The sequence below is a fragment of the Vipera berus genome, assembly GCF_964194415.1.
Source record: "Vipera berus genome assembly, chromosome: 15".
NCBI lineage: Eukaryota > Metazoa > Chordata > Lepidosauria > Squamata > Viperidae > Vipera > Vipera berus.
This window is the reverse complement of record NC_138218.1, coordinates 11015018-11085080: the sequence shown is the minus strand read 5'-3', so window position 1 is coordinate 11085080 and position 70063 is coordinate 11015018. Positions and strand designations below refer to the sequence as shown.

The following is a 70063-nucleotide window of genomic DNA, read 5'->3' as shown; positions in this document are numbered from 1 at the left end:
CCCTTCCAGAATATTCTTCTGGAAGGGCAGGAGGGTGGAAGCAGATCTCACCTCCAACGCCAGATTGTTCCAGGGGCCGCAGCAGCCAAAATTTCTCGACAGCCAGGGGCCCACAGCAAGCCCCTTCGCCTGCACCAAGTGGGACCGGCTCAACCCATTTGGGGCGAGACATCAACTGAAATACCATAGTCGATGGACGCCCCCTCCTTTTATGACCCAAGATGGGCCCAATGTGTGAATCTTTGCGTACCTCTACACAATGTCCCACAGCCCTTGATATCCTTCCAGAGGCAACCTCCTGAATCGCGAAGGCTGGCTTTGCATCGGTTTAAAGGGTTCGTAACCCCTGAAAAGTCTCCCCTGACCCATTTGTGTCTTGCACAGCGGAGGTGAGCCGCCGTTCCGGATGCCTTTGTGGTTTTGCAATAAGGCTGGCGGTGAAACCGTCTTCCTCACTCATCACAGCTCTTTGTGAGACAAAGCCCGCCAAGGGCCTCGAGGAACGGCACCAAATTGCCCATAATGACACTCCTGTTCTCCTTCTATTAGAAGACCTTCTCCTTATGAAGTTCTCCATTTTCTTCTCATCTCTCTCTTTCTCTCTCTCCCTCTCTTATTCTGTCTGGGCTGCCTCTCCCTCCAAAGCTCCTTTGTGATGACGTCCATCCTTCACTCACCTTGTCATCCACGGCTTTCACAATTCTTTATTTTCTGAGCTTTATCTGTCTCCCACTCTCTATTAACCACCTTTGCAAGTCCTGCCCGTCTGGAGGATTTTGACCTTTAAGCGAGCTGCAATTACCGTTAATGCTTTGCATTCTTTGTCTGGGGAAATGGTCTCTGATCGCCCTAATAGCAAAGCCTAGCGGGAGACTCGATCCACTCTTCCATCACGGGGGGGGGGGAAGTCTCCTTCTTATGTCATTTTCCCCTAACACCCCCCTCGCCAAGATAAATTTGGGACTCTGTTCCACTGGAGGTAGACGCTGCCAAGATGCTTCTCTGTGACTTTAAAAACTGGTATTTGTGAAGCCTGTGTGCTGGGGAGAGTCCCAATTTGAGAAACCCCATAGGTCTCTAGAGCATACAGAATAACAGAGGTGAAAGGGACCTTGGAGGTCTTCTAGTCCAACCCCCTGCTCAGGCAGGAGACCTTACACCATTCAGAATAACGAAATTGGAAGGGACCTTGGAGGTCTTCTAGTCCAACCCCCTGCCCAAGCAGGAAACCATTTTATACAAATGTTTGTCCAATCTCTTCTTAAAAACCTGGCCATCCACAACTTCTGGAGGCAGACCGTTCCACCGATTAATTGTCCTAACTGTCAGGAAGTTTCTCCTTAGTTCCAGGCTGCTTCTCTCCTTGATGAGTTTCCATCTGTTGCTTCTTCTCCTGCCTTCAGGTGCTTTGCAGAATAGGTTGACCGCCTCTCCTATGTGACGGCCCTTCAAATATTGTTACCCTCGTGCTTCTCTTCAGATATAGTAGACGCCCCCAGTTCCTGTAACTGTTCATCGCCATAGTTTATCCTCCAAACCTATTATTATCATGGCTGGGCCTCTCTGCGCTCTTTCTAGGCTCTCAAAATTATTTACGTATCGTGGTGACCAAAACTGGCCACAGTACTCCACGTTGGGTCTTGCCAAGGCTGTACCAAGTAGTACTAGCACTTGATGTGATCTTGAGTCTGTCCTTCTGTTGATGCAGCGTAGGAATGTATGGGCTGTTTTGGCAGCTGCAGCACCCGGCGGGCTGCTATTTAAGTGACGGTTGATTAGGATCCCTAGATCTCTGTCACAAGTCCTGCTGTGGCGCCAGGTACCCCCTATTTGATTTTTCTGGCCTAAGTGTAGAACCTTGGATCTGGACATTCTGGAGGAGATAGGGGTATTTTTCTCTGTATTTCGCGTCTTCCGAGCTGCGGTGGTTTTCAAATTCCTACGTCTTCTTGGAGGACCTCAAGCACCTGAGGTTTCACCCTTTGAAGAGGAGCTGTTTCCCATCAGTGGTGCTACTTTGGAAGAGCAGAAGCTGTGCTTGAACAACGCAGGACAAATTGAAGTGCCCTCGGGGGGATATGTCACTCATGTTGAATGACAGAACTGCCACTTGTTCTGCTCCCGCTTAAGGCAGAGTGGGCTTCTCCGACAGATCTTCTCCCAGTCTGAGAAAAAGCAGAAGCCCTGGATCACAATGTCCAATTTAATGTGACATAGGGTGGAGAAATATTTTTTTCTCTCTCTCTCTTTTATTATGAGGGAGTTTGATCCATTTGTCAATGTTACCTTCTCAATAGAAATAACTTCTTTTATTTATCAACCAGGGTGAGTCCTTGGATCTTTAACACTGTCTCTTTTTTTCCTCATGCCTACCTATGTGTCTTATCTCTCTGTCTGTCTAATCTGTCTTTCCATGGATTCTATCCATCTCCTTATCTGTCTGTCAACTAATCCTCCTTCTCCTCCTTTTAGTATAGCCTCCCACTCAAGTGCAATCTATCACATCTATTTATCTCTCTCTGTCTGTCTATTGTCTGTCCGTCCGTCCATCCATCCATCCATCCATCCTACCCTGTCTCTCTCTAACATTTTTATATCTCCCTGTTTAATGCATCACCTATCCAAACTGCAAATCATACTACCTGTGTTATCTTTCTACCCTTGGAGATTTTTAAGTTCGGAATTTTTTAAAACTTGTTTCAGCATTGTCTTAATTTGCCTTTGCTCGGCGTGTTCTTAACCTTACTCCTGCTTTCCCTTGGAGTATTTTTTTTAAGTTGTTTCCCTTGGTCTTCTCTTAACAGCAATCTTCTTCTGCCCTTGCAGAGATCTCGCTGCCCGAAACTGCCTGGTAGGAGAGAATCACCTGGTGAAGGTGGCTGATTTTGGCTTGAGCAGGTTGATGACTGGTGATACTTACACTGCCCACGCTGGAGCTAAGTTCCCTATCAAGTGGACCGCACCGGAAAGCCTCGCTTATAACAAATTCTCCATCAAATCTGATGTCTGGGGTAAGAATACAAAAGGGACCTTGTGTGCAAGAAAGGCTCAGAGCTACTGTATATAAACAGGGAGCGAGCCACACTCAGTGGCGCTGATGATGTTACCTAGTTGGGCCGTGAAACGTCTGCAAGAAAACCACCAAGCTCAGAGCTATTGTATATAAACAAGGAGCAAGCCTCACTCTTTTCCAATGTTGAGGATGTTACCTAGTTGGGTCAGGAAACATCTTCAGGCAAACAACCAAGTGGAGAGCTACTATATGTAAACAGGGAGGAAGTCATACTCACTAGCATTGATGACATTGCCTAGTTGGGTCATGAAATATCCGCAAGAGGACCCCACAACAGCTAATGTCCCCAACTGCTAGCTTACTAACACCTTACTACGTGGGCCAGCCAAGAAGCCAACTCCTCAGGAGGCTAAAACTACTTTCATTGAGATGTGTTGCTTGCTGATATTCTGCATGCGAAAAGGGTTGTAGTGGCCCAGATCTCTGCCTCTGTTGATTTTTCCCGTCCGTCCTCGCAGCTTTTGGTGTCTTGCTTTGGGAAATTGCCACGTACGGCATGTCCCCCTACCCTGGGATTGACCTGTCGCAAGTGTATGAACTTTTGGAGAAGGACTATCGCATGGAGCGCCCGGAGGGCTGTCCCGAAAAAGTCTACGAGCTCATGAGAGAATGTGAGTTTGCGCTCCGCTTCCTTAACCCCCACAGCCCCAAACCTGTCGCTTTTTTATGCCAACCCTTCAAGAAGACAGTATTTCTGGAGTTCACCCTTGCATTTTTCACCAGTTGCTCCCTCGATCTTCTCTTTAGGCTGGCAGTGGAGCGCTTCAGAGAGGCCTTCCTTTGCTGAAATCCACCAAGCGTTTGAGACGATGTTTCAAGAATCCAGCATTTCAGATGGTGGGTGCCTCCAGATAATTCTTGTTTTTTTTTGCAATGGAAAACTTCCTTCCTTCCTTCCTTCCTTCCTTCCTTCCTTCCTTCCTTCCTTCCTTCCTTCCTTCCTTCCTTCCTTCCTTCCTTCCTTCCTTCCTTCCTTCCTTCCTGGAGATGCCACGACATAAATTGTTTATTCTGAGTGCAGAAAGGTAAGTCCTGCAACATCTCCACTTAGAAGCTAATCCTGTACCTGGAATCCTGTCTCAGCTGCTAATATTTGGCTTGCTGTGCTGTCTTTCCCTCTTGAGAAAAATCTCGTTACAGGCAGTCCTCAACTGATACAAGTTTTTCTTTTACCTCTTCCTTTTCAGAAGTGGAAAAAGAGCTGGGGAAGAAAACGGGGAGGAGCGTGGGCAACCCTTTTTTGCAAGCTCCGGAGCTGCCCACGAAAACCAGGTCGTCTCGAAAGATGGCTGAATGGAAGGACGCCGAGAACTTGGAAGCGGTGCCTGTGAAGGGCCCAGCAGAAAGTGGTCAGCTTAATTCTTCTGTGCCGTAATGGGATACTGTCTGAAGGGTGGGCAACCGATGGACGACCACGACAGCTGGGGAATACTGGGAGTTGAAGTCCACACATCTCAAAATAGCCAACATTGAGAAATACTGGTTTAAGGGCTTGCGTTAGGGGCAAGCATTCAGATCCACAACTATAGGTTTCAAGATAACTACTTTAGTGTATTCTGCCTGTCATGCAGGCAGTCCTCGACTTAACAACAGTTAGTGACTGTTTGAAGTCACAACAGCACTGTATAAATGACTTGCGGTTGTTTTCCACACTGAACAACCATTGCAACCATGGACTACCTCTGTAGGAATCTCCCCAGGCTGACTGGGAATAGATAGATAAGGTTCCAGGGCTCTGTCTCAGATCTTTTGTGGCTGTGCAACGATTCAAGGCTAATTCCCTACTTGATACCCCCTCCCTGTCCGGTTGGATGATTCACAGCATCTCGCGTCAAAATCTTATCTGTTTTTATTTTGCAGAAAGCACAGAACATGAGCCAGCGGTGTCCCCTGTACTGCCGCGGAAGGAAAGGGCTGTTGCCGATGGGAGTTTAAATGAAGATGACCGTTTGCTCCCGAAAGACAAAAAGACCAATCTTTTCAGTGCTCTGATCAAGAAGAAAAAGAAAACGGCCCCCACCCCTCCGAAGCGGAGCAGTTCGTTCCGGGAAGCGGAGGGCCACCTGGAGCATAAAGGAGTCGGGGAGGACGAGACCAAAGATAGCAGCAATGGGGTCTTGCTCACACAACCTGCTGATCTAGAGGACCGCTCCAGGTTCCCCAACGCCAGCAATGAGGCAGCTGGAGTAGCCAATGGGACTGGGAACTCCAATTTGTTGACCCCAAATGTTTGGAAAAAATCGGTGTCCTTGGCCAATAATCGCCCAGGTCCCAGCGAAGAGGACGGTGGCATGATCTCCAGCAAGCGTTTCTTGCGCTCCTGCTCTGCCTCTTGTGTGCCCCACGGGGGCAGGGACACCGAGTGGAAGTCAGTCACCCTCCCTCGGAACCCACAGTCCATGGGGAACCCGTTTGACTCGTCAACTTTTGGGGGCCACAAGAGCGAAAAGCCAGCCCTGCCTCGGAAACGAACCAGTGAGGCAAAGGCTGATCCAGTCAACCGGGGAATGGTCGCCTCGGGTCCTCGGTTGCTGAAGAAGAATGAGGAGACGCTGGAAGAGACTTCCAAAGAGGCCATGAGCAGCCCGGGCTCCAGTCCACCCACTCTCACCCCTAAACTCAGCCGGAGGCAGCCTTTGCTCCCTTCTGCTTGTGGAGGTCCATCAATTGAGCAGACCACAGTGGGCAAAGCCACCCTGGGCTTCTTTGCCGGCAAAGCTCTGGGCGAGGAGTCTCGTCTACGCAAGATGAAGCCAGGTCCAGAGAAGGAAAAAGGGAAGCTGTCGAAGCTCAAACCTGCCCCACCTCCTCCGGTCTTGAACTCGGGCAAAAATAGCAAGGGGAGTCTCGGGCCCAGCCACGAAGGACCTGAAGGGTCCCTGGCCAAGGGCAAGCAGACAGTAGTGGCTGCGGAGCCCCCCGTAAATGCTGAGACTCCCAAGTCCAGTTTGTCCACAGAAGGAAGCAAAAAGGCATTGATGACCTCCGTCCCAAAGTCTCCCTCATCCGCCAAATTGCTCTTGATGGCCGGTTCACCTTCTCCGTCACCCCCCACCATCTCGTCCGCTCTGGCTGCAGACCAGCCCACCTCCACAGCCTTCATCCCTCTCATCTCCACTCGGGTCTCCCTGAGGAAGACCCGCCAACCTCCGGAGAAGATAGCAAGCGGTACCGTCACGAAGGGGATAGTTCTGGAGAGCTCTGAGACACTGCGGAACGCCATCAGCAAGAACTCGGAACAGATGGTCAGCCACAGCGCCGTCCTGGAGGCAGGCAAGAACCTGTACACCTTCTGCGTGAGCTACGTGGACTCAATCCAGCAGATGCGGAATAAGTTTGCTTTCCGAGAGGCCATCAACAAACTGGAGAACAGTCTCAGGGAGCTTCAGATCTGCCCTGCCACGGCTGGTGGAGGTCCTGCCACCACCCCAGATTTTAGCAAGTTGCTCAGCTCGGTCAAAGAAATCAGCGATATTGTTCAGAGGTAGCAGAAGTGGGGAGGCAATCAGTGACCCAATTTTGATGGAGCCGACCCAAGACATTTTGGTTCCCGGGACGGAACAATGGACCCCACTCCTCTGAGAGACAGCACACAGACTTAGCCGTGTGGATTGTATCTTAGTTGTCCTCTGGGGTTGTCCAAAACCATTGGCTTTGAGCATTCCAGATGTTGCTTTGATTGGACTGCTCTCACCCTCAGGATATACTCATCCTATGCTCCTCACAAGCCACCTTGTGAAAGAAGAACCCCTCCCCATACACCTACCTGCCACCAGTCCATCTCTCTCATTGGGATTTTCCCTCCGTCTCATTCTTAACTCTGGGATGTCCAAGTCTGGTGAAGCTTAACTTGTCAACGTTGCATCCTTTGGGACGTTCTAACTAGTGCTTGCTTGCTTGTAGGGTGAGCTTTGTGTTGAAAGTGGGACACCACTTGTCAAGGCCAAATTGATTGCAGGGGTCTCTCTGTGTTGCTTCCTACTTAGCCCTCTTTGCACATTGTCAGGTGCGAAAGATCAGGTTCACATGTGAAGGTTCAATTAAGCTACTCTATTGCTGAAAGCCTCTGCGTAGGAATCTTAGCTAAAGACCAGCACTTGCTAGGAGTTAGATAAGGGTCAGTGAAATTCAAGGGAGTTTGTGGCTACGTAGGGATTCTAGGCTGATGCCTCTTTCCACTCCACGCCCCAGGTTCTGCCACTCCTTCTCCTACGCGCATATAAGGATGTCTCACACCCCATCCTCCCTCTAGCATTCGTGTCTCCCTCTTGTATGCTGCAGCCTTGAGTCTGAGATTAGGCAGGGCTCTTGTAGAGGACCAACCAAAGCATCTTCCCTCTCCATATGAACCCCCTCTGATAAAGGAATGACTACATTAACAATTTCAAGCCCTTCCTTTTCTTTCAAGAAGTAGCCTTGGTTGCTTTGGGCGTGAGGAGCGTCAGTTAAACCTTCCATCCAAAGAGCCTAATTTTGGCCATTGGGGATTTGCACATCTCTCTCTCTCTCTCTCTCTCTCTCTCTCTCTCTGAGGGAAGGGAAGTTGCCCGGTGCCACTCTGCCCGAATCCATGCCCAACGAGGAGGTCACCCGTTGCTTCTCTGTATGATTCGCTTCATTGGCCTGCAAGGGAATCCCTTTGCACCCTAGTGATCAGTCCTAGCGAAGAAACCATAAAAATACGCTGGGGGTGAGGTTGGGTGGGGTGAACTTAGTCATTCGAAACAAATTTTGGGGATATTTCATGCACTGCCTCCCTTGCCCCAAGCTTCTCCACCCGTAAACCTTTTTAATTATTATTTCCCCCCCCCCCCACAAGCGACGGTTACACAAATGTGGATGCAGTCTTTGCTGGCAAGTTCAGTTTACCAGGCTGCCCTTGTATCTTGTGCCCAGCCTAACGGGAGGGGGGGGGAATGAAACTGTGATTTAAGCTTTGAAAGAATGGAAGTGAAGGGGGAGATACCCCCAAATTCAGAGTGGGTTGGATATTTCCAGAGGGTACAAATACTTTTGTGAATAGTCTCTCCTTGTAATATAGACTATGTTCATATCTCAGTATTACACCTTTTGTAGACCCTCACTCTGTCTTCATATCTGTAAATAGCTGCAACTTTTTTCTATAATACTCAACAGGGGAGGGATTCCCCCCCCCTCTTCATCTCTAGCTTACGTTTGCCAAATCCAGGACCTTTAAAAGATCTTTCCATCCATTTTCCTTCTCCTCCTTCTCTTCCTCCACTTTACGTGTGTTCTTTCAAAGGATTCCAGATGGTATTTCTTAGTCTTTGGATTTTTTTTAAAAAAAATAAATTGATGTTCAAGAAAAGAAGAAAGAAGGTCTGTAGCAAGCTGAGTTTCTTGCATTCAGACGGAGCCACGTTGGGGCCTCGGATTGATAGCCTGGCATTTGTCGAGGGCGAAGCGAATTGATGAGAATTTAAAAACGTGTTGAAGCAGACTGGCAGAGAGCTGGGAGCCATCTACAAACACGGTTTAGAGAAAACTAAACCCAGATCAACAAGGTACAGTTCCTGGGTCTGTAGACTGCGATATGGTTAGGATGTTACACGTTACACTCTGAGCACCACAGAAGCGATAAAGGCTGTGGAACCTAAATTGTATGATGAACAGTTGAGGGAACTAGTCCAGGGGTCCTCAACCCTGGCAACTTTAAGACTTGTGGACTTCAGCTCCCAAAATTCCTCAGCCAGCTTGGCTTGTGGCCAAGGTTGAGGACTGCCTGGTCTAGTCTAACGAAGGGAAGGACTGGGGGGACATGATACCTGTCTTCCAATATTTGAGAGGTTGTCAACAGAAAAAGAGGAGATGGACTTACTCTCCAAAGCATTTGAGGACAGGACAAGAAGCAACGGATGGAAGAGAAGCAACCCAGAACTAAGGAGAAATTCCCTGACAGTGAGGACAATTAACCAGTGGAACGACTTGCCTCTGGAAGTTGTGGGTGCTCCATCACTGGAGATTTTTAAAGGAGAGACTGGATATTCATTGGTCCAGAATGGCATAAGGTTTCCCACTTGAGCAGGGGGTTGGCCTAGAAGATCTCCCAAGGTCCCTTCCAATGTCCCATGTTCTAAAAAAACGGGGGGGGGGGGGGAGAAAACTAGAATGAGATTTTAAAAAGGGATGGATGGATGAATGGATAGCTGGGTTTTTCATTTTTTGCATAATACCTAGTTTTTGTCCCTTGTTTTTGGAAGACTGGGAGTTGCGGGCCAGGTAAGGAGAAGAAGAGGCCACAAGGGAAAAATAAATGTCCTCTCCATTATCAGTATTCGGTCACGAAGCCAACCGAATTTCTTTGTCTCCTCATCTTGAATGCCCTGAGTAGCTCCGCAGTCATGTTGTGCATGAAGAGCCTCTGGCTGAAGCTAGCTTGAAAAACAGCCTTTTTTTTTCCCTTTTTCCTTTTTCTTTTTTAAATAAGCCTTGATTTCTCTTTTGCCAGCTGGTCATAAAAACGATAATTAGCCAACATCCCCTGGCAGCCTTGTCCTGCCTGATTTACAAGTCCTAGACTTACGAACACAGTTGGAATTAGCACACCTCCATCACACCGAGGGATGCGGCCGTTAAGTGAATCGTTACTTAATGATTTTATGAACTTTTCTGGCACGGTCGTTAAGCGATTCCCCATTGTGGCAGCTTGTTAGAAGCTGGCTGGGAAGGGTTCAAACGACGATCACATGACCCTGGGAGGTTATGACGGTCGTAAGTATAAGGACGAGTCTCGTATAAGGTGCCTTTTTCAGCACCTTTCATAATGCCGAATGGTTTCTCAATGAATGGCTGTAACTCGAGGACGTGGTCCTTAGACCTGAGCACTCCTCAGGGTGAAATTTTCTGAGGATGGCCCCAGCCACCGGGGCGGGGGGAGGGGGGAATACGGTCAGAAAACCAGCCCAATTCAAACATATAAGCCATGTCCACACCTGTCTAACCCAGTTTGCTGGTTCCCAACTAACAAGGCTTGACTGTGCTGTTCAGCTGTTTCCCAGTGACCCAGTTTAGTAGCTGGAGGGGTGGGGGGGGGGGGTTGACAGGGTTCTCTAGAACTTCATTTCCATCTTGGAAGGAAAAAGAGGACTTTGAGGGGGCTTCTCCCCCTCCCCCTCCTCCTTTCCTTTCTTTATCCTTCCCCTCCTTTTTCTTCTCTTTCTTCTCCTTTCTCTCCTCCCTCCCTCCCTTTCTTTCCTTCTTTCCCACTTCCTTCTCTCTCTCTCTCTCTCTCTTTCTTTCTTTCTTTCTTTCTTTCTTTCTTTCTTTCTTTCTTTCTCTCCCTCCTCCTCCTCCTCCTTTCATGCTGTTGTCTAATAGAATGGGTGGGACCAAATCCTAACCCAACCGCCCTCTTGAAATGAGTATTTCCTGCCCATTTGTCCGCCTCATGAGCCAGCGAACCACTGGAATATTTCCCATCTCCAGATGCTGCAAGGATTTTTCTTATTAAGACCAGCGCCAATCTTCAATGACGTGATGACTCGTTAGGCTTTCAGTACTTGCCCACTGATGAAGAAATCATGGCTTGGAGGCAACGTGTGCTGCATTCTTGGCTCAAAGCAAGGATCCAGATTCCATTTGCCCTCTCGCCCCTCCTCCCAAGCCCCAAGGAGTCTTAATTAAGCCACTGCTCCATGAATCTTGGCAAGGTCTTTGTTTATTTGCGCTGCTCTCTCCACGGCTAAGAGAGGCCAGCCGGAGATTTGAAGCTAGCCAATTAGCCTGTTTCTTTTCGAACCGAGTCCAGTTTGCAAACATCTGTTGGTCGCAGCTCGATAGAAAATTGACAGGGCGAGTATTTATGAAGGCACTGAACGCTTGGGGGTGGGGGAAGGAGAAATTAGAAATAAGCAGGCCCAGGAAAGTCGATAAAGTTCCCTACAGCTTTGCCATTCCAGCAGACTCGGTGCAGAGGCAATTCTTTGAAGTTGGGCAGGAGAGGGAAACTGAGGCTGCGGCGCAGGTTGTGAGGATGTTTCTGCCTTTTGAAAACTGGTCTTATGGACAGGTTGCCCCTAAGTTGCTTTGCTGCTTTGTTGTTGGGGAAAAAAAATCTACATTCTCCTCCTCTTCCTCTTCCTCCTCCCCCTCTTCTTCCTCCCCCCTTTCTCTTGCTCCTGCCCTCCCTCCCCTTCCCCTCCTTTTCCTTCCCCTTCCCCTCTCTTCCTCCTCTCCCCCTTTCCTGGGAGGTCTTAATAGAAGGGGTGCCACCTGACTCCTGACTGACCCATCCTTAGGTTGCCTTGCAATTAAATGACCAGTCACACAGCTTCAGACTTTGTTCTTTCAACTACGTGGCCACTTTGGACAATTTCTGGGGCCTTCTTGTCAATAGGGGCTTCAGCCAACAAACCCTGTTTCATACCCCCCACCCCCACTGCTGAAACGATGGCTGAATTTCTACCCAATCACAGTTATCCCAGCCCCTTTCTAATTCATCCATGAAACTAAACCGGTAACACCTAGCAAAAAAAACGAAGACTTTCCTTAGGGTTCACCTTCTCAGTGTAGGAAGCCAGGATCACGCCCGTAACTTAATGCAATAAAAAATCAGCCAGTGCATTTGCACAACATGCTAACCGTGGTTAACGCTAGCTATCGATTGCCTTCTGTCTTGTGCAGATCCAACCTTATTGTTTAGATTATCGACCAGCTTATTGCGTGACTTAAAAAAATGGGTTAATCCAAAACTCGGTTTAATGGCGAGGCTTTCTTTCATCTGTGTCTTTTATCCCCCTTTTTTTAATTAAAATAATGTTAGGCAACCAAATAGAGAGTCAGCCATGCCTGGCCTCTATCTCTCCCAGTGGACTTCTAAGGAGAGAAATGAAGGGGAGCCCAACTAATGCTGATTCGCCACCACCCCCCAAAACCACACACACAAACATAGCACTGAATTTGCAAACGCCACCACCCTGCCCAGCTCAAGTTGGGCATTTGCATATTTAATTACCTGCATCATCCCTTATTCTGAAAGTTCGTGAACAAAACCTTCTTTTTTCATTCTCTCCTTTGTTGATGAGTCTCTGGGTTTGCCTGCCTGTGCCCACTCACTTTTTTTGTTATTTATTAGATTTTTATCCCTCCTTTATTACACGATAGGGTAATACAAAGCGGTGAACATGCCTAATACTCCTTCCCCCTGTTTTCTGCACAACAACATTGTGAGGTGAGTTGGGCTGATACAGAGGGGTCGGCCCAAAGTCACCCAGCCAGCCTTTCATACCTTCTCTGAAAAATTTAGCCTTTTCGTCTCTTGGTTATTAGTTGCCGAAGTTGGGCCAGCAGTTCAAATCTAGCCTCACCTTCCCAACCACGTGTTAAAGGGGCAGAGGCAGTGGGACAGCCCTGTGTTCCCGGGATGGGAGACGACGTAAAAATTGCTCAGCAGTTCTCTCTTCAAAAAAAGCTTTTAATAACATTTCATGACATTTCTGTAATGAAATTGTGGAACCCCTTGCAGTCTTCAGATCTGCTGAATTTACAAAGCTGGGACTGTATTAGCTCCTTTGGGCAAAAAAGTGGGCGACAGGCGGTACGTCTCTTAGAGCTTAACCCAGTTTGAGGCAGCAACGATCAAATTTCTAACCCTTCCATCCCCGCCTCTGTTTACTTAGTCAACCGTCCCGTTCTTCACAATTTTTGTCATTTGGTCTTCTTCTCCAGAGGCATGCGATTAGCTTTCAGCCACTTTTCCAGTTTGGGAGACAGCAAAAACTGGGAATATAGATTGCTGCAGGATTCTAAAGAGAGGGAAGGAAGGAGTCGGTCGGATTTAAAATTGTGCTTTGATGCCGGTTCTGTGGTCCGGTGGAAAGATGGGGTGGCCCTAAAAGCATAAAGAGGGCTGTGAATGGAGATTTTGATGGCACACTTATTGTGGGTGCTTCATCCCGGGAGGTTTTCAAAAATAGACCGCACAACCTTTTGCGCAATAAAGTTAAAATAAATGCAGATTTGAAAGAATCGCTTTAGGCATGCCATCCTAAGAAATTTGGAATACAGGCAGTCCTTGACTTGTGACCGCCGTTGAGCCCAAAGTTTCTGCTGCTAAGTGAGAGATTTCTTAAGTGAGTTTTGCCCCATCTTACGGCCTTTCTTGCCACAGTTGTTAAGTGGGTCACTACACTTGTTAAATTAGCAGTGAATCTGCCCTCCCTCATTGACTTTGCTTGTCAGAAGGTCGCAAAAGAGGATCACGAGAGCGTCATGAATATCTGTAGAAGGGGGGAGGGGGTCACCTTATTCTCCAAAGCACCTGAAGACGGGACACGGAAGAATTCCTGGAAGGTTAGCAAAGAGAGAAGCAACCTGGAATTAAGGAGAAATTTCCTGAGAGTGAGAACAGTTAATCAGTGGAACTCCTTGCCTCCAGAAGTTGTGGGTGCTCCATCACTGGAGGCTTTTAAGAAGAGACTGGACAAACATTTGTCCAGAATGGTATAGGCCAGGGTTTCCTGCCCTGAGCAGGGGGTTGGACTAGATGACCTCCAAGATCCCTTCCAAGCCTATGATTTTATGTTCTAAGAGAACGAAGAGGGGGAGAGAGAACATTGCAACTGGAGTAAAAATTGACCCCCTGAGAGCCCAGGTCCATTAAAAGCAATTCTTTGATGGACAGCTAGTGGACTCCTTTAAAGCACCTGCCAGCCTTGACAAGCAGAGACAGGAGTGGGCCAGGCCACCCCTCCCGTGGCATCGGATCGCCTGCAGAGAAGCACTGAAAGGGCGGTTGCTTTGCAAGGCTAACACCAGCTACTGACATCCAGAATAATGCCTCTGTGCTAGAAAAGTGCATCCCAGCATTGGTAGGAAAAATCCACTTCTCCTTTCCCTGCCCATTAATGCCCACGTCCCTTCTGCCAGAACTTTCCGTTGACAGCCGCGAGATCAAGAGAATAATTTCATTTCTTCAGCAGGGGGGCTCAAATTGTCCCCAGCTGGACGGCTTCACCTCTGACAATCCCTCCATCGACACGGGGCAAGCCAGAAAAATAATACGAATTTCATAAAAAGAGCTTTCTTCATCTTTTGTGGCACAGAGAACTCTTCTAGGTCTGGAAATATATATGCATTAATTTGGTTCCCTAGATAATGATCGTATCCAGCTTTATTTCTTTATTTCTTTTCAGGTATAGCAGAAAGGTTAAAAAAATATAGACAGATGTGCAGACAGTTTTGGAGGCTTGGTCTTGCAAGCATGGGGTAAGGTTGGGAAGGAGGCAATTCATCTGAATTATTGGAAATAATTAATTGGATTCACGTGGAATGCTAATTTACCACGCTTATACAGGTAGTCCTCAACGTACGACCACAACTGAGCCCAAAATTTATGTTGCTAAGTGAGACAGTTGTTAAGTGGGTTTTGCCCCATTTTACAACCTTTCTTGCCAGCGTTGTTAAGGGAACCACCCCAGTGGATAAGTTAGTAACACTGCTGTTAATGTCAGTCTGGCTTCTCCATTGACTTTGCTTGCCCAAAGGTTGCAAATGTAAATCACATGACCAGGAGGAGGCTGCAACGGTCATAACTGTGAAAAACGGTCGTAAGTCACTTTTTTCCAGGGCTGTTGTAACTTTGAATGGTCACTAAACGAACTGTCGTCAGTCGAGGACTTCCTGTATTTCCAGGACTGACTTAAGAATCAAAACGTGATGGGTCTTTCCCGCTGTCACTTTGGAGAACGTTGCAAAGCCGTTCAATAAATTTTGCCTCCCAGTGCATATATTAGAAAAACGCATACTCGCCCAACACACGTTTACCAGGGCAAAGAATGCAGAAAAAAAAGGTTTGTTTTATAGGAAGATGCTTGCTGAGCAAACTGCTGTTGTTAAAAAAAAAAAAAGCAAGCTGGCCAAAACGAAAGATAGAAAGAGAGCTGAGGTTGGGGAAAATGTGTCCAAACTAGGGGGAAGCGTGCAGAAGAATGCAAAGTGCAAGGAGTTTTCAGGCTGGCGGCAAGCTGTTCCACTGGTTAATCGTCCTCACTGTTAGGAACTCCTTGATTGGTTTCCATCCATTGTTTCTTGTCCTGCCTTCCTTCCTTGCTAATCCAATACTTACCTTTGCACTTGAGGACAACTCTGTGTGTAAGAATGTGAAAAGGACATCTATATCAAGACAGTTTTGTGGTTGGTGCTGCAGCCGTTTGATCGGAAACGCTTTTTTTCCTTCGAGAAGCACATCTGCTGCAGAGCTGAAAAGCAGCATGGTGAAGGATTCAGGGCAAGCGTTTCCCCATCTGTCTTCCAGATGCGGAAGACTGTAACTCCCGGTGGGGCCATTGGAGGTGGCATTCTACTGCACATCTGGAAGAGCTGCAGTCGCCCTGTGGGTTGTGGATCTTAAGAGGAGAAAATGACACATCTCCCTTCAGATAGCACCTTGGCAAGCCAAAACCCACCTGGGATGGTCCAGATCACCTTGGACCTTTCAAAGGAGCTGGAGGGGGAAAAATGATTTTGGCAGTTAGCTTGGATGTATCTCATTTTTTTCTAAAAAACAGAATACCAGAGTTGGAAGGGACCTTAGAGGTCTCCTAGTCCAACCCCCTGCTCAAGCAGGAGACACTACCATGGCCGTCCAATCTCTTCTTGAAAGCCTTCCGCGATGGAGCACCCACAATTTCTGGAGGGAAGCCGTTCTGTTCATCAATTCTCACTGTCAGGAAATTCCTCCATAATTCTAGGCTGGTTCTCTCTCCTTGGTTAGTTTCCACCCGTTGTTTCTTGCCCCACCTTCAGGTCTTTTGGAGAATAGGTTGACCTTCTCTTCTTTGAAGCCAACTCAGTTTGGGAGAGGAGAGGTTGAGAAAGGGAAAGGAAAGTGATTGGAAACTTTCAGATCCCCGGAGATTGCAGAGGTGAGAAATGGCTGATGGGTTTAGGAGAAGAGCAAGCGCTGCAAATGGCTCCTGTCAGCATCACCTCAAATGGCTCCTGTCAGCTTTGGCGCTCCAGGAAAGCTACCTTTGGAACAAAATGCTTCTCTTTGTCGCCTCCCAAACCAGATGCTAAGGCCGGTTTTCTTCCTGTTGTTGTAGCTATTCAGTTCTTCTCCGAGGGTCTCCGGACTGCTGGCTTCTTTCTCATCCGTGACAGCGTTGGGATTCTCGTCCATCTCCTGCCTCCCAAATCGGAAGTGGATTCCCGCTTTCTCTTTCCCGAAGCTCTGAAGCTCTTTGGCGATGCTGAAAAGGGGGTTGAGATTGACGGGTGAACGCCGCCACTTTGCGCGTCCGGCTTCCCCAAAATAGGGTTCATTTGGGATCACTTGGGGTTCCTCTCCAGGCTGCTTGGAGGCTTGGAGGCTGTTGGCAGGGAAAGAGGTCCCCAAACTCAGCAGCAGAAGGCAGGAGAGGCGGTTGGGGACCCTCATCTGTAGAAAAATGAACACCCTCAGATCACTGGCCAGCTCTGGAGCCAAATGACAAGATGGCACATTCATCAGTCACTCAAAATCTTCCCATCTTTTACTCGAGGGAAAGAGCCTTTCAAGACAGCCGTGCAGATTTCTCTGGGGGGGGAAGACAGACGGGTAATTTTCACTTGAAATGGAAGAGAATATTTGTAGCTCAGGTTTGAATTACGGAGTCCTACGGCTTCTCCGAGTTTGGTGGTGTTCCTTGCAGACGTTTCGTTACCCAACCCGGTTACATCATCAGGGCTAGGGGGAGAGGGGTGTGTGGAGTGGAGGAGAAGGAGAAGGGGAGGGGGGAGGACTGAGGGGTCCTTGGGGATCTCTGAACTTGCTTGGTTTTTAACAGCGAGATTAACATTAGACCAACAATCCGGCAGTAAGCAACACAAACAAGCAAGGCAACAATAAATAAAAGCCCAATGAAGGAATCACCAAAAAGATTCGCACTATCCCTGACATAAAAAGAGAGCAGACCCCACTCCCTTCCAGCACTGATGATGTTACCTAGCTGGGTCGTGAAATGTCTGCAAGGAAACCACCAAGCTCAGAGAAGACCAAGGACCCCACAGTCTTCCTCCTCCTCCTCCTCCTCCTCCTCCTCCTCCTCCTCCTCCTGATTTGATCTACCTCGGGGTAGGGGGCAAGATTGACCCCCTTCCCCAAAATTCTGCTTCCTTTAAGTAACGCTTCCTTTGTTCTAAAAGCATTTTTCAAAGCACCCCTGAAACAGTTTCGTTATCCTGAGTCCTGATAATAATGTATTTTTTGCACTGGTTAGGGGAAATTAGGCAGAGCACCCGGGGGGGGGGTGTTTCTGCTTCCCCATTTTAAAAGATATTTCTTGCTTTTGCTTTTCTTCAAGCACATCCTGGTAATCAGAAAGAGCCAGAAGCTTGGTTTTTCTGTCTTTCTTTTTTTTTAAAAAAAAGCAGTCTCAGATGAAAAGTGAAGCTTAATGGATTATATATGCCAATACTCAGATTCCAGAGATGTGGGAAGACAGCTGAAGAAACTTTCTGAAGAAAGTTTCTGATCATAACATCACCAATGGTGAACGCGTTACAGCCCCAGGGGAGCCCCGGAATTCTGTTGCTGAGTGAGAGATTTGTTAAGTGAGTTTTGCCCCATTTAACGACCTGGCTTGCCACCATTGTTAAATGAATCACTGCAGTCGTTAAGTTAGGAACAGGTTGTTAAGTGGATGCCAGCTTCCCCGTTGACTTTGCTTATCACCAGGTCGCAAATGGGGCATGCTGGTTGCCAAGCACCCCAGTTCTGATTATGTGACCCCCAAGGATGCTGCCATACTCATCGGGGTGAGAAATGGTCGTGAGTCACTTCTTTTAGCGCCACTTTAACTCTGAACCGTCACTAAACGAAAGGGGTAGCTGGAGATTCCTCCCAGATGGAGTTTGAACGGTGCGGTGCCGACGCTGCCCAGCTTCACTTACACGGCAATCAGCTAAGGAATCCATTTTTTTTTCATCCCACCCCTGAGATCTCCCCACTGCAGAGGATAAAAGGGGTAATCCCACCCATTTGCGAGGCCTCCCCAATCCCACCTTCCGGAAAGGTCTCCATCTTGCGCCCGAGGTGAGCCTCAAAAAAACAAAAATGAAGCAAAAAAAACCCCTTGCGAAGGCGATCAAATCTTTCCAGTTCAAAAGAGGAAATTAATTTTGCAGCAGGAAGCAAGGAAGAGCGACAGACGCAAGTATTGCTCCCTCTACAATCTCGTCTGGCATCAGTTGTGGGTCAAGTTCTCCAAAGGAGCTTCTGCCAGGTTCTTTGAACCATAAAACAATCCTACTGACGGAGGCTGGAATTCGTGCTCTCCCCGCCCCCCCCCCCCGCCCCCTACCTGCCTGGCCAAATTAAGCTGTCCAAATATGATTCATTTGGGAGGTTTTGTCTTTGCCTGTGTGTGAGTTTTGCTTTTGTTTTGTGTTTTTCCCCCTAGCCAGTTTGTTTTCGGCTACGAGGGCTCTGCGGGAGCCGAACTAAGCCGAGATTGGGGCCCACGTAAACCAGCTTGCAAATGGATCCTCTGGAATTTTAATCAAGTTTGCAATCGACACAACGGCTCCTGGAAGAAAGATGGGGAATATTCTCAAGCTGCGAGAACGGAGAATGTAATTAACCTCCCAACGGAAAATCTGAGGCAGCCCAGATTTTCTTTCCTCATGAGAGGGGCAACCACAGAGACGTAAACAGGATTGGGGTGCTTCTCTCCAGAGGTTGTGGGGGCTCCGTCCCTGGAGGTCTTCAAGAAAAGATTGGACAACCCTTTGTCCATGATGGAATAAGGTCGTGAGCAGGGCTTGGGCTAGAAGACCCCCAACGTCCTTCCCAGCCCTATAGCTTTTCAGAAGGATGCGGGGCACCATCCTCTCCAGCGCCCCCATGACTGGCTGCAGGAGATGCCTCAAAAACCATGATTTGAGTGTAGTTAATTGTTTAGTCCCGTTTCCTGCCCCCCCAAGGCAAAATAAATAATCTGTTCTGCTGCAATGCTCCCCCAAACAATAAACACGGCGTCTCCTTGATTGAAGCAAAGCTTCGGCATGATCTTCATCAGCTCATCACGCTGCCCTGTGCTATTTTTGTACAAATTCTTTCTTTCTTTCTTTCTTTCTTTCTCTCTCTCTCTCTCTCTCTCTCTCTCTCTCTCTCTCTCTCTCTCTCTCTCTCTCTCTCTCTCTCTCTCTCTCTCTCTCTCTCTCTCTCTCTCTCTCTCTCTCTCTCTCTCTCTTTGCAAAGAATGAGATGTTCAGAAATGCTTTGATTACCCGAATTGTCAGTTCGGAGCTGGTTTCCAGTTGTTGGAACCTGCCTTTTGTTTGGTTAATAGGCTGTGTGGGAAGGATGCAATCCCATACGTGTGCACTTTTGTAGGTTGTGTAGTTGGGAGGGTGTGAGCAATCCCCGAAGGGAAGGGCAATTTTGTGTTGCTAGCTATTGTAGGTGGCACATCTGCTTTTAGAATCAGCCTCTGCAGAGGAACAGGTATGGAATTCTCCTTCCTGTTGCATCGAACAATTGCAAGGGGAGCGTTTCTGCACCCCAGTCCTTGACTTACAACCATTTGGGTTTTTTTGACCATTTGAAGTCGGTTACCGACATACATTGAAGACAGTTGCAGCATCCCAAAAGCTCACGGGGTCACCATTTGCAAAGTCAGCTGGGGGAGCCGGATGCATTTAATGGCCACTTGAGTGCAGCGATTCACTTAACAGCCATGGCACTAAAGGTCATAAAAATCACATTTTTTTTCCTTGTTAGGACCTTTGAAGACCTCAGTCAACACATCGGCAAAGCCTACAGTACAGGCAGTCCCAGACTTCTGACTGTAATTGAGCCCCAAGATTGGTCACTTGTTAAGTGGGTTATCACGTGAGCGATCCCATTTTATAACTTTTTAGGTGGCGAGTCATGAAACAAACCCACTGTCCTCAATAAAAGAACGTTCCTGATCAATTTGAAAGAAAATAATTGGGGTGGGATGCAATCCTGAACTACAAATATTCTCCTTTATTGGTTAGAAAGTATTGGATGGATGGATGGATGGATGGATGAAAAGAGGGAAGAATGGAATTGAGTGCAAGATAAGAATGGTTGAATTACTTACATTTTTATCTCTTTGGGATTCCGATCTTTTCTGGTAGTGTGTCAGACGGGGTCTGAATATCCCTGCTTCTCTGTCTTTAAATAAGACACCTCATTAGTTCTCACCTTTCCCTTTATTGCGCTTGTTGCTGTACACATTCCAGAGGCTAAGATACCATAATGAATGGTTGGGATGCAGTGAAAATGACAACCTGATTAGACTCATATAAACTCCATGGGAGAAGGGGGGGGGAAGCAAGAGAATAATCTTGATTGCTTTAGCCCTTCCATCTTATTTAATTCGTCTATGAGCTTCTGAAAACCAGGTAAGAGCAGGCCCAGAACACAGCATTTATACTTTTCATCCAAGCCACTTTGTTTCCCACACTCCCAATTCCTTGGTTATTAAACAGCCCCAGAATAGGGAGGGGGTGTCATAAACAGGGACCCTCCCCCCCCTTTTTCCCCCCAGCAGATGTTCTCCCTTGACTCACTCAGAGCTCAATGTAACCAAAGAAAGAGAGTGAATATCATAAGTACTTCTATCCTGGCTTATTTCCCTTCCTCTCCTATCAAACCCTGCAACCCAGTGGCTCCCTTTGAAAGGATTTGGACTTGCATTAAAGCTTCAGAAGCTGGCTTGAGCGGCTCTGGGGACAGACTGAGGGCCCGGCTAATCCTTAAAGCTTGATGGAGGCCCCTGAAGGATCAGCAGGGATCCGAGACCCTGTCTGGGATTTGCTGGGCTCCCGTCTTATAACCCCCCCCCCCAATTCCTCCCAGTCTCTTTTCTGACGTAGACACAACTTGGCAATCTGGTTTCAGCCTCATTGCCATTCCTGTTGGGCTTACTCCCAGCAGAAGACATAATAGCTGGCTGGTCAAATGGATGGGAGAGAAAGATGCTGGTTCTCCTACCAAATCACAGTCTGGAAGGGATCTCAAAGATCATCCAGCCCAACCCCTACTCAGCAACTTCTTGACTTATGACTGTAATGGAGACCAGAATTTCCTTTGCTAAGCAGGAAGGTAATTAAATGAGTCGTGCCCAATTATATGGTTGTTTTCTTGTGGACGTTTCATGACCCATCGAGGAGGAGGAGGAGGAGGGGGGGGAGAGGAAGACCTTGGTACTTAGTTGTTTTCTTAGACATTTCATGACCAAACTAGGTAACATCATCAGTGCTAGGAGAAAGAGAGGTTTGCGTCAGTTTATATACCGAAGCTCTGAGCTTGCAGACGTTTCATGACCCAACTAGGTAACATCATCAGTGCCGTGACTTGTTCCCTTTCGACATGCAGTAGCTCTTAGGTTGGTTGCTTGCTTGCGGGTCTCGCATTACCCAACTAGGTAACACAGTTGTGGTTGAGCCGTTGTTGGAAGAAGACGGGACAAATCCTAGCAGCCTTGCTTGCAGCCCACTTCACTTGCAAAAATGCAGGTTCCCAGACCTAAATAACACTCGGTTTACATCTGTCTTCCACAGTGATGCTGTTCGAGGGACTTTCCCATCGCCTAGGAAAGTCATATCCAAACAGAGCCGATTTTGTTTTTTTAAGCAGGCTAGTTAAGGGCAGCAGGAATTAAAGAGGCGGAATCTTCCTTGCCCCGTCTGAATGAAAAGAGAAGCCTTATTCTCTCCTTTCCTCTCTTTTCCCCTCTGTGTCTTTTTTTTCATTTTCATTGGGAGAGGGAGAAGAAGAGAAGAGAAGAAAAAACAAAACACCTCATTCGCAGTCTGTAGAAGTTTTCTTCTCTGACATCCCGGGAGAAAAAAGCAATTGTTTTAAAGCGATTCCAAAGTGATAGAAGCCGTGGCTGATTATATGTTTGTTCATATTTTCAGTCTTGGATTTTGTCAGCTGCGGCTAAATAGCACTTGTTGATTTTTGAAGCGTGCAAACACTCCGCAACAGAGACGAACAATGCCTGCATTAAAGACATCTCCAACTTTTCAGGCAGAGAAATTAGAAACAGTCAAATTGCCAACCTTTTGGGCTGGCTGGCAATACGAACGCCGCCCTTTTCGGCAAAGCTTGCAAGCATCTCCTTGAATGATCCAGCGACGGCTGTAAAGGCAAGTAGCGGTTTTGCACGGAGGACTCCTCTGAAGTTGGCAAAATGTGGTTTGGAGACCCCAGGGGCTCTGTAAAGTCAAATACAGCTAGCCCTCGACTTACAGAGGTTTGTTTAGTGATCAAAGTTACAACGGCACTGTAAAAAAAAAGACTTATGACCGTTTTTCACACTGAACGACCATTGCAGCATCCCCAGGGTCAGCTGGTTCACATTTATGACAGCCGCAGCATCCTGGGGGGTCACGTCATCCCTTTTTGCAACCTTTTGACAAGCCAAGTCATTGGGGGAAAGGCAGATTTGCTTAACAATCGTGTTGCTCACTTAACAACCGGAGGTTTGTTAAGATTCGCTTAACAAAGACTCACTTACCAGCCGTCTCATTTAGCCACAGAAATTTTGGGCTCAGCTGCAGTGGGAAGTTGAGGATTACCTGAAAACATTGTCCCCGTGTTAATTTCTAATTCAGGACACACCGCGAGAGAAAATTGCAGCGATCGTTGGAGGAAAGAACGAACAGAGCTGAGGAAAAGGATGAATCTGAAACGAGGTTTGTAAGGATAAACCGTTTTAATTGCTTCTGTTTATAACTTTATTTTACAAAGGAAAATTCAAGATCGAAACCGAGACAATATTTACAAAAAATGCATGTTCTAATAAAAGTATATAAAATCAAACCTTATGCAGGTAAGTCCTCAACTTTACAACCATTTGTTGGTGATGGTTTGAAGTTACGATAGCTCTGAAAAAGTGACTTACAACTGGTCCTCACAGTTGTTACGGCCATTGCAGATTCCCCGGGGTCACGTGATCAAAATTTGGGTGCTTGGCAACTGGCGTGTACTTATGCCTGTTGCATTGTCCTGCACTCATGTAATCGCTATTTCTGTCCTTCCCAGCCGGCTTCCGACAAGCAAAGTCAATGGGAGGAAACCAGATTTGCTTAATGACCATGTGGCTCACTTAACAGCTGCAACGATTCATTTAGCAACCGTGGCACACAGTTGTAAAATTGGACGTGACCCACTTAAAAAGCTTAGCAAAAGAAATTTTGGTCCCTGTGATTCTAGAACTGCTGTAAATGGTTATAAGTCAAAGACTCTACCTGTATGTGAACTTATTTTAAAAAAGACACTTCAATTTCCATATTTTTCACGTGAATGAAGGCTGGGCATTGCAGGGTGCCATTTACATGGTGAACCGTGACCAAAATCACAGACAAGAAGGGCTTTTTGGTAAAATAAATAAATCTAAAGAATAGTTTTCTGAGATAAAGGACGTCTGGTCACTGTAGATACAACCTCTTTGTTATATCTACGGCCCTTTGGGGTCTTCATTTTTTTTTTTTAATGTTCAGCAGTCCTGGGACCAAACTTTTTGAGAACTGCTGCTCTAAAGCATTTTGATGGTATATCCATGCGTAGGTGAACTGTGGTTTATGGAATTGATCTGATTTTTATAGCTGGCCCCTCATTTGCCTTCCTTTAACCAGACACAGGGAAATGAGTAAATTCTGCTCGTTATTTACACAGCCTGGAAAATTTTGCAGGTGTTTGAGGTGAATTTTCCAAAAGAGTCTTGTGTCCTATGATAAATTTACTTTCTACATCCATCCATGCAATTTGTTTTCCCCATTATAGATTTCACCCTTAGCATCTCCTAATGTGCTACTCGTTTCTTGTTACCAGCTAAATCCTTTCTTCCTTTTTGAGTGGCCTTCCTCGGCTGAATAATTAATGTGCAGCTCCCCATAAAAATAATTAGGGCAACTTTTTTTTTATGGAGGTCCTTGGGAAGATGCTCTTGAACCAAGGCTAACTTCTTCAAAGAGCAAAGGGCCTCTCTTAAAATAACATCTTGGATTGCTAGGGGAGGTGTGTGATTACACCCAGCATGATGAAGTCTTCTCCAAAACTCAGTTGCGTACACAAAGAGAACATTGGACATCGTCAAGTGTGAAGAGGTGGCAAGGGAATTTCTCGGCTCCTGTGTTTCTCCAGACTCAAACAAAACCACTGTCAGCTTCGAAGGGAAGGCGGGAGAGGAACAAAGGAGGAACACACGGCTATTTTTCATCTCTGACCGGCCGAATCTTCATTTCGGTGAACTTGAGAGAATATTGCCAGCCTGTCCAGGATGACCACTCGATTCCGTCTGCATAGGAGCTGTGGTGGCCCTTGAGGTACTGACCGTTCAGGTTGGATGTGTGGCAGTTGCGATACCACCAAGCCCCGTGGTAAAAGGCGGCGCAGTTGTTCTCCGAATGATCGTTGTCCAGGTCTTTGGTGGTGAATTTCATGCCGTTGTGTTTCAAGAGGGAGTCTCCTATGGAGGAGAAGCATGTTAGGTCAGCGAGATAAGTCAGAATGAAGTTTCATGGACCTGCAGAAGAAGCTAATGAGGTGGTTCTCCCTCCTGAGGATGTCTTCAAGCTCATCTTGGAGGAACCTCCAGCACGGAGACCCACCAACCCCTAGCTCCCCCATCAAACTACAGTTAACGCTAGAATGTTACGTTGCACCATCCCACACGATTTGTACTGGGTGATGTTGAATCCCTTCACATCCCGTCTTGGGAAAGAACCCTATTTCCATCCCTCCAGGGAAAGTTGGAAGGGAACTTTGGGGTCATCTAGTCCACCTTCTGTTGAGGGCCGAAGAGCAAATTAAAAACCTTCTTGCCAAGTGGCAACCTAACCTACATTTGAGAAGGAACCCACACACATCCAAAGAGTAGAATATAGAATGCCAGAGTTGGAAGGGACCTTGGAGGTCTTCTAGTCCAACCCCCTGCTTAATGGCTGTCCAGTTTCTTCTTGAAGACCTCCAGCGGTGGAGGTCCCAAAGGTGCTTTTTCCAAAGGCAGCTGGACTTTCTTTTCTTTCTTCTGTGAAGGATAGAAGACCTGCAGGGTCCTTTCCTACTCTGTTAGTCTGTATTTGGTCAAAGCAGATTTGGGGAAGACTAGAGGAGTGAACAGAATTGTAAGTCCAGGAGTGGCGTGGCTGCTTAAGGCAGTGGAGATAAAACGCTGTTGCGTTTTTCCCTGTCAGAAAACCAGAAATGCTGATTTCCAGATCAGCCTACTGGCGGATGGCTTCCAAACACATTTGCAAAGTGGATATTCCAGCTGAAGCGTTCTTTACCGTGGGGTGAAGTATTGATTTTTTTGACATGAAATTTAAATTCCGAATGGGCGTTTGAAGTGGAAATTTGCTACTCTGGTAGGCTCGGCTGTTTAATAAGGCTGGAGATTTTCTCCCTCTATTCTGAGCAGGGACTCGTCGGCTTCCCCTCCCTTTCCCTCATCAGAATATCATTCTGTGAAAAATTACAGATAAAAGGACATGTGCAATTTAGAATATATACAGGTAGTCCTCGACTTATAACTTATAATTTTGTTTAGTGACCATACTGAAAAAAGTGACTTATGGCCTATCACCAGCTAGGCTATATGGTGCTTGGGGTTCTCAGAGCTGGATGGTTTTGTTGCAGATGTTTCTTCACCCAACTAGGTAACATCATCAGTTCTAGAAGGGAGTGAGGTGTGTGAGGAGGAGGAGGAGGACGACGACAACAACAACAACAACAACAACGACTGTGTGGGATCCTTGGTGCTCTCCGAGCTTGGTTGTTTTCTTGCAGATGTTTCAATACCCACCCAGGTAATATCATCCATGCTATGTTTTTTCTCCATCAAACTGAAAGTAGATGATAAGGCCAAGGTTGATCAAATCCTTGATTTTGGATACTTCAACCTTAGTGTATTTATTTAGGTTGGGTGTATTGTGTACTAGTGCTGCCATGGATTCTTTATAGCACTGATGACGTTAGCTAGTTGGGGGAAGAAATGTCTGCAAGGAAACTAAACTACTAAACTCAGAGAGCACCAATGACCCCACAGTTCTCCTCCTCCTCCTCCTCCTCCTCCTCCACAAACCTTACTCCCTTCTAGCACTGATGATGTTACCTAGTTGGGTCATGAAACATCTGCAAGAAAACCACCAAGGTCAGAGAGCACCAAGGACCCCACAGTCTTTCTCCTCCTCCTCCTCCTCCTCCTCCTCCTCCTCCTCCTCCTCCTCCTCCTCCTCCTCCTCCTCCTCCTCCACAAACCTTACTCCCTTCTAGCACTGATGATGTTACTTAGTTGGGTCATGAAACATCTGCAAGAAAACCACCAAGCTCAGAGAGCACCAAGGACCCCAAAGTCTTTCTCCTCCTCCTCTCCACAAACCTTACTCCCTTCTAGCACTGATGATGTTACCTAGTTGGGTCATGAAACATCTGCCAGAAAGCAACCAAGCTCAGAAGGCACCCAGGACCTCACAAAAAGCAGCAGCGCTCGGCCAAAGCCACATGTTCAGCAATGAGGCCCACCTGCTGTTCCAGAATAGTCAGCAATAGTGATGGGGTAGCCATCTTCCTCCGGGTCCACGGAAAACAGGCCGACAGCAAAAGTCCCGTAATGGGCGTAGGCCGTGCCATTATCAAAATCTTCCAGGTCGATGCGCAATTCATAGTTTCCTTGCGTGCTGAGAGCATGGATTCGCTTCAGACCTAGTGCGGAAAAGGAGGAGGAAATAATCAGCTTTGTGCTTCTCCTTCTCTCCTTCCTGGCCAAGGGTAACAGGGACTCCGGCCTCGAGCAGGGGGTTGGACTAGAAGACCTCCAAGGTCCCTTCCAGCCCAGATTAAATTTGATGATGGGATTCTTGCTGCTCTAAACTGGGTTTGAAACAAACTACACACTTCTGCTCTTACTCAAACACGTGACGGATGCTTTTATACCATTATTTGCTGCTTTCTGGCTTGTCAAGGGTTTGCATTGCTTTATTTATTTGAATCCCACCTTTATTACTTTTACATAAAACTCAAGGCGGCCAACATACTAGATGTTGCTTTCTTTCCCTGTTTTCTGTTGTGATTCAGGGTCAGCCTGTGGGTTCGGCAGTTGGGTCGGATGACTCGGATGACTCAGATGAGGGGGAGGAGGGGGGTGTTGAAGAAGAACTTGCTGATGATGGCTTGGAGGCTCCGCAGAGCCCTCAGCCAGGCCCCTCTTACTTGGTGGAGACCCAGCTGTGTGAGCCCGACAGTGTGGATGAAGATGACCCACAGCTGGCCCTGTTCAAGGACGCCCGACGCAGGAGGCAGTCAAGTAGGAGCAAGCAGAGAAAGGCTGTGGGACTTCTCGGAAGGAGGCAAAGAGAGGCCACGCCCTGAACTCTTATAAAGGGAGTGTTTGGGGGAGGGCTGGTTTGCTGAAAGCAACCGCTCCGATAGAGGATCAAAGCTCCGGTATCTTGTTTCATGTTTTGTTGTTTGTTTGTGTAATAAATTTGGCAGATGTATTCCAGCCTCTGCCGTTTGTACAGGGGTTGCCTTTCTGCAAGGCCGGTAGCAGGCTGGTACAGAACATTTTCCCCTGAATAACAACTCTGGCAGGTGAGTTGGGCTGAGAGCGAAAGACGGGCGCAAAGTTGAGAGTTTCAATGCTTAAGGAGGAACTAGCACTCCCAGTCTCCTGGTGTTTAGTCCAGAGTCACCCAGCCGGCTTTCATGGTGAAGGCTGGGACTACAACTCATAGTCTCCCACTTTCTAGCCAGGTGCTTTAACCACTGGCTTCAAACTGGCTTTTAAATCTGTTAATGCTTCATCATTTCTCTGTCTGATATTCCCCAGGCACGGACATACCCAGCCAGTGTTCTCCTGTGAGTTTTCCGAATCCATCTTTGTAAGCTTCCCAGCCACGGAAGAAATTCACGGAGCCGTCCTCACGCCTCTGAAAGACCTGGAGAATCACACACGTTGCGGGTGCGGAATTAACGAGCACGCACCAACAGGAGAGAAAAAAAACACACAAAAATAACCCACAGAAAACTTTGTTTGCTGATGGCTGAACCCCCCTGTCGTTTTCATCCCCCGGTTCTTGCTTTTTGCTGTCGTCGCCTTCGAGGAGAGCAGCTTATTAGATTTGAGTGCAAAATGCAAATTAATTAGAGGGCTTCAAATTGGCTAATTACACTGGAGTGGTTCAGCATTGGGAAGTCCGCAAACGCTGCCTGTCAAGATGAATAGGCGGTTGAGGTTGTGTGAAAAGGCTTTTCCATCAGTGAAATGGAAAGGAAGGGTAGTCCAATTTAGCGCTCTCTGCTTTAAGATGGCTTGCGAAACTCTCTGCCCTCCCGACGCGTTGGCTCCGACAGCGATCATTTCTCTAGCGCATTGAAAAGTCATCGGGGAAGGAACGGCAGCTGATTTGCATCTCCGCTCCCTCTCCCTCAGTTATTGGACCTTATGCCGCTAGTCCTTGACTTACAACCATTCATTTAGCGACCGTGTTTGATTTTAAACCTGTGGCAAGGTGGGCGACCAATAAATATAATAAGTAAGATAAGATTAAAATAAAACGAAGTCACAACAGCACCGAAAAAAAGGGACTGAATGCCAGTCCTCACCCTTACAACCATTCATTTGGGACAAAGTTACCACCTTGCTGAAAAAAGGACCAGTCCTCGCACTTACGACCGTTGCATCATCCCTCACAGTCACAAAATTTGGGAGCTTGGCAACTGAAATGTGTTTACAGTAGTGGGGTTGCTGAAAGTCAACAATGACTTGATGATACATGATCAGTCCGTCCATTCATCCATCTATCCATCCATCCCTCCATCCTCTACCCATCCTCTAAGTAAGAGCTGTCCACGATGATGCAACTAGCAGAAGAATGGAGAAGAGGGGGACCAGCAAAAAGGTGGATGAACTCATTTCTGGTGGTGATGGGTGAACCATTGGAAGATCTGAAGGGCCAGGTGAGAGGCAGAGCATCGTGGAGGTTATTTATCTACAGTATGGAGTTGCCGAAGGTCAACACTGATTTGATGGTACATAGTCTGTCAATCAGTCCACCTCTACCTGTGAATCAAGGCCAGCCTTCTTAACCGGGATGCCACCACAGGTAGCTGTCTACACCCCAGATTCTCAGCAGCCAACCTGGGAAGTTCCAGGAGCCGAGCTTCACCCACTGGAGGCTGCCCGAGCTTTTTGAACAATTGGTTTTCTGGTGAGGCTCTCAAATTAGCCCAGAGAAATGTCTTCCTTTGATGAAAGGTTAATTTATTGACTGGGATAAAGAAAATGCCACTGAGGTCTGACCGCTTGCAATTAATTAAGCCCACATCCCTGGATTTAATCGCTCTGAACCTAGCTTGGGTTCGCTTTAATTGGGAAGGAATGCAAGAAGACGCCTTGAGAGGCCTCCAGATGCTCAGCTCAGCAGCTTTTCAGCTGCCTCCAAAGTCTTCTGCATCGTGGAGGAGCTTCAAACATTTATCCAAACATTACAGGTACTCCTCGGCTTACAGCCATTCATTTAGCGGCCGTCTGAATTCAAAACAACCCTGGAAAGAATTGTTTTTTGACCATTTTTCACACTTAAAGAGTGTTGAAGCATCCCCAGGATCACGTGATCAAAATTCAGCCACTTGGCAACTGGCTCATATTTATGACGGTTGTCGTGTCCCGGGGGGGGAGGCACGTGAGCCCCTTTTGCGACCTTCTGACAAGCAAAGGGGAAGGCAGATTCACTTAACAACCGTGTAATTGACTGTGGCAAGAAAGGTCGTAAAATGGGGCAAAATTCATTTAACAACTGCCTCGCTTACCAACAGAAATTTGGGGCTCAGTTGTGGCCATAAGTCAAGGACCTACATGCCAGTTGCCAAACGCCCAAATTTTGAGCATGTGATCACGGGGATGCTGTAAATGAAGTCAGGACGGATTTGCTTAAATTTTTTGATCAGGCACATTTGCCTGGGCGCTGCCCTTTGCTGTGACAAAATATATTTTTATTACTAATTAATTGGGTGATCTGGTACATTAATATCCTGAAAAATATTAATCTCTTTTCTCTCTCTCTCTCTCTCTCTCTCTCTCTCTCTCTCTCTCTCTCTCTCTGAGTTTGCACAAAGCAAATTCTCAGCTATTTTTCCCTTTTTTTTTTTGAGCTGCAGCAGACGATTCTTCTTGAAAACTTTCTGGCAATTTCATGCTGCATAAATTATTTGTGATTAGATTATTGCACAACCGATCTACTATGATGACTTTATTGGGGGCAGACAAAATGGGACTTTCCCTCCCCCCCTCCCCCATTACTTCTCTTTGAGGTTTGAGTCCTTACAATATGCAGCTTGGACAGAAACTTTCCTCTTTTGATTTTCCCAGGGGCCCCCTCCCTTTTTTTTGCATTATTTATCCCTTTTGCAGGATTATTTATTTTTTATTTTTGCATCATCGGGCGCAGTAGAATTCCTTTTGTGAATGCATCAAGGGGACCCAGCTGAGATGCCAAACAATAAAAAATAGCGGGCCGCTGAGTAACAATTAAGAAAGGTCTCATTAAAAAAAGTAGCTGGGCAAAACCTAAAAGGGCAAACTAGGAGAGCACAACCCAGGAACACAGCAGGCAGCGGATTGCAGACTGAAGAGCAGGCTTGTCCATTCTGCAGCAAAGAGAGTTTTTTATTTGTCTAAAATTAGACAACACAGAGCCAGGCGCAAGAGGCGTGGGGGGGGGGGGGAATTATCTGTCTCGTTTCCTGAAAAATTCCACACGTGAGACTCATCTCAATTGTTTTCTCCCAGCTGCAATAGGATTCTAAATGTCTTGGAAAATCGGAGAGTTCTGATATTTTAGAACATAGGACAACAGAGTTGCAAGGGATCTTAGAGGTCCTCTAGTCCAACCCCCTGCTCAGGTAGGAAACCCTATATCTATTTCAGATAAATGATTGTCCAATCTTTTGGAAAGCCTCCAGTGTTGGAGCACCCACAACGTCTGGAGGCCAGCCGTTCTGTGGTTAATTGTCCTCACTGTCAGGAAATTTCTCCTTAGTTCTAGGTTGTTTCTCTCCTTGATTAGTTTCCATCCATTGTTTTTCGTCTTGCCTTTTGGTGATTTGGAAAATAGTTTGACCCCCCCCCCCTCATCCTTGTAGGAGCCCCTGAGATACTGGAAGACTGCTATCTTCTCTCCCCTAGTCCTTCTTTTCATTAGACTGGACATACCCAATTCCTGTATCCGTTCTTCCCACTGCTGGCATCACAATATGGACAAGGGTTTACTGTTGCCAGAATGGAAGGGGGGGATGTTACTCTGGTTACTATGGGCTTAAAGTAAAAATTCTGTCCCATTGATCCAAAATCCTGATCAAACAAAATGCTGCTAAAAAATTCCCCTTGGTTTGGGGGACCAGCTCGCAAAGAGTTTTTCTCAGACTTGGCCGTTTTAAGGCAGCAGGCTGGCTGGGAATCGAAGTCCACCCACCTTAAAGCCTGCAACTCTTTGCTACTCAGCAATTGCCTTTTAACCACCTGTGGGAACGTGAAAATAAGTGTTATTCTCCACTACTAGTGCAAGCCAGTAAATCTGCTAAAAGCTAAAATACTGAGATTTCTGCTTGTGTCTCTAAGGCAGTGGTTTTATTTATCCACTTATCCAAGAAATGTCGGCTGACAAAATTGAGGGTCAAGAAAACTGCACGGCTGTTTTCTTCCAGCTTCAGAAAATGAATCATTGTTGGTCTGTAGCTTTGTTAATGGTTAAAAAAACAAAAAAAACCCATTACTTCTAATGCACTACGAAAATGAATAAGAAGAGAGACAATTGACTCCAGCCAATTTAAGAAAGAGTAAAGCAGAAACCTCTTTTTCATATCCTACCTAGAGCGAAATACAGGTAGTCCTCAGTGACTGTTCCATGTCGCCAAAAAACTGACTTATGACCATTTTTTACACTTATGACCATTGTAGCATCCCCAGGGTCATGTGATTTACATTCGGGTGCTCATATTTATGACAGTTGTCATGTCCTGGGGGGGGGAACGTGATTCCCTTCTGCGACCTTCTGACAAGCAAAGTCAGCGAGGAAGCCAGATTCACTTAACAGCCGTGTCACTAACTGAACCACTGCAGAGATTTGCTTAACAACCGTGGCAAGAAAGGTCTCAAAACTCGCTTAGCCAATTTTTCACTTAGCAACGAAAATTTTGGGCTCAATCGTGGTTGCATGTTGTGGTTTCCAGTAATCCTCCATTGCTCAGCCAAACTTTATTTCAGCCCTAGATCCGGAGTGTAGAAAGAGCTTGCCTTCCGTTGCAAAAGAGCTTAAGCGATTGCATTAGATCAAGTGTTCATTATAACTGATCTATTTGTTAAATCCCAAGAGGGCAAAATTTGAGTCCAACTTTGAGACGCTGACAAGGCAGAAAGTGCCATTCTTGGTAAGATAACCCAATTGTGGGAAGCGAAATGAAAATCAATTTTCTGTCTATCGGATCAGTTAGCCTTCCCCTGAAGATTTCAGTCTAAAAACCCAGATCAAATGTCCGGGGGGAAAAAAAGAAGATATAGAAATATAGAAGATAATGTGGCAATAGCTTTGACTGTGGGAACCAAGTCATACAGTACTTTTTAAAAGGATTTCTCGTTCTAGCTTTTTGCGTCCTTTGGTTGAGTTAAAAAAGTTTGGATGCCAACTAAATCTTCATTTCAAAATTGCCTTATAGGTAGTTCTTGACTTATGACCACTGTTCACACTTAACAACCGTTGCAACGTCCCCATGATCACGTGATCAAAAGTCACAGGCTTGGCAACTGGTTCATATTTATGACGGTCTCAGCGTCCCGGGTCATTTTGGAGACTACGTCAGTGACTGGATTTTATTTATTTATTTACTCGCTCACCATTCATTTATTTATTAAGTTTTATGCCGCCCAACTCCCTTACAAGGTGACTCACTCACACCAAACTCTTAGCTAGTTATAAATCTAGCAGTTGCCACAGGCTAAGGTTAGGTTAGTTGTGTTTATTGTTTTAAATTAATAGTTGTTGCAATTTTATTGACTGTGGTTTGTTTGTTTTTTCCTGGATTGGCTTCCTAGGAAAGACTTGAATAATAAAATAATAAACCTTTATTGTCAAAGTACAACATGTGTACATTGAGATTAGCTGAGCCTCCCCCTGTGCTCTCCCCCAACACACAGTGACAACAAACCCTCCATCTTACCACACCATGTGAACCACCTACACCACACACCGGCCTCCCAAGTCAGTTGAAAGGTGAGACACAGACGAGGACCATAAATAATAAGTTGCATTATACTGTATTTGTATAAGAGTGCAGAGAAGAGCAACAAAGCAACACGCAAAGAACGGTTGCAGGATTTGGGTATGACTAGTCTAAAGAAAGAAGGACGAGGGGTGACATCTTAGCACTTTTCCAATATTTGAGGGGCTGCCCCAAAGAAGAGGGGTGTCAAGCTATTTTCCAAAGCACCAGAAGGCAGGCCAAGAAACAATGGATGGAAACTAATCAAGGAGAGAAGCAACCTAGAACTAAGGAGGAACTTCCTACCAATTAACTAGTGGAACGACTTGCCTCCAGAAGTTGTGGGTGCTTCAACACTGGAGGTTTTTAAGAAGGGATGGACAAGCATTTGTCTGAAATGTTATAGGTTTTCCTGCTTGAGGAGAAGGTTGGACTGGAAGACCTCCAAGGTCCCTTCCAACTCTGCTATTCTGTTAAGATGCAGAAAGATGAGTAACTAAGATTAAAGCTAACCACATTTGTGAATGCAGCTGTTCAGCTTTCACGCTAAACATGGTGAAGTTGGTTGCAAATCTAGTCAAGAGATATCCTTGAGTTGAGCCTGTTTCCATATTGATAGGGGAATTAGGTACCATCAAATCTGGATTGACTCTTAGCAACCAGACAGACAGTTTCCATCTTGCTAATACAATATCGGCTTCTAATGCTAAGATGTCAGAGCATTCTAAGGATCAGAAAATAATCGTGATTATTTGAAATGCTAATTAGCAGAGTTGTGTTTGTCCTTGTCACTGGGGCGATAAGATGAGTAAAGCATTTGGGCATTTCACGACGAAGATGGGAAATAAGCAAAGGCATTTGAAGGCGTTTGTGGGCCTGAGTGATGAATTATTTGAAGATTCTCATTGTGAGATCTTGATAGCATTCTGCCAGGAGTAGCTCAGACAGCACTCGTCAAGGAAAAGGCAAGCAGATCAGTGACTGACATTTTAGATGTAAGAATGGAAACAAGGAGATGGATTTTTGTCAAAAAAAGTGCTGACATTTACATATGGTCTTAAAACAAAATGGTGATGATCCTTGGAGAGCTTCAAGTTGCTGAGATGGGTCCACCATATTCTTCTCAAGGTTTATCTCAAGGAGAACCACTCTTTCATATGATCACTAGGAAAGACACGATAGCAGCCTTCCAATATCTCAGGGGTTGCCCCAAAGAAGAGGGAGTCAAGCTATCCTCCAAAGCAACTGAAGGCAGGACAAGAAGCAATGGATGGAAACCAATCCAGGAGAGAAGCAACCTGGAACTAAGGAGAAATTTCCTGACAATGAGAACAATTAACCAGTGGAACTCCTTGCCTCCAGAAGTTGTGAATGCTCCAACACTGGAGGTTTTTAGCCAAATCCAAATGATTCAGAAGGCATCATTTTGTAGAAAGGTTTGAGTGGTTTCCTCCCTCTTTCTTTCTTTCTTTCTTTCTTTCTTTCTTTCTTTCTTTCTTTCTTTCTTTCTTTCTTTCTTTCTTTCTTTCTTTCTTTCTTTCTTTCTTTCTTTTTAAGCCTATATTGGCTGGAGACCATACACTGAAAATGAGGCAGGACTGGTGGAACGGAAGGGGCCTGAGCACAAAATGTAACCAAAATGTAATTTATTTAAACTAATTAATGCAGGGAATACAATCGCTCCCTCTTTGGCCTGGTAGAAATTACGCTTCTCTGCTTAGTTTCGGAAAGTGCCTTTGAGGCCGATACCCACGGCTTTCGGTGACCTTGAGCTCTGTGTACTTGCCCTGAGTAATTTCAAAGGGGCCTTTTGCATACAGCTTTGATCACAGGCATAGAATTGATAAATCTTCTCTCTTTGCAGCAGCCGGGCCTGAAAGAATGGGATAACCTTATTAAGGTGCTGGGCAAGGAAGGATGGGATGTGAGAACGACTTTGGGGGAGGAGGAATGCTGCCTAGGAGACTGTTAGATAAAAGGAGAGCCCGCAGCTGAATAATGGGCAGAGAAGGAAACGTGGAAGGGAGCTGATCTAACTTATCTGGCAGCAAAAAGGGATCTTGGGAGATTTGTACTTTCAGACTTGCAAGATCGATGTCAGCCTTTCGAGTAGACCACGCAGGAAACACGAAAAGATAAGCCAACTCTACTTTAGTGGAGAGCCAGTTTGGCCTAGTGGTTAAGGCACCAAGGCAGGCTCTGGGAGATTGTCAGTTCTAGTCTCATCTTAAGGAGAAAAAACAGCTGGGGCGACTTTGGGCCAATCACCAGGAGATGGTGAGTTCTAGTCCCACCTTAGCTATGAAAGCCGGACCGGTGACTTTGGGGCAGTCACTCTGTCTCACAGCCCAACCTACCTCACAGGGTTGTTGTTGTTGTTGTGGGGAAAATAGGAGGAGGAAAATGTCTTGGATATGTTCGCCATGTTGAGTTATTTGTAAAAATAATAAAGGAGGTATACACACCATAAATAAATAAACTCTAAAGTGACCTTAACAGAATCTTGTTATTCTGTCATTCTTCTCTTTGTTAAGTTAAGCGTACCTAGAACCTTGAACTGCTCTTCGTAGGATTTAGCCTCCGGTCCCCTGATCAGCTTTGTTGCTCTTCTCTGCACTCTTTCTAGAATTTAAACACCTTTTTTTGCATTGTGGTGACCAGAACTGGTTGCAGCCTTCCAAATGTGGCCTGGCCAGTGCAGGATAGAGTGGTACTGGTTTTACTTACGAATTCAGAAAACAAACTGGCAGCTTGTCGTGAGCTTGCTGACTGCAGGATCTCTTTGAGTTGGAGAAATTCAGTGACCTCATCTGAGAGGATTTATAGAGCACTAGGAGCCATTTAACCCAACTCATGATTCCCAAAAGGGTTTCAGAATTTGCTGAAAGGGTTGAGGTAAAGTTGGAAGAGACCCACAGCCTGTTTATATCCACATCTGCCTTGGGCAGCTCACATTGTGGGCAGGGAGGAGGAGGAGGAGGAGGAGGAGGAGGAGGAGGAGGAGGAGGAGGAGAAGGAGAAGGAGAAGGAGAAGAAGAAGAAGAAGAAGAAGAAGAACAACAACAACAACAACAACAACAACAACAACAACAACAACAACAACAACAACAACAACAACAACAACACTGGTGTCTTTAAAAGAATTTTGCAAGTTAGACCTAAAAGTGTTCAGAGAAGAGCAACAAAGATAATAATGGGACTGGAGGCTAAACCATACCACCAACAGTTGAGGGAACTAGCTATGTCTAGTGTAACAAAGAGAAGGACTAGGGGTGACGTGGTGACTGTCTTCCAGTACTTGAGGGGCTGTCAAAGCACCAGAGGGCAAGACAACGAAGTAACGGGTGGAAGATTATCAAAGAGAGGTCCAACCTAGAACTAAGGAGAAATGTCCTGACAACAAGAACAATTAACCAGTGGAAGCACTTCCCTCCAGAGGTTGTGGGTGCTCCATCACTGGAGATTGTCAAGAAGACACTGGACAACCATTTGACCAGGATGGTACAAGGTCTCCTGCCTTTGGCAGGGGGTTGGACTAGAAGACCTCTGAAGGTCCCTTACAGCCCTGTGATTCTATGTTCTATTCAGGAAGCACGTGTAATGTATGCGAGGAAGACTTTGAGAGACTAGGGAAGGAAATGCTGCTTAGGGAACAGATAAGAGACCGCAGAGCCCTCGGCTCCATTATGGGTGGAGAAAGAGATTCAAAAATCCCCCTTCCTAATTTCTCAGGCTGTAAGGAAAGAGCGGGAGATATGCACTTTCAGACATGTAAACTTATATTAATGTAGCTTTACAATAAAGTAGAATTAGCATAACTGTCATGTTTCCTGTCTACCTGTTTCCAGGTCTACCTGGAAAGGCTGACATCAGGAACAAGATTATTCTGCTAGAGTTCCTTATCACGCCTCGACGTTTCGCACATATTAATCATTTTTATTGTAATCCCTTCCTGAGTGTTGTCTGGCCCCATTTAACCTGGTTTGCTCTATCACCCTTTTTCTGTGGCTCTGGGTGATACTTGAATCATCCAGAAACCGAATGGCCGAATTGATTTTCTGCAAGCCTACTCATTGGCCAATTTGCAGGGAAATGTCAAGCAAAGGGTGTAAATGATTTAATTTGACAATCATGCTGCAAATCTGCACCGAGAGGCCTCGGTTGCTGCACCACGTAGCCAACGTGTTGATTGAAAAAAAATAATAATAACCAGGGCTGCAGGGGAAATGAAATAAATGAGGTTCCATACTTCCCTGTCTGCTTTTGACTAACAAGCTAAGATTCGGTCTTCAGACAAATTGTCCTGGCGGGGTTTGTGTTCTTGACCAATATTTGTCATCAAGAGCTGAAGAAATGGCTGGAAAAGAGCTGGGGCGGGGGGAAAAACGGTCCTTTTCGTGTAAAAGTTCCCTACCAAGAAAGGAAAAAATAATAAAGTCACAGGGAGTTTCCGAGTGGTATGTCTAATCTAATGAAGAGAAGGACTAGGGGTGACATAGTAACAGTCTTCCAATATTTGAGGGACTGCCACAAAGCAGAAGGGGGGTCAACCTATTCTCCAAAGCACCTGAGGGCAGTGTAGGAGATGTGTAGGAGGGATCAAACACGTCATAAGTCATGGGTCCCGGCACGCCCGCAAGAGATCTAACTTCAGCCCACTTCGAATGCCTTCTTATCTCCTGCTCATTTCCCTTGACCGCTAGTTGCTCAGGTTCTTCTAGATAGTTTAAGCTTGCGATAAGTCCTTATACTCATTTGAACTCTCCCGATTTCCATGGCGCTTGACAGGCAGGTCAAGAAGTACAGCTGGAAGATGGATGGATGGAGGGAGGGAGAGATGGAGGGAGATGACAGAAGTAACAGATGGAAGCTTATCAAAAAGAGATCCCACCTAGGAATAGAGAGAAATTTCCTGGCACAACAATTAATCAGTGGAACGGCTTGCCTCCAGAAGTTGTGGATGCTCCATCGATGGAGGTTCTCAAGAAGGAGGCTGGGCAGACATTTGTCTGGAATCCTCAAACAGAAGGTTGGTCTAGAAGACCTCCAAGGTCCCTTCTAACTCTATTGTTCTATGTTCTGTGTACCAATAAAGGAGAATATTTGTAGCTCAGAGTTGAAATGAGGGGTCCTTGGTGCTTTCTGAGCTTGCTGGTTTTCCTGCAGATGTTTCATTACCAAACTAGGCAACGTCACCAGCATCGATGGAGTTACCTAGTTTGGATAATGAAATGTCTGCAAGAAAACAAGTAAGCTCAGAGATCGCCAAGGACCCCCTCCTAAGTTCTGTGATTCTGATTATTCCCTAATTCAGACAACACCACATCTAAAGAACTTCAAAAACTAGAACAATTTTAAGTGAAGTTCTTTCACTCCTTGAAGGAAACTTTCCAAGGCAAGTTGAAATGAGAGCCAGGAGGAAAAAACTGCAAGATTTGTTCAGTTGCATGCATAAAGTATTGACACATCCATCATTTAATTCATTCCAGCTTTCTTTATAATACTGAGCTGCTCCCAAGGGTGGGTGGGTGGGTGGCAGCTCAGAAAACTTTTCCCTTTTCCAAAAGCCGCACAAAGGCCTCGTTCCTGCGAACCACAAACTTGTCAGAAAAGATTAATTAACAAATTAGGATGGGGCTGGGATGTTGCCGAGGGAAAAGGTCGTGTGTTTTTAAAATCAATTCCTCCCTTTGCACAACCCAATTTTCATTTAAGTGTAATTGTGTGATGGGGGGGGGATTTTGGTGAAGTGACACGGCAAGGTATCTAGAGGCAGTCAGGTGTGTTTTAAACTACCTTCTGGTGACACCTTTTTGTAAAAAAAAATGGAGGTGAAAGAACTGGAAAGCTGGTAATTTACACCTATAAACATTTGTGACTTCTTTAAGTGGATTTATTTAAAGAAACGGGTGGAAAATTCATGGGGGACCCCAAAGAGTGAGTACAGGTAGTCCCTGACTTACAACAGCTCGTTTAGTGACTGTTCAAGGTTACAACGGCACTGAAAAAAGGTGACTTACAACCGTTTTTCACACTTACAACCGTTGCCCCATCTCCAGGTTCACGGGATTGACCTTCAGATGCTTGAGAAGCGGTTCATGTTTATGACGGTTCTCAGAGTCATGTGACAAGCCAAGTCCATGGGGAGGCCAGATTCACTTCACAACGAGGGGCGACGGGGGCAGGAAAAGTCATAAAATGGGGCAAAAGTCCCTGAACAAATGCCTCACTTAGCAACATCAATTCTGGGCTCTATCATCGAGGACTACCTATAGAACCTTTCCACAATGAGGGAGGGAGGGAGGGAGGGAGGGAGGAAAGAAGGGAGAGAGGGAAGGATGGAGGGAGGAAAGAAGGGAGAGAGGGAGGGAGGGAGGGAGGAAGGGAGGGAGGAAGGAAGGAAGGAAGGAAGGAAGGAAGGAAGGAAGGAAGGAAGGAAGGTTTCTATGATCCTCAAATTCCCAACAACAACATTAGGGTAAGATTTCTTTCCAGGAAAACATAAAATAAGGACGTCAACTGGCTCAGAAGCCAGCAAGTCAAAAGGTTGATGGATTGGATGCAACCAAAGAGACATCAATTAACTCCCCACTCCTTCATCCAGTCTTAAATCCAGAGATTCCAACAGGGCATAAGAAAGTGATTTGGCTTTTGTTTCTTTCTTTCCCTCCGCAGTCCTGGCTGCGCTTTAAGCACCGCAAGAGTCTCGGAGGGCAATGGAAGATTTGTCCTGTTCGTTGCAATGGTGCTGCTCGGTGTGGGCCCCTTTTACTTTCCGCCGCGACCATTTCGAAGTAAGTGCTCTTCAGCAAAGTCCGGTTTTTAAGTTAGGCAGATTCTCTTCTGTCCGCAGCCTCTGCTTCTGTTTATCTCTGCCCAGCTATAAATTAAGACCGTGAGACTGCACAGCCACTTCCCTACATCAGCCTGCAGATTTATTTATTAATGAAAATGCTTTGGAAGGTTCAGTCTCGCAATTTAAAATAAAACAGGTGTTTAAGAAGAGTGGGATGTTAACTTAATAATGAGGGTGGTTGCCCAGCCGGGAAGACGCAGTTGTTACGTGAATCTGGGTTCCCCATGGACTTTGCTTGTCAGAAGGTCGCAAAAAGGGACACTGCAACTGTCGTAAATACGAGTCAGCTGCTAGGTGTCTGGATTTTGGCTACGTGATCACGAGGATGTTACAACGGTCGTAAGTCTGAAAAACTGACATATGTCACTTCTTCAGTGCTATTGTAATTTTGAAGGACTCCCTGTGTACACCCAAGCACTGGGATTTATTGCTTATATGAAGAACTTTGAAATGCTGAGCTTGGAGCATCAGCCAAAAGATAAATTGTGTTTGGCAGAAAGAGGCTATTTCTCTGAACTTCAAATCCTTGCATCCCTACTTTTAAAATTTAGTAACGTGTATGTATGCAGGGAGCTGAAGAAAACCTCGATTTAATGCGCATATTTGTCCCGTTCAAAGTGGGTTCAACGAGGGAAACAAACTGAGGTTAGCAGCAAACTCTGGGGATGAGATAGCTTTTAAACCAGTGTTTATCAAACTTGGCGACTTAACGGTGTGAGGACCAGCTCCCAGAATTCCTCAGCCAGCATGGGAATTCTGGGAGTTGAAGTCCGCAGATCTTAAAGTTGCCCGGTTTGTAAAACAGGGATTTAAACTGTCCTTTATAAACAAGTTAACATTCTAAGCTAAAACAAACCAAGACTCATTACGTTGATTATAGCGTATCAATTCAACTGCACCCACAGAGTATCTAACTGGCATATCTAACAACTACTTTTCTATACTGCAAATGGTCCGTGCAGCCACATCTATTAATAATAAAGTTGACATTATTGCAATCCTTCACATTTACACTTGTATAGATTTATTTCCCATCTGCTGTTCTCCGGAAATTAGTTTATTTTACACCCGCATGATGAAGCCAATGGAGTTTCGCTTTATGCTTTTTTTTTTTTAGGAACTCCCCCCCCTCCCCCAATATAATCAAATGTGGTCATGGTAGCAATTACCATTTCTTTTTTAACATTATGATGGACGTCGGGGAGAGGGGTAAAAAAGGAGATTTAATTCTCCCAAGAGTGCAAGAAGGTTGGATGTCTGCCAGTAGGAAGGGAAGCGAAGGAAGGAAGGGAGGGAGGGAGGGAGGGAGGGAGGGAGGGAGGGAGGAAGGAAGGAAGGAAGGAAGGAAGGAAAGAAGGGAGGAAGGAAGGAAGGAAGGAAGGAAGGAAGGGAAATGAGATGGAAGAAGACAGAAAAAGAAAGAGAAAAAGAGAAAAGGAAGGAAGGAAAGCAGAAGAAAAAGGAAAGAAAAAAGAAGGAAAGAAAGAAATGAATGGAGGAAAGAAGGGGGAGGGGGAGAGAGAGACAGAGAGAGAGAGAGAGAGAGAGAGAGAGAGAGAAAGGGTGGGATGGAAGAAGGGGAAAAACAAAAAAAAGGAGAAGAAAGAAAGAAAATGGGAAAGGAGGAAGGAAGTTAGAGGAGGGAGAGAAAGAAATTTCTCATAAACTTGGCATTTGCCCCACCCCTGAAGAACAAGAGATTTGCGAGACTCAAAGAGCAATAGGTTCGTAGGGGGAAAAAGCCCATTTTTTAAATCCTTTACATCTTCAAATTCTGCCCCCCCAAGCTCATTCCAACCCACCCATCCCTTTGCTTGCTGTCCAAGACAACACAAAGACCAAATATCCTGGCCCCTCCCTCGAAAAAGTATCCCCCCCCCCGGGCCTGCCTGATTCCCTTCTGAGGTCCCACCAGCCTTCTCCTCCCTTGCTTGTCCCCCGTTTGATTTCCACCTTGAGGAAAGGTCAAGAGGCTTCAGTTTGGGGGAAGAAGAGACCCCCCCTTACCGTCCATCCTCCACCATCTGTGGTCATGTCACAGTGAACCTGGAACCCCTCGGGGTAGTGAGTGGGGAAGATGGAGAAGACCCCGTCCCCTTGTTGTCCACCGGCATAGACGTCAAAGCAATCCCGAGGCCTTGAGCCTGTAGCGAGAGATGGCATAAAAGGATAATTTGATGAGAAGAATGGGGGAAACGAAGCAGGCAGGAAGGTTAATTAATAGCCTAATTAGAACTTCACTGAACTCTTAAGGGAGGGGGGGGGCTCCCTTCTCAGCGGTAGTCATTTATTGCTAAATTGTCTTTTCTTCCCCTGGTTTCCAGTCCCTGGATGAACTTTGAAGGCTCCATTTGGGGGTCAGATTGAGACCAGGGATGATAGCTCAGACTGGATGGAGGACAGGGAAAGGCATTTCTCCCTCAGCTTTGCCAGACCACAAAAACGTGCATTTCGGTCCTCCTGGCTAACCATGGACCTCCTACAGGAAGGTGGAAGGTTTTGGAGAAACGTTCATTGAGGCATGGAGGAAAAAGTCAGCCCAGATTTGATCCTGAAAGCAAAAGTAACGGCTCCATTTTAAGACGAGAGACATTTTAAGATGAGGAAATGTTTCTGAGAGGAGAGAATATTTGTAGCTCAGGGATGAACTGTGGGGTCCTTGGTGCTCTCTGAGCTTGGCTGGTTTCTTGCAGACGTTTCATGACCCAGCTAGGGAACACCATTGGTGCTAGAAGGGAGTTGGGAGCGAGGAGGAGAAGGAGGAGAAAGGATTCACTTAACAACTGTGGCGAGAAAGAGCATAAGACGAGGCAAAACCCACTGAGCAACTGTCTGGCTACCGATGGAAATGCTGGGCTCAGCTGTGGCCCATAACTGGAGGACCGCCTGTACTGCTGGCTCAAGAAGGAGAAAGGGGGCAAGATGACCCACCGTTTGGACATCCTTTGGGCCGTGGGCCCCGAGACGGGATCCGCTGGAGGTCCGCCTTCATCCGTGGCCGGGCGAGGCTCCGCTCCTTTTGCAGCGTGTCCAGAATGTCGCTGACGGAGCTGACCAGCCGCGCTATGTGGGTCTGACTTTCGGAAAGCAGCTGCATAGAGAAGCATAAATCAAATAAGTCAACACAGAAAGCTTTTCCTGATCCTCCGCGGCTTTTCGTTTTCTTGTTTCGAAAGGCCCTAAACACCCCCTTTGTTTACCACTAGTCCTCGACTTACAATCAAAATGGAGCCCAAAATTTCTGGGGCTGAGCAAGAACAGTTGCTAAGTGAGCTGCAGTCATTAAGTGAATCCCTGCGGTTGATAAGTGAGTCACACGGTCGTTAAGGGAATCCAGCTTCCCCCATTGACTTTGCTTGTCAGAAGGTCGCAAAAGGGGATCACGTGACCCCGGGATGTGGCAACCATCATAAGTACATGCCAGTTGCCAAGCCTCTGGATTTTGATCACCTGACCAGGGGGATGCCGCAACGGTCGTTAAGTGTGAAAAAAGGTCTTTTTTCAGTGCTGTTGCAAGTCTGAACGGTCACTAAAAAATAGTCATAAGTCGAGGACTGCCTGTATTGAATTTTTCCATTGACAAATTAGAAGGCCATTCATTTATTTCACCAGGAAGGAAAAGAAAAAAAAAGAATTTGTTGAGCCGAGCGGATGCCATGTGTGTCTTTTTTTACAATGGGAAGAAAATCCAAATATAATAATTAATGATTCCTCCCCCCAGTTTATTTGAAAGCTCAGACGTGACCCCTCCACTCAGAAAATTGCTAGTTTCTTCTGCAGGCTGCACCCCACAACTGAAAAACTAGGGGTCATTTCCATCAATGTCTTAATTCGGTCAATGTATTGATCTGACCTTTGGATTAAACTTACGATTTTTAAGGTGGGTGGTTTTTATAGTTCACCAGCCGGTGTAACCAATATTTCTAATTTCACACCCCTGCCGGCTAGGAAGCAAAGATCCTCTTGACTTGTCAAATACAGCAGGCAGATATTTATCACAATTGTGGTGAATCATGCTTGCCAATAGTATATGAGCCCTGCCACTGACTATGGGCTCTTTTTTTGCAAAAGATAAATTATTTTGATTTCTGCTCAGAAGAATAAATGGCTTCAAAAGAACAGCAGTCAGAAAGTTGCTGGGGAACATTTTAGCCTTCTAGGATTTGAGGTTCGTGATTGAAAATCGACATCAATGCACAAAGCAAAACTCTAAACAAGCACGAAACGTCCAAATTTGCAAATTAGTGGGGGGAAAAATATTGTTTTCTTTGTCTTTCAGGGGCCAATGAAAATCTCCCCAAATGTATTTGAGCAATGCAAGTGAAACCTATGGTTGAATATTCGAGATTGCTGTAACATTGAAGTCCGAGCATTGGCTTATGTTTGTGCCAAAAAAGAAGAGTCTCAGATTTAAGTTCCAGATGTCCCAGAAACAGGTAAAATCTGAAGAATGTTGGCTGTTATTAAGTACAGGAAGTCCTCCGCTATACAAGAGTTCATTTAGTGACCAAGAAAAAGCAAAAAAAAAAGCCCAGTTGCCTCTTGAAAAAGCACCTTTGGGACAGCCCTGACCTGAATGACAAGGAATCTCCACAGACATTTGAAAAATGGGGCAAAAATAAGCATACTGACCCTCCCCCCGGAGAAGGAGTGGAATAGATAAAGCATAGAGGGCGACTGTTAAATAATAATGAATGAGGATTAAAAATACAAGCCAGCATTTAATTTATCCAGTCTCCTGTTCTTGGAGATCAGGGCTTATAACCCCATTTCCCCCCCCCCCGCCCCCCCAGCTGTCAAAAATGTCTTAAAAGGAACACATGGAACCCTGACAAAAATCTATATTAATTTTTGTTTTATGGACAGTTATATTTAATTAAAAACCAATACAGGGCCCACAATGACTTCCCAATCTCGCAGTTAATTATTTCCCCTTCTGTCACACTATCCCTGGAATGGAGGTCTCAGAGAAAAGTTCCCCACATTTTTGTAGATCACAGGGTCCTCAAACTTCATGTGGCACTTACTGTGGTTTTTATTTTCTTTGGGGGTTTAGCTTTGTTGAGTTTAGTTGTTTCCCCGTGACTTACAACCACAACTGAGCACAACACAACAATTTCTGTTGTTAAGTGAGGCAATTGTTAAATGAGTTTTGCCCCGTTTTGCCCCATTTTTTTTTGGTCATTAAATGCCTGGTCATAAATCAAAGACTACCTGATGTGGGGGGGGAAAAGTTTTATATCCATCTCCTTCCATTTCTTGGTGACTTAGTCGAGTTCTGTCTGCGGAATTTTCTTAGCGACAAAACAAGCAATTTGCTTCCTTTTGTGAGGCTCAGCGCTAAGCAGGATCCAGCCTGCTTATCAATTGGAGAGGAGACCACTGGGAAACCCTCATTCAAAGAAACATCAGAGAAGGTTACAGCAAGTGATTTCCAAGTAGCTATGAAAATTCCACGGATGTGGCCATCCTATCCACAATAACCTAACCCCGTTTTCCATTCTTGAAAAATCCGTTGGAGAATTTATCCCACTTCTGAGAGAAATCTGAAGACGTCCCCCACCCAATTTCCCCAGCCACAGTTTTGCATGTTTGAAAAGCTGTTGAGGCTGAGTGCTGATCGTGTTTCTTTTATCTTTCTCTCCTAGACTTCGCATCCTGCTTCTAAAGAAAATGTTGCAACGCAGTTAAGGAGAAAAGAACTTGTTGTGGTAAAGAAAGCTTGGTTATATATCAAAAAAAGAACAATCTCGGCTGCCCTGTTGGGTCCTGTGCCTGCTGTTTTCAAAAATTACCCAATTTCCAGTGGAAAGAAGACCGAGTGAGGTAGGATTCTGGAATTCTGTAATAACCAGTTGATGTAGCTTTGCAGATTTTGCATGCAAGGCCACCTGAGAGTCAGCATCGGCTAGATTTGCCAAGGGCCTCACAAAATTAAAAAAGGATATACACACCCCATTATGTACACACTGCAGTTGTGCTCTTGAAAAGGCAAGCTGACAATGGCAAGAAGCTAAAGTAGGCACTTTGCATTTCATCTCAAAAAAATAAAAATAAAAATCTGCAATTCAGAATAGAATATTGCCCTTGAAAAACATAACAACTTGGTAAAAGATTAATTAGCACTTTAAATTGTGTCTGGTATTTAATCTTGTCTGGAAAAATTGCCATAAAATGGGAACATCCTCCAAATATCCATGGCTCTGACCAAGATTGTTTAAAGATGGTCTGAAGCTGGTTTGAGAACTTATAGTTTAAGAGGGAGGGGCAAATCCAGCTTCCCCATTGACTTTGCTCATCAGAAGTTCCCAAAAGGTGAAACCACGACCCTTGGGCACTGCGACCGTCATAAATATGAGTCAGTAGCCTCTGCATTTTGATCACGTGACCAGGGGGACGCTGCAACGGCCGTAAGTCTGGAAAACGGTTGTAAGTCGTTTGTTTCAGTGCCGCTGTAACTTTGAATGGTCATTAAGTGAACTGTTGTAAGTTGAGCACTTCTGGGCGTGCCTCTTGTCTGGACTACCTCACAAGGCTGGCGGTAGCTCTTTCGCTTTGAACCCAAAGTGTCAATCTAGCCCAGGGGTCTTCAAACTTGGGCCCTTTTATGACTTGTGGACTTCTGGCTGAGGAATTCTGGGAGTTGAAGTCCACAAGTCATAAAAGGGCCAAGCTTGAAGACCCCTGAGCTAGCCCTTTGAGCAAGTCTCACCTCCAAGCATTTTGAGTCTTGGACTCACCTGTATGAGCCGCCCTTGCTCGTTCTGGAGGGCGCTCAGCTCCTGCCCGAGGGCGCCGTGACCCTTCTTCAAATTCTCACAGTCCATTCGGAGCTGGGTGGTGTGAGAGAGCAGCTTGGAGACCTCGTCCGAGAGGCCCACCAGCAAGGCTCGGTCCTGCCCCGCGGAGGACTTGGTCTCGGCCTCATGGTCCGTCACGACTCGCAAGAGGGATGTTTGCAGGCTCTCCAAGCGGACGAAGCTGTTGGCTTGGCTCGGACAGTTGGGGTCAATGAAGATGTTGATGCGGGAACTGTCAGCTTTCTCAATGGTGACCAAAGCGTTGGTATCGTCCGGATTGGTGGTGATGATGGGCGGGGATTCGGTGACCGGGGTGTGGTAGTGGTTCATGAAGAGGATGGCAGCGGTGACGGTCACAGCTAAGAGGATCACCACGGAGAGGAGAACGGTGCAGAGAATATAGCCACAATTCACTCTCTAGGATCAGACAGAAGGTGGAGAGGTCATTTCGGAAGCCCACCATGATGTCCCATGGAGAAACCCAACCCAGTCCTTCCAACCCTGTGATTCTAGTTTCTAGGTTCAATCTTGCATGACCTCAAAAAACTCAACAGAACTGGACTGAAACCCTGTGTTTATCCATTTAACAAATTTATATGGCTCATTATAAAACTCTAACAGGTGATTCCCAGTGGATTACAAGTAATAAAAAAAATTCACATGAGACCCCCCCCAAAATTCCATCCCATACCACGCTGGCAGCAACACAGTCACGTCAACCACGTGGTTGACTCCAGCTCCATTCGTAGTCCCCAAGACTGAGGGGAGGGGGTGACTGGCCCAAAGTCACCCAGATGGCTTTCGTACCTGAGGCACGACTAGAACTCACCACCTCCTGGTGATTGGCCAGAGTCACCAAGCCAGCTTCTTGCCTAAGAGAGGACTAGAATTCACCACCTCCTGCTTTCTAACCTGGTGCCTAAATGACCAAACTGATTCTGAGTAATGCGCCGTAAAGAGCAGATTTTTAAAATCTGTCCTGTAAAGAAGCGGGCAGGCCAGGCAGGTGTTTTGCAATGCAGTGGCCCCTGGATAGAAGCTTACTCGTGCTTTCCCAAACAGATTTCTCTGTGTTTCAAAGGAAAATACTGCAACACAATGGAGGAACCTTATGTGGCTGTTGTGATATCGCTCTCCCCAAAGAGGCAACGCATGAGCTGAGAATAAATGGAGAGCCCAGATTAGCATTTGTTTTGCACATGCTCCTTTGTACTTAGCCAGGGAAATTTAGGAATCATAATTACTCAGCTCAGTGGAGAAAGAACAGATGATCAGGTGAGCTTGTGGGCAGCTTCTAGGTTCAGCTCTTGGTTTTGATGGGATGTTTTTTCTTAAATCCTTACAAATTTGGAAGGTGCTCAGTTAGACCTTGCAAGGTCACTAAAAAATGAATGGAGTACCCCCAACTTCTAGAGGCAAGTCGTTCCACTGGTTAATTGTTCTAACTATCAGGAAATTTTTCCTTAGTTCTCGGTTGCTTTTCTCCTTGATAAGTTTAGATCCATTACTGCTATCATCTCTCCCTCCCTTCCTCCCTCCGTCCCTATCTTCCTCCCTCCCTCCATGTCTTTTATCCATCCATCCATGTCTTCTATCATCTCTCTGTCTGGCCAACCATCTCTCTCTGTGTATCTCTCTCTCTCTCTCTCTCTCTCTCTCTCTCTCTCTCTCTCTCTCTCTCTCTCTCTCTCTCTCTCTCTCTCTCTCTCTCTCTCTCTCTGTCTATTTATCACCTCTTTCTAGGTTTTTTTCTTTTTTAATCCTACTCCAGTTTAATGCCATAACATTTTGTGGAGATCTGCCACCAAGTATTAAAAAGGCAAACCCTGCTTAGCTTTCAAATGCAAAGTTATTAAGATGGTTGAGAAGCCAATACATCTGCAAGCCAACACAGGAAAGAAGATGATGATTAATTAAACGTATGTGCCATCCAACTCCCAATGTCTAAAATGAGTCTTTTTTAAAATAAAAAAAACAACAATCCAGAAAACAGAAGTGTAGAAGAAAATAATGGATAAAAATAAATAAATAATATCCTCACAAATTAACTAATGCATTATGAAATTGCGGTGCCAAAAATAGAAAAAAAAACTGTCCACCCAACGAACGTACAGGGGAAAAAAAAACCTTAAAAACCAACCTAATTAACATAAACCACCCAATTATGCCCACATTCATTTCATCATGTAATAACAACATATCAAACTGTACATCAAAGTTTATTTACTCTTGAAAAATATTATGAAATCTGTGCCCAAGGGAAAGGATGGTGTCATTTTTATTATTAGTAGTAGTAGGAAAAGAAGTCGCCTTTTCAAAAATGGGTAAATGACATATTTGGTGGATCTGTTCTTTGATATCTGGGATCACAGTACTTTTCCAATCCCTGACTATAATTCCCTTGGCTGTTCCCCATAAATGATATTACCAATACTCAGAAATGGTCAGATTGCACAGTTTGCGGATATACAGGCAGTTCTGGGCTATCAGCCGCAATTGAACCCCGAATTTATGTTACTAAGTGAGACAGCTGTTAACTGAGTTTTGCCCCATTTTACGACCTTTCTCGCCATAGTGGTTAAGTGAATCACTGCCCTTCTTCAGTTAGTAACACGGTTGTTAAGTGGATCCGGTTTCCCCATTGACTTTGCTTGTCAACAAAACTGGTTTTGTTCCAGCTGCATTCTCATATTCAGACCTAATAAGATTTTTTTTTAAAAAAAAAATTCAGGCATGGTGATTAAAGCCGGAGGGTTAGGAGAATGGAGAGAAGTGACTGATAGAGGCAACAGTGTTTGATTTGTGTTTGAATAAGTCCATTTGTCATTCACACTGTGCAAATGGGGAAAAAACTAGGTCTATATTTGGGGTGTGCATTTGCAGCTATGTCCTTCGGTAGATTAAAAGATCTCGATTGAGTTATGTCTGGATTATCCCCAATTAATTATGTTCTAATTCTTATTTCGGTTATTTGCTAGCGATTGTTCTCTCTCTCTCTCTCTCTCTCTCTCTCTCTCTCTCTCTCTCTCTCTCTCTCTCTCTCTCTCTCTCTCTCTCTCTCTCTCTCTCTCTCTCTCTCTCTCTCCATTCTGAATGTTTATGGCATTGCATTCCCTTTTATTCTACATTTAATTCCTTGCTTTTATGTTTCCCCAAATCGAAAAACACCTAGAATTGTTCAGCACGTTGGGTGATGGTATAAATCTAATAAACGAATCAATAAACGGATAAGGAAATGAATAAATTCCTCTATGCACAGCTGCCTTTCCTAACAGAGGTGGTTTGTGGGGTCCTCGATCCTTTTTAAGCTTGTTTTCTCGCAGACGTTTGATTATCCAACTAGATAACACCATCAGTACTACAAGGGAGTGGGGTTTGCAAAGAGGAATTGGGGGAGGAGGAGGAGGAGGAGGACTGTGGGGTCTTTGATGCTCTCTGAGCTTGCTTCTTTTCTTGCAGACATTTTATTACCCAACCCAACCAGGTAACATCATCAGTGCTGTGAGTGTGGGGTTTGATCCCTATTTATATACAATTGCTCTGAGCCTGGTTGTTTTCTTGCAAGTATCAGCACCAGTACATTTGATCAATGGGCAAATAAGAGCAAATAAGGTGAGATTATTTCTGTCTTCCAGTAGCTGAGGGGCTGCCCCAATAAAGAGGAGGGGGGGTTCAACCTATTCTCCAAAGTGCTGGCAGCAGGACAAGAAACAACAGATGGAAACTAATCAAGGAGAGAAGCAACCTGGAACTAAGGAGAAATTTCCTGACCCAGAAGGTTGTTTCCTTCCTGAAACATTTTTGAGAACATCCTTTGGGTTGTTCTTGATCTCTGGGCTGAACTCACCACTTTGTTTGTCTCCTGCTGAACTTCCACCGTAGACGTGGGGTGCTGGCTGGAAGGAAGACTTCTGTGACCCTCGCAACTCTGAAGGAAGATGGAAGAGCGATAGATGGTTCTGCAACCCAGCAGGATAGTAAATGCACTTGATTTACAACTTCTTATCAAGCTGGGAAAGTGCTGGTTATAGCTGAGAGCACCACAGCAGATGAACTTGTGGTCCGTCTTGAGAAACAGCAATCAGTCAACCTCTGCTCTCCCCACAGATTGAAACTTTGGGCATTGCGCTATCACAACTCCCATAATTTCTTGTGAGGATGAACAATCGAAGTTGCAGTCCAACGTACCTCGAGAAGAACAGGTTGAGCTCAAGTAGCTCCTAGAAAGGCAGTTTAGGGCAAACGGGCACACGCTGATTACGTGCACATGACCTGTCCTATATATGTGAGTATATACAGGGAGTCCTCGACTTATGATCACAAGTGAGCCAAAAAATTACGTTGTTAAGCGAGACATTTGTTAAGTGAGTTTTGCCCCATTTTTACAACCTTTCTTCACACCGTTCTCAACTCAATCATTGCAGGTGTTTAGTCACACGAACCTGACTTTTTCTGGTCAGAAGGTCGCAAAAGGGGATCACATGACCCTTGGACTCTGCAACCGACATAACTCTGAGTCAGTTGCCAAGTGGCCGAATTTTGATCACGTGACCATGGGGGATGCTGCAACAGCCGTAGATCTGAAAAAACGGTCGCAAGTCACTTTTTTCAGTGCTGTGGCAAGTTCGAATGGTCACTCAATGAACAAAGTCTACCTTGAATGGTTTTATATCCACGTCATCGGTTAGGTCTTTCAAACAGGAAAGGTCCTTTTGGACGGTAGTTGTGCACTTATATTGTGGCATGCTTTTCCAGCTTGTGTACAACGCATCTCAACCAATGAAGCTTTTTCTTTGAGGATGAAGTGTTAATTGCGATGCTTTGGAAGTGTGGTAGCAATCAAAGCATCTGGTATTTCCTTCAGAACAACGGCAGCGTTACACCGCTGCAAGCTTTGTGCCGGCTCCGAGGTGGAGGCAAGCTTGCTCTGCTTTTCCAAAAGGGACGGGCCCAATTCCGCCCCCCTCCCCTCCATTCTCAGTTCAGGATGACTTTAAAGAGACTTTATCGCCTCAGAACGAGAGGCGATTAACATTCCTTCTGTTCGGCATTAACAATCAGAGGGAATTGCAGTGGCTGTGCCGAATTGGGCAGAAAGAGCTGGCCGTTCTTCTTTCCCATAGATAATGGCTTCTTTCTTTATGATGCGTGATGCCAAGAAGCCACGAGTGGGCTTTTGGCTTTGACATGAAAGAAACAAACACGGCCAATGCAAAAGAACAATGGGGGATTTTTTTTGTTCCTCTCTGAAGACCAAACATCTGAATATAAAACACTTTGCAGCAGTGTGGGGCAGCAGCCAAAAAAGCCAACGCAAGCCTAGGTTGCATTAACAGAGGGACAGAACCAAGATCACAAAGGGGTGCTAGTAGCTCTTCGTAAAGCCTTTGGTAAGGCCACGCTTGGAATGCTGCATCCAGTTTTGCTCGCCACAATATAGAAAAGACGTTGAGACTCCAGAAAGAGTGCAGAGAAGAGCAAGGAAGATGATTACGGGTCTGGAGGCTAAAAGGTACGAAGGACGGTTGCAGGAATTGGGTTTGTCTAGTCTAAGGAAAAGAAGGGAGAGGGCTGACATAATAGAAGTCTTCCAATATTTGAGGGGCTACCACAAAGAGGGGAGGGGGCAACCTATTTTCCAAAGCACCAGAAAGCAAGACAAGAACCAACGGATGGAAACTAATCAAGGAGAGAAGCAACCTGGAACTAAGGAGGAATTTCTGGAGAAATGCTATAGGGTAAACTGCTTGAGCCGGGGGTTGGACTAGAAGACCTCCAAGGTCCCTTCCAACTCGGGTTATTCTGTTCTGCTCTGTTTTTAGCACCTTCGACAAGCGTAGTCGCTTCCCCTTGAGTTCTCTGCAGTTTGGGGTGTCTCAAATCAGGACCGCCGTGTTCCTTCCCTCTGTTTTCTATCGTTCAGCTTCTTCCTTCCATCTGGCTATTCATTTTTCCTTGTCCATGCTCCGGAGAGGCTGGGATGTTTTCTGATTTTCAGTGCAGCTGTCAGAAGGGACCGTGGCCTAGAAGAGGAGGCTGCGTCTTGCGAAGTTGCGACTAAAGACCGGTTTCTCTCTGGGAAAAGGATCCTTGGTGGAGCAGTGGGCTAATGCCTCCTTAAGTAACGCCAGCTGCCTGCAATTAGTGCAGGTTCGCATCCCACCAGGCTCAAGGTTGACTCAGCCTTCCATCCTTCCCAGGTAGGTAAAATGAGGACCCAGATTGTTGGGGGCAATTAAGCTGACTTTGTAATAATGCCGCTGGGGGGGGGGGCAAAAGCCCTACTAAGCAGGCATATACATAGAATGAAGGCTATTGCTAAGCACACTGATTTGTGCTTCTTAGATTGTAAGCCGCCCTGAGTCTTCGGAGAAGGGCGGGATATAAATGGGATTTTTTTTTAAAAAATGGGGCAAATCCTTCCCCACTTCGCTACTTCTGGACCTTTTCTCCTCCTTTCCTTCCGTGGTTTTCCCCCTTCGTGCAAATCTGCTTCGACTGACGTCCTCCTTCCAGCCTTCCCTCTTTTCCACCCCCGCAACCATTTGCATTAAGATGACTTCAGCAATAAGCTCCTTAAGGAAAGGGGAAGGAGGGGAAGGAGGGGAAGCCAAAGGCTCCCACTGTCTCCCAGGTTGTGTCCTTGATGTGGGAAGTCGGCCACAGAAAAGGGACAGGCCATAGGCGCCCGGACCCTTGAGCTGAAGGGCCAGAGCTAAATTTTAATTTAGCTTCATGAAAACCCGTGGAAGGGAAGGACCTGGGTCTCTTCTCTAGGCGGGCGCTCTTAAAGCAGCCGATGTGCTGCACGGTGGTTTTTTTGCGACCTGTGCACTCCTCCCAACCAAAGATGCCAAGACTGATAACGGAGACATCTCTGAAGTTAAACCAATTATCTTCTGATCGTCTCTTCCTGGAGGTGGAAGAACCAGGAGCGGGGAAAACAGGACGTAGTAGGTTGGGTTGCCTGTCTAAGGCTGACATCAGCAATGCATCTGCAGTGAGATAAGCGAGGGAGACCTCGGTGCTCTCTGAACTGGGTGGTCCCCTTGCAGGCGTCTCATGACCCAAGTAGGGAACGCCATCAGTGCTAGGAAGGAGGGTGGCTTATGGAGTGGAGGAAAAGATAGTAATCAAGGAGAGAAGCTACCTGAAACTGAGAAGAAATTTCCTAACAGTGAGAACAATCAACCAGTGGAGCTCCTTGCCTCCAGAAGTTGTAGGTACTCCAACACTGGAGGCTTTTAAGAAGAGACTAGACAGCCGTTAGTCTGAAATGGTATGGGGTCCCCTGCTCGAGCAGGTGGTTGGACTAGAAGACCTCCAAGGTCCCTTCCAACTCTATTATTCAATGTTTTACGATTTGCGATCAATGATGGCTTCTTTCTAACCCGACATGAAGCCTTGGCTTCTGTAATACTAAACCCCAAGCAAAGAGAGCTCTTTGCTTTGTGCCAGCTGCAGGCCTAGTCTATAAATGAAGCTGTGGAATGCAAAAGGAAAAAAACACAACCCAATTATTTATTTGTGATCAGGAAGCATTGCATCACAGGGAAGATTAAAATTAGCCTGGGTGGGGAGCGGGCCTGGGATCTCGAAAGCCGTTTTGCTGTCATTTGGACGTAAACGATCAGCTATTAGAACTGATATGGCAGTCTATTTTCCCCGCCTGCCTGCCAGCTGTCGAGGTGCAAACTGTGCCCAAGTTACTGGCGGCTGATGACTTGCTTATGTTCTTTATCAGAACGCAAGCAGGGCTGAGATGTTTATGAGGAGATTATGGGATAGCTTGCCAAGAAGAACGGTGAAGTGCAAATTAGATCAAGATTAAGGTAGCGAGGGTTGAAAGCCATGCTCTCTCTTGCAAATATGGGCTGGGTGAACAAAAATGGAACATCGCAGAAAGGTGGACCGTTTGAGGCGTCTTTTTGGAAATGGTGCTGGTTATATTTGCTGCCTAGGTGAGGAAGAACGTAAAAATCAGTTGAATTTTGAGGTGGAGGAGAGAGACTTTGAGGTACTTGTGGACAAAAAAGGAGACTGGGTCAGAATGAGGATCAAGTATAAAAATGAGTCAAAGGTACAAAGCAATGAGAGTTTGGGGTTGGGTTGGGTTGAGTTGGGTTGGGTTGAGTTGGGTTGGGTTGGGTTGGGTTGGGTTGAGTTGGGTTGGGTTAATGAATGACTGAATGAGGAAGGAATGCAAGGCAAAGCTAGGAAGGAAGAGTGAATGGATCAAGAGGAAGGGGGAGGTGGGGAGAGCTGTGTAGTACAGATAGTCCTCGCCTTACCACAGTTCATTTAGTGACCCTTCAAAGTTACAACAGCACTGAAAAAAGTGACTTTTGACTATTTTTCACACTTACAACCATTGCAGCATCCCAGGGTCACCTGATCGATTTTTGTGATCCTCTGACATTCGAAGCCAATGGGGAAGGCAGATTCACTTAACAACCCTGTTACTAATTTAACAATTTCAGGGATTCACTTAACAAGGATGGCAATCGTGGTTGCATGTCAAGAACTATCTGTATTGAAGACATCCTGAATAAAAGGGAGAGGTAGCAAAAGACATTCATGAAGCAACGCCTGAACAAAGTAGAAATAGTTCCACTAGTTGATTGTTCTCACTGTCCGGAAATTTCTCCTTCGTTCTGGATTGGTTAGCCTGAGCCAATTTTGTTTTACTTTTTCATATCAATCAAGGAGATATTAGTTTCCTTTTTCGATGCAACTATGGTGGATTTTTTTTTAATTTCCCAATTTACATTTGAATATCCCTTCATTTGCATTGCAACACCCATATGCCCAAATCCTCGACTTGCAATTGACTTGTAATTCAATGGTTTACGATTCAGACCAATACAAATGCAATAGCTGTGTGCATTAGGGAGAGGGCATTTTTTAAAAAGCACAATGCCTGGGTTAATTTGAGAAGGAAATTAGGTGTATTGTGTGAACGCAGACCTTTCTTTGCTGGTGACGCCTTCTTGTTTACAGGCAGTTCTCAAGTTACAACTGTAATGGAAGGAAGGAGGGAGGGAGGGAGGAACAAAGGACAGAAGGAAGAAGATGGGAATGAGAGAAGGAAGGAAGGAAGGAAGATTGAGGATTTTTTTTCTTCATTTGGTGGTGAACTGGGCTTTCATTCACTGCAAAATACGTCAACTTCAAGATTGACATTAAGAAAAATTGCAGCGCTAGGCAGAAACTGGAAGTCAGGAACAACACAAGATATTAAAAGCTGAAGGGGGAATGAAAAGTCTACAATCAGCCAAGTGTTGGAACCAGAAACCAAGACTCAAGAGCCAGAGGTCAAAAGCCAGAAGTAGGAATGTGAAGTCAACCATAGTGCCAAAGATGGGAACTAAGGAGGAGGATGAAATCTGGAATCAGGACATGAGCCCAAACCGGGAATAGGAGCCAACCTGGTTCAAAGTCAGAGGCAGGAGCCATGAAGCAGGATGAAATTCTAAGCAGACGTAAAGTACCAACTCATGAAATCATGCATCATGCTAAATAGGCAAGTTTAAGGAAACTATATAGCTAGTCCTCAACTTACGAATACAATCAATGATTCTATGTTCCACAGAGCTGTCCTGCCACTCACAAAGCAATTGACCCAAATAGGACTTTTGACTCCTTCGGAGCCTCCTTGCTGAACTGTTTTTATGAAGAACCTAACTGGTTGGCCTAAGGAGACTTAAAAAAAATCATCTCTGAAGGGGTGGAGTAGAGAACATAGTCTTGGTTCTCCATCATCCAGGTCATGGTTGTCCCAAAGGTGCTTCTTCAAAAGGCAACGGGACTTTGTTTTTCCTTGAAGACCTTTCACTTCTCATCCAAGAAGCTTCTCCAGTTCTTAAGAAGCATTTTATTTTAATCCCATTTATATCCCGCCCTTCTCCGAAGACTCAGGGCGGCTTACAATCTAAGAAGCATAAATCAATGTGCTTAGCAGTAGCCTTCATTCTATGTATATGCCTGCTTATTAGGGCTTTCGCCCCCCCCCAAGCGGCATTATTACAAAGTCAGCTTAATTGCCCCCAACAATCTGGGTCCTCATTTTACCTACCTCGGAAGGACGGAAGGCTGAGTCAACCTTGAGCCTGGTGGGATGCGAACCTGCACTAATTGCAGGCAGCTGGTGTTTCTTAAGGAGGCATTAGCCCACTGCTCCACCAAGGCTCCCATCTTTGGGACAACATAGTTTTGGCTTGCCTAACCATCAGTCCCCGGTGAAAGCATTTCCAGGTACCAAAAAAGAAAAGGTGCTACAGAAATGCATTGGTCAGGAAGAATAGGAAGCATTGAACTTTCTGCAACACGTAGATTTATCAGACGCAAGGCAGTCCTCGACTTACGACCACAATTGAACCCCAAATTTCTGCTGCTAAGCAAGGCAATTCTTAAGTGGATTGTGTCCCAATTTACAACCTTCCTTGCCAAAGTTTTTTCAGAGCCATTGTAACTTTGAATGGTCACTAAATGAACTCTTGTAAGTCAAGGAGCACCTATAGTGGCAACCACGAACCATAGAATCTCAGACTTCTTAGCCAGCATTTTCAGAAGAGGATCAAACAAACTGAGTTTGTTTTCCCAATGTTTGGGCTGCATCAGCGCCGTAAGCTTCCTGGGATGAAGAGGTAAATCTTTTAAGCATTTTGACCTTATTAGCAAGTTCTTATCCCATTCAATATTTGAAAAGCTTTCTCCCCGTGTCTAATCTTCTTTGCTAGATGCTAAACACACGTCGCTCACTTTCAGCGCTGTCTATCCAGGGTTTCGTCTGCTTGTCCTTCTGTTCCTTGGCTTTCAGATTTGAATCTATCCCCAAATTTATCAATACACTCACGGGTCACCTTCCTCAAAGGCTCAAGAGAGTACCAGAGTGGCTGCTCCCCCCCCACCAGGCGTTTCCGTCCATTATTGGACCCAGATGGTTGTTTGAACAAAAAGCAATTTCCCAAACTTGAGAAATGCTGCTTTATGATGATCTTTGATCAGTAGACGCGAAGCAATTCTGAGAAGGTTTGCCCCAAAGTCAACTTCGTCAAAATCAATAGCGCTTTAACTCCAGCGGAAATAAATTTGGAATGGGAGCATCCATGTGGAATATACCAATAATTCTCTCTCTTGGGGACGGAGGGCCCTGGGTCACCTTTGGGCAAGTAGGAGGAACCCTTCAAGGAACTTTGGCCTCCTGGGACGGGGTGGGTCTTGGGCTCCGCTGTGGAGCAGAGTGATGGGGCGAGAGATTGGGAGTGTCTGAATGAGCAGTTAGTCAGCTACTTAATTACAGTATTGTAACTCACTGTCAAGGCTAGGAGGAAATTAGTAGCAGCATTGATGGACTGACAGCACCATTTTACCTTGCCTTAATGATTTCCAAAACTTGCTCTTTCTTCCTCCCTCCCTCTTTTCCTCCCTTCCTCCCTCCCTCCCTTCCTCCCTCCTTCTCTTCCTTCCTCCCTCCCTCCCTCCTATCCTCCCTTCCTCCCTCCCTTCCTTCCTCCCTCTTCCTCCCTCCCTTCCTCCCTCCTTCTCTTCCTTCCTCCTTCCCTTCCTCTCTTCCTCCCTCCTATCCTCCCTTTCTCCCTCCCTTCCTCCCTCCTTCTCTTCCTTCCTTCTTCCCTTCCTCCTTTCCTTCCTCTCTTCCTCCCTCCCTCTTTTCCTCTCTCCCTCCCTCCCTTCCTCCCTCCCTCCTTTCCTCCCTCCCTCCCTTCTCATAATATTTCTCTTTCAATCACCCATATTTTATCTCTCTTAATCCTTCCTTCTTTTCTTCCTATAACATTTCTCTTTCAGCCTTTCCTATTTTCTCTCTCCTAACCCTTCTTCCCTCCCTTCTGGGTTTCCCCCCCTTTGGTATTCTCGGGGGGGGGGCTACAGGATTGTTGCTTTAAAACCCTTCAGTCACCATGTAAAACCCTTGTTTTAATTTCCCCGTTATTTATATGCAGTTTTTGGCCTGTGCCCTGTCTCGAAATTTTCATAATTTTGTGTGTCTTGAAGCTGATTTGTTTTTTTTGTTCTCTGCTCTTCCCTCTCCTCGTTATCTTCTCTCTCTCTCTCTCTCTCTCTCTCTCTCTCTCTCTCTCTCTCTCTCTCTCTCTCTCTCTCTCTCTCTCTCTCTCTCTCTCTCTCTCTCTCTCTCTCTCTCTCTCTCTCTCTCTCTCTCGTTGGTATTTACATTTTAATTGTTTTCTTCTTTGAATAAACCAGCCTGGGAATATAATCAAAGGGTGCTATGAAAATATTTGTAAATAATATGGAAGAAAGAGATTATTATTTTTTTTTGAGAGGAAATAATTTCCAAGCCTGCACATCTCATGTCTTCCAAGGTGCCTCAAACCCAGAGCTTCTGCCTAATTAAAATTCTACGAGGATGAGGCGGCAGCACCAAGGGGCGCTTTGTAAAAATACAGGTAGTCCTTGGCTTGTAACCATTTGTTTATTGACCATTTGCAGTTACAACAGCACTGAAAAAGTGACTGATGGCGTCTTCCTTAGCAACAGAAATTTGGGGCTCAGTTGTGGTTGTAAATTGAGGACAACCAGTGGAGAATTCTCTTAGGAACGTTCGCTGTCCATGGTGCTGCCCATTGTAGACCTAGCATTAGCTTAAGTATTTATTTTAACCCACTAAAACTGCCTGGATAACTCCACATTTACAATGGAATGGAATGGAATGGAATAGAATAGAATAGAATAGAATAGAATAGAATAGAATAGAATAGAATAGAATAGAATAGAATAGAATAGAATAGAATAGAAATAGAATAGAATAGAATAGAATAGAATAAAGGAATAGAATAGAAATAAGGAATAGAATAGAATAGAATAGAATAGAATAGAATAGAATAGAATGGAATGGAATGGAATGGAATGGAATGGAATGGAATAGAATAGAATAGAATAGAAATAAGGAATAGAATAGAATAGAATAGAATAGAATAGAATTGAATAGAATAGAATAGAATAGAATAGAATAGAATAGAATAGAATAGAATAGAATAGAATAGAATAGAATAGAATAGAATAGAACAACAGAGTTGGAAGGGACCTTGGAGGTCTTCTAGTCCAACCCCCTGCTCAGGCAGGAAACCCTATCCCATTTCAGACAAACGGTCACCTTATCTGCTTATGACCACCCAGTCTGGGTGACATCCGAAAGAAGAGGTTACTGGTAGGCTAAGAGTTTACACTGGTCCGATCCCACTCACATCTGAAAAAGTCCTATGGGATGGTGACGTCCTTCTTCAGAACTGAATACAGGCAGTCCTTGACATACGACCACAGATTCAGCCTAAAATTTCTGTTGGTATGCAAGACAGTTGCTAAGTGAATTTTGTCCCATTTTACGACCTTCCTTGCCCCTTTTGTTAAGTGAATCGCTGCAGTTGTGAACCTGTGAGGTGAACCTGTCTTCCTCATTGACTTTGCTTGTCAGAGGGTCCCAAAAGTGGATCAGGTGACCCCGGGACACTGCGACCGTCATAAATAGGAATCAGTTGCCAAGTGTCCGAATTTTGATCACATGACCACGGGGATGCTGCAACGGATGTAAGTGTGCAAAACGGACATAAGATACTTCCCCGGTGCCGTTATAACTTTAGATGGCTGCTAAGTGAATGGTTTTAAGTTGATGTGGAAGGATGAGACGAGCACCTCATAACTAAAATGGCTTCTCCTTTCAGGGGAACCAATAAACGCTTGTTAAAACAGTAGGGGGAAAAATGGATCTTTTTTCCGCACAGCACTGATTTCAAAAATAAGGTGTTGCTTCTCCCGGGAGCTATCAGACAGTTGAGACCACCAGACCTCTCACTTATTCCAGAGATGGAATTTTCCTTCTTTTTCTTCTTCTTCTTCTTTTCTCCGGTGCTTTGTCACAAGAAATATAGCATCATTTCCACGGCTGCAGGAAAAAAAAATAAAATCCCTCCCTTTCCTCCCCAAGATGATAAAAAAATAAGCACTTAATTCTAGAAGGTTTTTCTCCTTCCCCCAATATTAGCAATAATTAGATGGAATAACTTAATAAAGAACGTTTACTAGGTAACCAATCTGCAAGCTCTCTTTGCTTCCTTGACACTGCCGTTGAGTAATTTTAGACTCCTGTCTTAATAGTCTTCAAGAAATCCATGTTTTTTTTTAAAGAGAGAAGTAAACTAGCTTCAATGTTCACTAAGAGATCTATCGTTTCCAGGTAGGATACAGAACAATCTGGCTGAGTCTCTGGAGAAGCATAATGTTAAGCTAATGTTCATCAGGTTATGAGGCTATAACTGGATGCCTGGAGTACGTGGAATGAGGAACCACATCTGTTAGCTCAACTCTTTGGAGGAAAACATACTCTAAATAGTAAAAATTCTGATAGTCTCTGTCCTATCTTTCTGTCTGATCAGGCTCTCTAATTCTTATTCTGATAAAGAGTTCAGATCATTTGATACCCCAGATGAAATATTCAGTTATCGTCTCAGTAATTATAAGAACTTGGCAGCAAGAAAAATTTGGAAAATCTCCACCCAATTAGTGGGCAGAGAAAGTGGATGGCGATTTTCTTCAAGGGGAGAAGAAGTTCTCCATCCGCTAAAGGACAGCTTCTGCCTCTTGGGATGGACAGAAGCACCAGAATAGACTTTCTCATTGGGAACCGTTCCTTCTTGAGATCCTCTACTAAATGGAAACATGAGGGACAATAGTGGCATGAACGACAGAGAATGAGGTGGCTGGATGGAATCACTGAAGCAGTAGGCATGAGCTTAAATGGACTCCAGAAGATGGTAGAGGACAGGAAGGCCTGGAGGAACATTGTCCATAGGGTTGCGATGGGTCGGACACGACTTCACAGCTAACAACAATAACAGTGGCATGAAAAATAGGGCCACCATCTCCACCACATTATCCCGCATGGAACCTCACTTCCCCTCAGAAGGATTTCTCCAAAGTTCTCCTTGGAAAGAAGTGCCAACTTCTCATTCATTGTCTTGCAGGAAAACTGATGCAGGACTGCCAAGCCCTCAGGATGACCTCAGCTCAGCTTCTTCAGGAGGTGCTACACATGCCCTGTGGAAACGAATAAAGCCTTCCTGGTTCTTGGATTCATCTCTGATGACTTCTGCAATAGACTGGCGTTCTTCTGCAGCTTCAGCTGGCTATCTAAGGGAACTTCTGGTGAAGGCCATGTCCCCCTTATCGGAACTTCATTTCCCACCTTTTCAGCTTCTTGCCTTGAAGGTAGGCTACCCTCAAGCTGTCTACGTTCCCTTGGTGCCCAAGCTTTCTCGGGTTGTGGGATGTGTGTGTGGAAGTATATCCAAGGACATGGTGCCCACTTGCATTGGGAAGCGGTAGATGAAGTCTGAAAGGGCTTTTGCCCTCTGCCTCAAGGGAAGACATCACAACTCCTTGCCACTCAAGAAAAGCAGAAGTTTCATACTCAAAACCCTGCACTCTTAAGAGTCTCTTCACATACATTCAAGAAAGCTCTGCAAGATCAGACTTTTCCAATTCGGTGGCCCTATCACGTATTTGGCAGACATATAGTAACTAAGTAGTTGCACTTTCCATTTTCCCGCCCCCTATACATAGAGACGCTCTTACATACAGGTAGCCCTAGGCTTACGACCACCATTTCCGTTGCAAAGCAGAAGTGAGTTTTGCCCCATTTTACGGCCTTTCCAGCCCTTGTTATTAAGTGAATCACTGCAGCTGTTAAGTCAGTAACACGGTTGTTAAGTGAATCTGACTCCCACATTGATTTTGCACAAAACCTTTTCTACACCTGTAAAATGGTGTGGATTTGCTTCTCCCACACATTAAGGGGAGGGCGATAGAAACAGCAGTGTGCAAAGGACGTAGACCCGTTTTTAAAAGGTGCTTTGCCAACGGAGCCTGGCCTTCTGGATGTCTATATTTTATTTCAGCGCCACCTGTCACCACTTGGCACATGTTTGCATTTCTAAGGTTGGATTTATTGTCTTGGTTTTTACAAGGGAATGCAAGCGAGATCTTGACTAAGAACCTGCTATTTGCTGGTGGACGGGTGTGTGTGTGTGTGTGTGTGCAGCTTTGAGTGTGTGACACAAAATCCGTGCACGTATGCATTAGGCACACTGGTGCCCGTCTCTTCCTCGTTTCTCTAGGTGGCCTGACCGTTACATTATCTGCTAATTAGCAACTGTGCAGAGACAGACACCGCGGTGAGAGAGTTAGGGATGCTTTCTTACAAAGAAGCAGAGCTAAAAGCAGAAATATCTCGGTAGCTGCTGCACACCTGTGCCTGGGCATACCTAGAGGTGAAGCAAAAGGCAAGGAAAGCGGGAGACTGTGAGTTCTAGTCCCGCCCTAGCCATGAAAGCTGGCTGCATGACTTTGTGCCAATCACTAGGAAACAGTGAGTTCTAGACCTGCCGGAGGGACAAATAAACTGGGCATCGCCGATTCCCCATCCAGAGTGTGAAGATGCTGCTGGGCATAGCTGCTTAATGGGATTGGAGGCTCCAAGTTCGGTTAGTGAAATGATAGCTAGGAGACGGTGAGTTCTAGTCCTGCCTTAGGCATGAAAGCTGGCTGGGTGATCTTGGGCCAATCACCAGGCGATGAGAAGTTCTAGTCTCAGCCTTAGGCACAAAAGCCAGTTGGGTGACTTTGGGCCAATCATTAGGAGATGGTGAGTTCTAGTCCTGCCTTAGGCATGAATGCAAACTGGTTGACGTTGGGCCAGCCCTTCTCTCTCTCTCAGCCCAGCCCACCTCACAGGGTTGTCGTTGTGGAGAAAATAGGAGTATTAGATACACTTGCCACGCGTTATTTGTAGAAATAATAAAGGAAGGATACAAATTAATTAAAAAATAAAAGATAGATATGCTTTGCCAACAGATGTGGGGCAAGACTGAGCCGACGAGAGACTTGAGCTAGCTTTCCTTTTTCCCCCATCCTCTGCCTGAGCCAGAGAGAGAGGAAAAAATCCGAGATGACGTTCTGTCTGTAAACAAATAAACTAAATAATTCAAGGCACATTTGCCACACAGGTTCCCAGCTGGTCCCTTGGGGAGGAAAGGGAGGACAAAGAAGCCATCCAGAGACTGGGCGCAAGCCACCTCGGAGGGGGAAAGAATGGGAGAGGGCAAGGGATGGCTTCTCTTTGTTTTGTACCCCGCCTTTTCTTATTTTTACCAAGAGCTCAAGGGGACAAACATATCCCCCACACCTTCCTCCTCCTATTTCCCCCACCACAACAGCCCTGTGAGGTGGGTTGGGATGAGAGAGGGGGACAGACTCAGAGCCACTCAGCCAGCTTTCAAGCCTAAGGCAGGACTAGAACTCCCAGTCTCCTGATGATTGGCCCAGAGTTACCCAGCTGGCTCTGGTTGCCAAAGGCAGGACTAGAACTCACTGTCACCTAGTGGTTGGCAGAAAGTCACCCAGCCGGCTGTCAGACCTAAGGAGGGACTGGACCTCGCCATCTCCTGGTGACTGACCCAAAGTCACCCAGCCGCCTTTCATGGCTAAGGCAGGACTAGAACTCACCTTGGCCTGCTTTTTTGGCAAACTGGCTGGCATCTCTACGCAATTCCCCCCTCTGCTTTCTGCAGCCTTCCTTTTGCAAACCGACACCTGTTTCCAGAACGCTGGGGTGTGTGGGGGGGGGGGCGGCTGTGCAACTGTGCCCTCCGCTGCTGCCCGCCCCCCCTCCCGGTCCCCCCCCCCCGCCGCAAATCCCCAGCTCTTCCTCTGCTCCAACGGACTGCAAAAGGCTGAGCTAACCAAGAGCGCCTGGCTAGTTTCGGGGTTTGGTTTTTAATTGCCTACCGCCACCCCAAGGGCAGGAGGCTGAAAAGTTTCGGGGGGGGGGTTTAGGGGTCGAGGAGGGCTCCCTGCTTCCTCGCTCGAAAGGAGCGTCTCCGAGGTCCCAGCCTGTCCCTTCAGATCGCCCCTTCGCCTTTCCGTCTCCAGACCGAGAAGGCTGATCGTTGCAAACCGGACCCCCCCCCCCTTTAACATCTCTCCAGCAGGATGGATTCCCCCTCCCCCAAGCAGACAGCCCCACGCATTCCGATGGCCGGCTGAAGGGCAACTACTCCAGGTGTTGAAAAATGTCTCGGCATCCACCTTTGGAGATGGGGCGCTTTCCTGCACCAACTCCGTCTCTGCGCCCTGGTGGCTCAGCGCCCTCCTTCCTTCCTTCCTTCCTTCCTTCCTTCCTTCCTTCCTTCCTTCCTTCCTTCCTTCCTTCCTTCCTTCCTTCCTTCCTTCCTTCCTTCCTTCCTTCCTTCCTTCCTTCCTTAAATCCCTCTGTCCTCTCCGGACGAAGCCTACCTGAGATTTCTCCTGTGGTCCGTCCTCCAGCTGCGCCGATCTCCCCACATTTTTCCAGCGTTCGTTGACCATCTTTGGTTGGGGAAAAAAGGGGGGGTTTCGGGGTGGCGAGAGAAGGCAACGCTCCGGCAAGGGGGTCTCCCTCTGCCCGGCTCCGAGGGGTCCCCCAAAAGCAGGCGGCGAGAGTCAGGGAGGCCAAGAGTTCCTCAATGGGGAGAGAAGGGGGGTAGCCTGTGGGGTGCCGTTTCCTCAAACCGGTGGGGAGAGGCGGAATCCGCTCAGCTCGGGAGGCGACGTCCCCGGCTTAGCAGCTGCCTTGCAAGCCGGCTGCCACCCTCTTCCTCGCTCGCCTGAAGGTGGGGAGGGGGCCTGGGGGATGGAGAGGGTCGCGCCGCTTTTAAAAGAAACAGGCAGGCTGGCATTCGCCGCCGCGACGTCCACGCAAGCCTGCACCCGGACACGGGTGTCCTCCTCCTGTCTCTGGGTTTGCAAGGCGCACGGAACCAGGGACTGGCCAGGCTGCCTCGGCTGGGTTGGGCTGGGCTAGGGCTGACCCCACGTGTGAAATGCTCCCCCCGCCTGCCGAAGGACGACTCGTCGCCTTAGCGCGTGTTAACGCGGAGCGAGTTGAACGAGCCAGCCTGGCGTGTGAAGGCGGCGTCTGCCGGGCTTGCTCTGGGCTGGCTGTGCTGGGTGAAGATAGCCAGGCTGAGAGGCGTCCTTGGGGGAGATGCTTCTCCAAGGCTTGGGGGAACCGGGGCTGGATTCCGGGCTGGTGGGAAAGTCAGAGATGGATTTTGGCTGCAAGCAGGGGAGGTGTGTGAAAGGAGCCCCCCCCCCCCCCGGGGTGGTTATTCGTGTCTGTATTAAGTGAACACTTCTCAGCCAACTAGATTACAGAGAGAGAGGGAGAAAGAGAGAGAGAGAGGGAGAAAGAGATGTATTTCTGAAAGCAAATAAAAATATTTTTGTTCTTTGGGCATAGCAGATATTTCTCCTTCTCCTCCTCTCCTCCTCCTCCTCCTCCTCCTCCTCCTCCTCCTCCTCCTCCTCCTAGTTCTCCCTTCTCCTCCACCTCCATTTCAATCCCAACTCAATAAAATTCAATTCAATAAAAGTCGGTCCCTTCCTGTACAACTCAGATTTGAAGCAAACCCTGGTTCACAAGTGCAAGTTTTGTGGCTTGAGCAGAGTCCTCGGAAGGCCGGTCAGGATTGAACTTCCTGGCTGTGGGCAGAGTTAGCCTCCAGTACTGCCTTCTAACCACTGTGCCGCCGTGGCTCTGAGGATGATAGACAGGAAGATAGACAATATACAGTAGATGGATAGATAGATGGATAGACGGACAGAGAGATGGACGAATATAGATGCTGGACTGATGTACATGATGTATAGATGGGCAGGATTCCTGAGACCAGGGGGTGTAAGGAGAGCAAGGAAAATTGGAGTAGGGCCATGCATTTGTCAGATCCTGGCCCTTAGCTTTCTCCAAACCTCAGTAGCCTTCTATGAAATGGGTGGATAAAATACTTTGCTCCGAGCTGGTCTCTGTTTTGCTCTCCGAAAAGTTTTCCTGGGCGATAACTCATAACTTCTCTTTTTTTGATTTCCTACTTTGATGATGAGGCCTGAGGGCGCCTCTCAAACTGCGCAAAGCGCTTGCTGAATCCGTCAGCTCACATAAATCATGTACATATGCAGATCGGCTCTGATTTTGCATAATTGATTCAGGTGGTTGAGGAGCTCTTTTGCATAATTTCTTTTGCTGATGTGGCCGTGGGGAAGATGAAGAGGGAACCCTCCTCCCCTTTAACTGCCGATATGGATTAATGCTCTGGGAATCCGGCAAATCTCTCCTGCATAAGGACTAGAAACTTGATGTGCGCCGGAACTGTTAAAGGGGAGATCCAGGGGAAACTGAACGTTGATGCCAGTTTTATTCCACACTCCTGGCAGAAATGCAAAAAAAAAAAGTTCCTTCTCTTTGGCTGTGTGTGTGTGTGTGTGTGTGTTGTGTATGTGGTGTGTGTGTGTTTGTGTGAATGATGGAGCGTCTCATGTTTGTCAGTTAATGTTCTTTCCCAACAATTAATCCAAGGAAGATGCTGTTTCATACGAAACTCTGCAGCAAAACGGCAATTGTGGTTTGTTTTTGAATTGATATGCCCCAAAATCAGCTGCCAGTCCCTTGAAGCAGCATGCTCAACTTTTCCCCTCTCTGACTTAACCCCCCCTTTTTTCCCCAAAGCGGTTCTCCTGTTTTGCTTTCTGCCCCAATTTGGTGCTTTTTTGTGTACCTGTGCACGCTGTCCAGGCAGCCTTGACTCCTGGAGACGGGATGAGTTTCCTGCCGTTTTCTTGGCAAGATTTTCAGAAGTGTTTTGTCCTTGTCCTCTCCTTCCTCAGACTGAGATGGGAAGCTGGCTTTGTGCCCAAAGCAGAAATAAAACTCACTTTCCAGCTTAGTGCTTTAACCACTATCCCGATCTTTTCACTCTGCAGGTAGTCCTCGACTTACCACCACAATGGAGCCCAAAATTTATGTTGATAAGAGAGACGTTCGTTAAGTGAGTTTTGCTGGAATTGTTAAGCGAATCACTGCAGTTGTTAAATTAGTAACAAGGTTGTTAAGTGAATCCGGCTTCCCCATAGACCTTGCTGGTCAGAAGGTCTCAAAAGGGGATCGGATGACCCCGGCACATTGCAACCGTCATAAGTCCATGCCAGTTGCCAAGCCTCTGAATTTTGATCACGTGACCCTGGGGATGCTGCAATGGTCGTAAGTGTGAAAAACGGCAAATAAGTCCCTTTTTTCCAGTGCAATTGTAACTTCTAACATTCACTAAATGAACTGTTGTAAGTTGAGGATTACCTGTATATTCATTACAGAATGCAGAATAACCTAACCGAGTCCGAAGGGACCTTGGAGGTCTTCTAGTCCAACCCTCATCTGCCACTTTTTGGTGACTTCTCCCTCTTTAAATCAAGTTTCGAATGATTCACGAGTTGCAGGCAAGATGTGATTTAATGGCCGGGGTGGATGTGTGTGTGTGTGGGGGGGGGGGGGGAAACCCTTCTGAAACATACCTGCTTTGGTACAATGAGAAAATTCAGCTCTGCAGATCGTGCTGGATGAAATTTTAACCTTTCCTATTTTTGAGGAACGTTTAATCTTTGGAGTCAAAAAGGCACTGTGAAAATTGTCCTCCAGCATGTCTTGCTCTCCTTAATTATACAGCTTTGCAGATTTGAGCCCTGGCTTCCAACACTTGTGTCGTTTCCCTTTGCTCCCCAGACACCACCAGCCAATGAACATGGCTGGAGGATGTGCGTCCCGTCCCCCCCCAGCCGTGTGCAATTTTGCTGCTTGTCTCGAATCTTTGCAATTTCTCCCATTCTCTCTGCCACAAGTTGCCGGCTGGGGATCCGACGTCTCCCGAGACACAAGAGGGGGCAATTAAAATCTGGGCTCTGTGTAATTCTCTCCTCCGCCCCCCCTCCTCCTCCTCCTCCTACTTCCCACTTACGGGCAGAGAATGGGGTGGGATTCTTTCTCCAGAGTATCTCCAGAGGAAAGAGCAGATTTCCTTCCTCTCCCCTCTCTCTCTCTCCAGGCGAAGATGCTCATTTTAGAGAGCTGTTGTGTATGGCTACTGAAAAATCTCTCTGGAGAAAAAAAAATTAGAATTTTCCTGTTGAGAATGAAAGAAGTGGGTGGAAAGGCAGGGAAGTGTCAGGCTTCTGGGGATTTGAAAGGAAGGGCAGGTGGCCAGGGAAGCCGCAGAGGGCCGGAGGCAGCAATGTCTCTTTGGCACCTCTCGCCTGCCCACCCTTCTCTATCCGAATAAGCCTTGGGATTAAGGCGAGAATCCATGGAGGTTGCAAAAGGCTGGAGAAAGAGGATGGCCTGCCCCCCTCTCTCTCCCTCCCTCCACAGCCTCCATGGCTGCCCACCCTTCCCAGTCTCAAAGAAATCCTTCCAGGGCTCTCCCCACAGGTGGGAAGCCAGAGAGGGCCGGTGTCAGAACTGCCCCCTCCCCCCTGGGGGGAGGGGGGAGCTGGACAGGAGGGCAAGGGCCTGGGGGAAAGTGGAACTGGGCCCTCCTCTGCCCAAGGTCATTTCCCTGGGAGAAGAATGCCAGCCCGCAGAGCGACCTTCTCGGAAACATCTCTTTCAAACTTGATCGGACAACGAAGGAGAAACGATGGGAAGGGACCAAAGCAGGAAAGTTCTTTCAAAAGTCTCACTCCTGGCTTTACCCTGCCGCAACTCACTCGGCTTCTAGTAGACTACACCTTTATAGTGAACGAGACCTTTCTCAAGAAATGGAGTTGAGCATCGCTTTGACTGAGAAGCCCAGGCAGGACTGACAGCCAGATAGAGGCTTGTGGGCTGCCCGTCTCCCACACAGCTGCCTGCCTGGCTGTGCAGGCTTAAATCCCCAGCAGGGTCTTGCCAAGACCTCCCGGGATTGAAGGAGACGAGGAGAAGCCAAGGAGGCTGATGACAGCTGGCGTTTTGTCTCTTCGCTCCGTTGCCAGGCCCATTGGGGAATGCCGCAGACTTTTTTTTTGGTTTTTTTGATCCCCTAAAATTAATTTCATTTTCTCAGAGGGAGAACTGAAGGCATCAAAGGGCAGGGATTTCGTTTGCCACGAGGCATCTCTCGAACCTTGACGTTCATCTGTGGTCTGTTCTAGGAAGCAAATGTTCTCCATCCCCTCCGCAGGAAAATGGTTCGTGAGCCTAGTGGTTAAAGCAGGCTGGGGAG

General features: G+C 46.3%; 2 protein-coding genes across 2 annotated transcripts in view; one reads left to right on the top strand and one right to left on the bottom strand.

The window, feature by feature from the left end:
* The window catches only part of ABL1 (ABL proto-oncogene 1, non-receptor tyrosine kinase), a gene marked incomplete at its 5' end in the record, with an annotated part of 10680 nt that extends 1524 nt beyond the window's left edge, over positions 1–9156 (top strand). The window contains 7 exons of the mRNA XM_081339502.1: positions 10–138; positions 385–389; positions 2827–3011; positions 3532–3684; positions 3821–3910; positions 4261–4422; positions 4934–9156. Of these exons, the coding sequence (XP_081195628.1) occupies positions 10–138; positions 385–389; positions 2827–3011; positions 3532–3684; positions 3821–3910; positions 4261–4422; positions 4934–6561 (2352 nt within the window). The 3' untranslated portion in view covers positions 6562–9156. The remainder of the gene's footprint in view (positions 1–9; positions 139–384; positions 390–2826; positions 3012–3531; positions 3685–3820; positions 3911–4260; positions 4423–4933) is intronic.
* Positions 9157–24262: 15106 nt separating this feature from the next.
* FIBCD1 (fibrinogen C domain containing 1) lies at positions 24263–65363 on the bottom strand (the record flags this gene model as incomplete). Its single annotated transcript, XM_081339501.1, has 7 exons — positions 24263–24522; positions 26577–26756; positions 27895–27991; positions 42172–42308; positions 43096–43255; positions 46905–47381; positions 65292–65363. The coding sequence occupies 7 exons, from the start codon at positions 65361–65363 to the stop codon at positions 24263–24265; spliced, it is 1383 nt and encodes a 460-aa protein (XP_081195627.1).
* Between the last annotated feature and the right edge of the window lie 4700 nt (positions 65364–70063).